The sequence below is a fragment of the Cyprinus carpio genome, chromosome B4 (genome assembly GCF_018340385.1).
Source record: "Cyprinus carpio isolate SPL01 chromosome B4, ASM1834038v1, whole genome shotgun sequence".
NCBI classification, from domain to species: Eukaryota; Metazoa; Chordata; class Actinopteri; order Cypriniformes; family Cyprinidae; genus Cyprinus; species Cyprinus carpio.
Window position 1 is genome coordinate 22,652,649 of NC_056600.1, and position 72,089 is coordinate 22,724,737.

Genomic DNA, 72,089 nt, shown 5'->3' on the forward strand with positions numbered 1-72,089 from the left:
GCATGGAGGCAATCAGCCTGTGGCACTGCTGATGTGTTATGGAGGCCCAGGATGCTTCGATAGCGGCCTTAAGCTCATCCAGAGTGTTGGGTCTTGCGTCTCTCAACTTTCTCTTCACAATATCCCACAGATTCTCTATGGGGGTTCAGGTCAGGAGAGTTGGCAGGCCAATTGAGCACAGTAATACCATGGTCAGTAATACCATTTACCAGTGGTTTTGGCACTGTGAGCAGGTGCCAGGTCGTGCTGAAAAACGAAATCTTCATCTCCATAAAGCTTTTCAGCAGATGGAAGCATGAAGTGCTCCAAAATCTCCTGATAGCTAGCTGCATTGACCCTGCCCTTGATAAAACACAGTGGACCAACACCAGCAGCTGACATGGCACCCCAGACCATCACTGACTGTGGGTACTTGACACTGGACTTCAGGCATTTTGGCATTTCCTTCTCCCCAGTCTTCCTCCAGACTCTGGCACCTTGATTTCCGAATGACATGCAAAATTTGCTTTCATCCGAAAAAAAAGTACTTTGGACCACTGAGCAACAGTCCAGTGCTGCTTCTCTGTAGCCCAGGTCAGGCGCTTCTGCCGCTGTTTCTGGTTCAAAAGCACACGCCTGTGCACGGTGGCTCTGGATGTTTCTACCCCAGACTCAGTCTACTGCTTCCGCAGGTCCCCCAAGGTCTGGAATCGGTCCTTCTCCACAATCTTCCTCAGGGTCCGGTCACCTCTTCTCGTTGTGCAGCATTTTTTGCCACACTTTTTCCTTCCCACAGACTTCCCACTGAGGTGCCTTGATACAGCACTCTGGGAACAGCCTATTCGTTCAGAAATTTCTTTCTGTGTCTTACCCTCTCGCTTGAGGGTGTCAGGTCGGCAGTCTTACCCATGATTGCGGTTTTGAGTAATGAACCAGGCTGGGAGTTTTTAAAAGCCTCAGGAATCTTTTGCAGGTGTTTAGAGTTAATTAGTTGATTCAGATGATTAGGTTAATAGCTCGTTTAGAGAACCTTTTCATGATATGCTAATTTTTTGAGATAGGAATTTTGGGTTTTCATGAGCTGTATGCCAAAATCATCAGTTTCAAAACAATTAAAGACCTGAAATATTTCAGTTGGTGTGCAATGAATCTAAAATATATGAAAGTTTAATTTTTATCATTACATTATGGAAAATAATGAACTTTTATCACAATATGCTAATTTTTTGAGAAGGACCTGTAGTTGTCATAGTGCTTGTTATGATGTTTTGTAACCAGGAGGCATTTCATTGTAGTTTATTATGCATTTAGTTGTTTGGTAAATGAGAAAACAGCAGTATGATTCAAAAAGAAAAAAGAAAAGAAACTCAATATTATTTAATTTAATTGAATACTTTAATTTTTTTTTTTTTTATTGTTTAAAAGTATTTTTGACATTTACAGACATTTCAGAGCTGTACTTAAATGTAATATCAACTTGGGCACATTAAAAGTATGGCTGCTGAGTGAACTAAATTTGTTTTTTGTTTTTGGCTACACTTTATTTTAAGGTGTACTTGTTACAGTGTAATTATACATTTAAGTACAGAGTAATATCAATAAACTACATGTACTTACTACATGGTTAGGTTTAGTATTATGGTTTGGTTTAGGGTTACTTGTATGTGATTTTCCATAATTAATTGCCATTATAATAGTAAGTACATGTAACGTGTAACAATTAAGCCATATCACACAAGAGCTTTTTCTTACACCTTTTTTTATATCTTACAATACATCTTAATCATTATTAGAGGGCAAGCACCAAAGGTGTGTACGTAAATATTGTAATCGTTAGTCATCTTCTTTTGAGTCTATGGCATTACCTGCACAGAAGATATGAAAAATGGCTAATTTAGCTTATAACTTCTCATTGGTTTGGACAAAAATTACAAGATTGAGTGCATCATACGAAGTCAAAATTTTCCATATCAGCTATTTTGTGCATCAGCCATTTTATATTTTGATGTAAAATGTTATATTTAACGAACACATCACATAGTTGTGAAACTCTGTATGTTCTAAAGGTGCTCAAAAAGTTTTGGGGCAGCGCCACCTTGTTGTAAAAAATTCTGATTTTAAAAAATGGCAATAGCTTTTGATCAGTTTTGCCTGTTGTCAAAAGACTTGATAGATCTCGATAGATTCCTTGGATCATGCCGAGAACATCGATACTAATTATGCTATAAACAGCAAAACTTCCGGCCTGCCATTTTGATTTTCTTTTCAAACTAAGATTGATTAACATCTTTGCATATTAAATAAGTTTTAATTGTGGAATTCTTCTGAAAACTTTTACTACATTTTTACTATTACAGCTGTCACGATCAACTAATGATTATAGCATTATATTTTGATCTAATCCCATTGCATAAAAAGTTGCAGTGCTGAACAATGCACTCTTTGCTCACTTTATGTATATAATATAACCACAATTTAAATAAATGATTTCCATGCTACTAACAAGAACAGTGTGTAGTTGACTGTTAGCTTTTTTTTTTAACATGGCTTTTCCAACCAGAATACAGAATGTTTTATAAAATTAATTGATGATGAATGATGATGTTCCTGCCAGCCACAATTAAGGTTCACACCAAGACTGATAACTATAAAATTAACTATATTGGAAACCACACCAACAGTTATGCTATTTATTATAAGCGTGTTTTTTCATTTGCCTCTTTAAATGCTTAAGATCTTAAAAGTTGGGTAAACTGAGATTGACTTTCAGTATTTTTAGCATTCCTCAACTGAAAAAAAAAAAAGTTTTAAAGCTTTTTTTTTTATTACCCCTAAATAAAAGATTCATAGAAGTCCAAATAACGAAAACTTAAAAGATACAAAAAGGTTATATAGACTTTGCACCAATGTATGCACAAGCTTCTGTTTACCAAATCTATTTGTGCCAATCATTGTTTAGATTAAAAGTTAAATGGGTACGTTTTGAATGAAACTGTCAGATCCTTATGGATTTGTTTTACAAAGCTTTTATATCCCTTTTGTATAAACGTTTTTGTAGCTTAGACTTTCAAAGTTGGTCAAGTCAAGGTTTCATTAAAACTATCTTCATTTGTGTTTCAAAGTTTAACTAAAGTCATATGGGTTTGGAATGACATGAGGGGCAAGAAATTATTTTCATTTTTGGATGAGTTAATTAAAAACGCTCCCTTTTTCCAGCTCATGAACAATAAAAACAGGCAATCAGAATTGGAATGATTATCACATTTTTATAGTTACAGTTATTATATTAATCGTCCTTGGTGGGAATGGCCCTTTACAGCAGAGAAAGTCTTTATGTATCTTCACATGCTCTGGCTCTGAGAGGTCACTGCTTCATGAGGACAAACACTAGCATTAATTCTCCTCTGGAGGTGCACAACTTTATTCAGGCTTCCAGAAAGGCACTAAAATCAAAATGAGGGAGGCTAGATGAGACTCATGAGCAAATACACACAGTGGTCCGAGAGGATACACAGAACATTCCAGATATAGAAACACAACAGCACACAGCTAGCTACAGCACTGAACATATCCATCTAAGAGAGGTTGAGATGCATTTATTTGAGTGTGATTCATCCTTCATTGTACAGATTCTTCAGAGAGAACACAACCTCCAGCTACAGTTCATGCTTTAGTGTCATCTTCTCCTTCTGTTCCAATAAATATAATGAGGTGTGGTGGTCCCTGGGAAGCCTCTCTGATAGGACTGGTAAACTCCATCGGGTTAAGACAACAGCATTCCCATGACAGTGATGGCTATGTTCACAGTTCGTCTTTGTAGTACCCCAGCTTGGCGTTGGACATCTCCTTCCGTAGCTGCATAACCTCCCAGAACATCTGCTCTGCTTGGTAAAACACAGCGCCATGATGTGTTAGAAGGGAACCTTTCATAAGAACAAACTTCTACATTTTTACATTTTCCACTGTTGCAAACAACCGTCACATTAACAAATCCTGTGTTTTATACACTGTTGAACAGTAATGTTTTAAAATATAAGTAGTTTGTTAATTTACTTTAAGGTGTATTTTTATCTTGGGAAACTTTTACTTTCACTACATTCCAAAGTATTATATTGTATTTTTTAAGTCAACTACATTACATAAAAACATATTGTTCTTCGTTATTTTTAACTGAAAAAAATAACACCCTCTTCCAGGGTGATAGCAAAGTCCGATTCATAACTGAGCCGATTCTTTTCAATGAACCTGTTGAATCAGTTCACAGATCGCAATGAATGATTCATTCGCTTTTTAGCAGAAGCAGAAAAAAAGAAGTATTTGAGTTTTCAATAACGCATTTATCGGTAAATACCTTACATAATGTCTCTGTTACGTATGTAACCCTCGTTCCCTGAAGGAGGGAATGGAGACGTCACGTCTGTGACCAACAAATTGGGATCTCGCTTTGAGAAACCAATCTACTTTGAGTGTAAACTAAACGAGCCAATGAACATTGGCATGCGATGATTGCATCCAGCTGCCGTTGATCACAGAGTGAGCATAAAAAGGCAGCCAGTGCAATGCATACCAGGTTTTCAAAAAAAATTTATTTTAAATTTCCTGACAATTTACTCAGCCCCATGTCATCCAAGATGTTTATGTATATCTTTCTTCAGTCGAAAAGAAATTAAGGTTTTTGATGAAAACATTACAGGATTTTTCTCCATATAGTGGACTTCAATGGACTCCAAACAGTTAAAGGTCAAAATTACAGTTACAGTGCAGCTTCAAATGGCTATAAACGATACCAGACGATGAGTAAGGGTCTTTAAAAAAAAAAAAATGTATGCGCTTTATAAACACTTTTCTCTCACTTCTGCCAACTGTCAAAACCGGAAGCCTTTCCGGCAGATGACGTAGCACGTATGGGTCGCGCAAGCACCTCTGGGAAATGTAGAAGAAAAGGAAACAACGTTTCCTTTAGCAAAGGAAAACCAGTCTCCTCTTGGCTTATATTGAAATCCTCCGACATTTTCCTTAATAATTCCTTGTTTTGTGCTTCTAATTTGTGAATGGCATTTTGTTTTGTTCTCTCTCTGCGCTCGTCACTAATCACGCAACGCCGACGTGCTACATCATCCACTGGAGTGGTTTCCGTTTTTGACAGTTGGCAGAAGTGAGAGAAAAGTGTTTATAAAGCATATACACTTTTTTTTTAAATGACCAATCGTTTTGCTAGATAAGACCCTTATTCATCGTCTGGTATGGTTTATACCCCTTTGAAGCTGCACTGAAACTGTAATTTTGACCTTCAACCATTTGGAGTCCATGACGTCTACTACATGCTGCAATGTTTTCATAAAAAACCTTAATTTCTTTTTGACTGAAGAAAGAAATACATAAACATCTTGGATGACTTGGGGGTGAGTAAATTATCAGAAAATTTTAATTTGAAAGTGAACTAATCCTTTAACACATATGGGATCCTCTACATATGGAACCCAGCCCTCTACCGGTTCTCAAGGATTCAGCGAGTGAGGGCCTGGCACCGGACATTCCACTGCGTCTGGCTGCCGAGGGAATGGAGGAGCTCGACAGGGTCTTCAGTACGGACTCTTTGGAGTAATTTTAGCAAGTCGATACTAAACTAGGGCCTCTCAGCACTTCTACCCGTTTGAGGTGAGAACATAGGAGGATACCGGCTCCACACGAAGGCTATAGAATCTAGCGAACGTCTTGGGGGTCGCCAGCCTGCAGCTCTACAAATATCTGTCAGCGAGGCACCACGAGCCAGCGCCCAGGAGAATGCAGCACTTCTAGTAGAGTGAACTTGCAACCTGAGCGGGCAGGGCACACCCTATGCCTGATAAGCCAGTGTGATGGCATCCACAATCCAGTGGGCCACCCTGTGCTTAGAGACGGCCTTCCCCTTCTGCCGGCCTCTGTAACAGACAAAGAGCTGGTCTGAGGTCCTAAAGCTTTGAGTCTGGTCTACGTAGCATCTCAAGTCTCGGATGGGACAAATCAAAGCTAGGGCTGGGTCTGCCTCCTCCAGAGGCAGCGCTTGCAGGCTCACCACCTGATCCCTGAAGGGAGTAGTGGGAACCCTTGGCACATTGCCGGGCCGGGGCCGTGGGGCCTCAGGATTACCTGGGAGTCAGCCGGTCCAAACTCTAGGCACAAATCGTTGACTGAAAATGCATGCAGGTCCCTTACCCTCTTGATGGAGTCCAGTGCAAGCAGGAGCAGAGCTTTCATTGATAGAAACTTCAGCTCAACTGACTGCAAAGGCTCAAATCGGTCCTGCTGTATTGTTTTGAGCACCAGATACAGGTCCCAAGAGGGTATGGAGGGGGGCCGGGGAGGATTTAAACTTCTCGCCCCTTAAGGAACCTGATGACCAGGTCATGCTTTTCTACAGACTTCCCCTCCACTGGGTCATGGTTAGCAGCAATCACAGTGACATAGACTTTAAGGGTGGAGGGAGACAGCGTTCGCTCCAACCCTTGCTGCAAAAACCCTGATTGAGCATCTCCGGGGTTCTTCTTGGCAGTGAAAGGTTTGGAGAGGCAAACAGGTTTACCTGAGCGGCTCTGAAACATCTCCAAATCAGCTGAGCCATCTGGGGATGGAGTCTCCATTCTCCTGGGAGCATAGCAATATGGTTGAGTAGAACGGGAATGTGAATGGCACAAAGTGACCTCAGAACCTTCCGACTCCTAAGAAGGAGGTGGCGGGTGAGTTGCGACATGCGATGGGAATGCAGACCACCTTGTCGATTCATGTACGCAATGGTGGCTGTATTGGACCAGCACGTGCTTGCCTCGTAAGCGCCCTTTCCAAGGTCTGACAACGGGGTGAAGGTTTGGCGCCTCCAGACTAAACCATAAAGCCAGTGCTGTCCTCCCCTTAAATGAATTCAAGCAGTTCAGCACCAACCACGCACGTTCCTCTGAGGCGTGCTGTCTGTTCGACCGAATCCAACTCCATACCGAGAAAAGAGATCCTCTGCATCGGGGAGAGTTTGTTCTCGGCTGCATCGCCGAAAAAGGCTGGTCTGGAACACAGTGACATTGAGGAATGAGGTCCCTCATGTCGGCCAGACACAGCCAGAGATGGTACTCCTGGACCAGTAGCGGTTCTGAGCTCTTACAGAACTTCTGGATCGTGACCAACCCTCGTGTAGGTCCTTCAGTGCCTTGGCCTGATGAACCTGCAGTAACGCCATAGTGTGCAAGGCGGAGGCCAATCGTTCAGTCTCAAGAGAAATTGGCTCTTTCAGGGAAATGCTCTTTTACGTGCTGAGACGCACTGGGGAAACGGCCGCTTGCAGAGTTGAGGTGTTTAGTTGTTGATGTGATGAGGGGAAATGTCGACTCGTGAACGACCACCACTGCAGCGCCGTTCACCAACACAAAAAGCTCCCTAGAGCGCACTGAACTCGTCGTCACGCATGAAGATATTGCCAGGTGCAGAACGATATAACCGCTCGGCTCCGAAGCAAAAAGCTGGCATGCGTTGCACCGGCTGCCTTTTTATGGTCACGCTGTGATCAGCGGCAGCTGGATGTGGTCATCGCATGCCAATGTCCATTGGCTTGTTTAGTTTACACTCGAAGTAGATTGGTCTTTTGAAGCGAGATCCCAATTCGTCGGTCACCGATGTGACGCTGTGATTGACTGACTGAAAGGGTACATATTCAGTTGAATACACAATGATTTCATGCTGTAACAACAAATTGCTTTCATAAGTGAAACTAAAACAAAGTTATATCAAGTTTTGAATGATGTGACTATATAAGAGATTAATTATTAGCTTACCATCTTGTTGTTTGACTAGTCCTTGGAGGATGTAACGAATGTAGGTGAAGAAGTTGCAGACAGACGTGATCTGATGTAGGTAGAGAAGAAAAGTGACATTTATACAGACCTCAATATACCACAAATGAGAATGATGATAATATTCAATGCATAAAAACCAAACACTAAAATGTTGATGGGGTGAAAAGACATATTTCAAAAATCTTTAAAAAAAAAGATAAAATTAAAGTTGCTGTATGTAGGATTGACACAGAGTGGTTGAACTAGGTATTGCAGTCCACATACAAAATATTGGAGAGGGTTTTTTCCCCCGGTCCCTCCTCATTAGACTTGACGCACACGCAGGTTGCCAGATTGACGCTCTGACCCCTTTCGTTTGCCAGCTTCTATGACTGAAATGAAATACACTGTGTTTTCCGCCAACTGGCAACCCGGGGTGCTGAAATGCAATTGGGTAAACTGGCAGAGGGCGGGTTTCACAAACCAAAACAGAGACAGACATTCTGGGCAGGAACGCACATTTTCAAAGGAGAATAACTGACTGTAGCATTGTTTTTCAGATAAACAAATATGTTTACTTAGCATGTTTCTTAAATATCAGCAAACAAATTATGGTATTTTTATGCTTTGGTAGAGTCAAAAACTTACATACAGCAATACGATTAAACCTTTATTATGATACAACAGGCTTTTTTAAAGATAGAATTACATATTGAATTATTTTGATACTGAGGTGAAATATCTTGAGATTTACTCTGACAGCACAAACATGATCACCACTGGAAGGATTTGATTAATAATGGTCAATTTAACTTTTAAATGTAGGTTTGGGAGGAGCAGTTAGGTGTTATTTGTTTTTATTTTATTTTTTGTTTTTTGGTTTTCTCTCTCAGTTACAAAGTAATGGACAGACACAGTAATGTAGATTTTGTAATATTGCAGATTTTGCTATCTATTTTTATGTTAAATGCACTCATTGGTTAAACTTCCAAAATGAAATTATTTTTCACAAATTTTCATTTATGAACCGCTTGTTAAATATAGGCTTGTGGTGAAGTTAAATAAATAAATAAATAAATTAGAAGATTAATTTCTCCAGAATGAAACATACCAGCTACTCCTATCTCTTTGAATGGGGAAACATCAAATTCTCTAAAACTGTTCACTTATGATTAAATTTCATATTTGAAATCACCAAAGAAATCTGACAAAAACTGTCATAAATGTGGTTACTTTTGCTCAAATAGGGTTATAAAAAGCTTATTTTCCAGGCTAGATCAGCCAGTGCGCATGTCTCAGAACGCTGACTGTTTCTACAGCAGCCGGGACATCTAACAGCAGCTGCAGTGACGCGCTGACTTTACTGATTAGCGATTGGCTCTTTCATTCAGAAGGCAGGGCTTCCTGCGATTGAGCGGCCATATTAAGCGTTGCATTTTTCTCCATTCAAAACAATATGAGTGACACGTCTTGGGTATTCTATAGTCTTTGACACACCTCCCTCACGTTCAGGCCCAAGTCACATTTATGGTCTCATTAAGCAGTTTTTTTTTTGCTGGTCTTAAAGGGGTCATATAATGCTGCTAAAAAGAACATTATTTTGTGTATTTGGTGTAATTAAATGTTTATGCGGTTTAAGGTAAAAAAAAAAAAAAAAAAAAAAAAATTAAAAAAAATATATATATACGTGGCCAAAAGTTTTGAGAATTACATAAATATTGGAAATTGGAAAAGTTGCTGCTTAAGTTTTTATAATAGCATATTATAAGGGATCGGAGTGCCACCAGTGCAGAGCTTGCTCAGGAATGGCAGCAGGCAGGTGTGAGCGCATCTGCACGCACAGTGAGGCGAAGACTTTTGGAAGATGGCCTGGTGTCAAGAAGCCACTTCTCTCCAAAAAAAAACATCAGGGACAGATTGATCTTCTGCAGAAAGTATAGTGAATGGACTGCTGAGGACTGGGGCAAAGTCATATTCTCCGATGAAGCCCCTTTCCGATTGTTTGGGGCATCTGGAAAAAGGCTTGTCCGGAGAAGAAAAGGTGAGCGCTACCATCAGTCCTGTGTCATGCCAACAGTAAAGCATCCTGACACCATTCATGTGTGGGGTTGCTTCTCATCCAAGGGAGTGGGCTCACTCACAATTCTGCCCAAAAACACCGCCATGAATAAAGAATGGTACCAAAACACCCTCCAACAGCAACTTCTTCCAACAACCCAACAACAGTTTGGTGAAGAACAATGCATTTTCCAGCACGATGGAGCACCGTGCCATAAGGCAAAAGTGATTACTAAGTGGCTCGGGGACCAGAATGTTGAAATTTTGGGTCCATGGCCTGGAAACTCCCCAGATCTTAATCCCATTGAGAACTTGTGGTCAATCCTCAAGAGGCGGGTGGACAAACAAAAAACCCACTAATTCTGACAAACTCCAAGAAGTTATTATGAAAGAATGGGTTGCTATCAGTCAGGATTTGGCCCAGAAGTTGATTGAGAGCATGCCCAGTCGAATTGCAGAGGTCCTGAAAAAGAAGGGCCAACACTGCAAATACTGACTCTTTGCATAAATGTCATGTAATTGTCGATAAAAGCCTTTGATACGTATGAAGTGCTTGTAATTATATTTCAGTACATCACAGAAACAACTGAAACAAAGATCTAAAAGCAGTTTAGCAGCAAACTTTTTGAAAACTAATATTTATGTAATTCTCAAAACTTTTGGCCACGACTGTACATTACTGTTTCTACTTTATGCCCCGCCTTCTGAAACCTGTCGATTTTCACAAGGCTCATCATTCTGAAAAGCGAGGTGTAAACAAAGTAGTTTAAACACAGCATACACAGTGATACACACAGCATCTATACGATATGGTGGCGGCGGCGGCAACAACAATACTACAACGAGAATAAAAAGTAACGTTACACCTTTCTTTGCATGAACATCTGTGCGGGGTTATGCAAATCTTTCCACATACTGACGTAGATATGTGGGGGCATGTTAGAACGAGCCGTTTCAGAGGGGCGTGGACGAGTTTTAATAAAGAATATCACTTTGGATTTGAGACTTTAGTCTTTGCAACTTCACAGATCTTCTTTATTCACCAAGAGCTTGTAACACTCCAAAGAGAAAGGAAAATTTTAAGGACTTCAGCCATTTATTATTTAATGAGTTTTTAATCTAGTCACCTTATCAAAGATACCAAATTTGCTGAAGTGAATCTAGATTAAATGTTACAGCAGATTTCCAGGTCCCTTCTTTGCAATTGCTCTTTTTATTCACTTGCTTGATTTGGTAGGATGGTCTGATGTTCGAAGCATCAGCACATTGCCAAATATTTTCTGATATTAATGGTAGGGTGGCCATATGCGCCGTTCTGGCCAGGATTTTAATATTGCCTAAAATATCCAGGTTTTGGCTGTTTGCACATTGCAGGTTGATCGTTGTGTGACATTCATGAGAGCTATAGAGAGCAGAGCAGATGGCTCCTTTTGGGACGTGTCCCGTATGGCGCATATGGCCACCATAATTAATGGTAAACTTTTAATATGTTCACTTTGATATTTAAAACATTAAATCTACAACCATTGAAACACGTAAATATGCTTTCTTTTGAATATGTAACACATCAAAATGAGAAACATATGAATATTTTCTGAAGACGATCTACCCAAACATCCATTTTTCACTAAACACCAAATGGATGGTTTTCAAATAATTTCAGAGGAGATGCTGTGAAATCTATAACAAGGAAATAATGCAATACTCACCCGATAACGGCAAAATGGAGATACATAATAATAGCTGCTGGAGTCGCCAAACTTGATTCTGTGCTTGCAGGTTTTGGTTTGACCACATAGGGCACATTTCCTGCACAGTGGGAAAGAGATTGAAAGCTTTTAGAAATATATTATACTACAAACCTGATGGACATCTGAGGAGCAATTTAGGACTGAGATATGAACTTCCTGAAACAGACACTAGGGAAATCAAGACAAGGATTGGGAGGCAGGGTGGCACGGGTCAGATCAGGGGGACTTAAGGGTCTGATCACGATTCACTTACACGAGAGTCTGTGCCATCCTGCTGCCAAAGGAAGCCCATCGGAACGAGAACAAAATCAACAAAAGGACACAAATACAGAAGGAAAGAATGACGAAAGAAAGTCATGCTGACAGGCTATTCAGTACATGTGATCCACACAACACTTTTAAGCACGATGAAATAAAAATCAACAGCAGCATTAGAGAAATAGAGATTCATGAAACTACTTTCTTCACAAATCATGGGCCTAGACACAGGCTTTGTGTCTAGTGACTGTAAATTCAGCCATACTCACTTGGGTCCTCCACACTCAACAGCAGATGCTTTGACCACCGGCAGAGGCTGGAATCCCACCGGCTCCACGCTCAGTGTGTTCTGTTCCACCGCCTCCAGGATTGCAGATCCGAGCTATGGATCACACAAACTATAATAAGCCATGCACAAAATACACATTTAAAGAAGTGTCCTAAACTGCCCTATTTTTCAAATAGCATTTGGAAGCCAGATTAAATTTACAGAGTCAGTTTGTTTGAATGAGTCATTTTAATGAACTGGTTTAATGATGAATTACTGCTTCATTTTAATCATTACCCACAAGTTAACCCCACCCAAAGGTTTTGATCAAAAGTCCAAAATAAACTCTTAATAAAAGTGTTCTGTTACATGTGTGTACAGTTTTTTTCATGCCAATTTCAATGTTTATAACTGAAATAAACATGCTTTTTGTACTATTTTTTCGTTCTATTCAACATATGGCACAGGCTTACCTGTTAAGTTTTTACAAAAGACTAATGTAAGACTTGATTTTGATATTTTGTTTTTTCTCATACTATAATTAAAAAAAATTAAAATAAATTGTGCTGTAAAATCTACACACATTCAAGACCATAAGCATAAAATTACTTTCAATAATAACCAAGCCCAAAATACACCAGGAGACTTGTTTTGAAATGTTTATGCTTTACAACTTCTAGCTGGTCATTCAAAAAGATGAGAGAGATAAAATATGCACTCTTATGATCATCTACAGCAATGTTATAATTCATTAACAGCAGATCATGAGCAATCGCTTGGCATAAATGCACGGTATTCACTGATAGCAAAATGCTCTTAAACAATGAGCCAGGACACCACAACAGTGGAGCTGGGGAAGGTGGAGAGTTTCAGAGAAACTCTGAAAGTGAATGCTAGCCAGCCATATAAATGCAAGGCATTAAGCTCATTGGCTACATATGCAGCATGAACTAATCAGCTTGTGCCAAGTCGTTTAACTCTCTGAATATCATTACATTAACAACCTGTCAGCCTGCGCCATCTATAGTTTCATGACTGAACTATATATTTATCAACTTTTCCAGTTACATGCAGTGTAGTGCACTACTTTTTTAATTAGGAAGCTTGACTTTGGCTAACTACTTCACATTATGAGAAGCGTGTAGCTTTATAACCTAGTTTCATACAGTTGACATTCATGTTTTTAGCAATTCATGAGTAGATTCAACCAGCAGAGAGCAGCTGGAGATCTCAGTTTTTAGTCCAGATTCTCAACGATTAGCTGAGCTGTCACACTCGTATCGTGCTCATTGGAGGTAATCATTTACAGAAACTAATGTCTATGAAATAAAGTAGAAGGAGGTGCTCCTAAGTTCTACCGAGGGATGACAACAGAAGCATACCTCACTCTTAGAAAACGTCAGACATGGGTAGATGTCTTCTCTGTAAATGCGCTCAAGGAAGGAGCAGCTTCTCTCCAGGGTCGGATCCTCTTTCCACACTTTGAACTCATTGAAGAGCAGTGAATCCACCTAACAAACAAACACATATTGTCAACAACCCACACATACTATTTAATATCCCCAATTATAACACACATGTTAAAGTCCACAATGCTGGATAAAAGGAAGTTTCATACAAGATCATAAACTGTGTGGCTTCAGTCACAGTTCACTTTCATTATATGGAAAACAATGCCCAGTATGTAATCCAGGGCTCTAGACTAACTTTTTGCACTGGTTGCACTGGTGCGCCTTATTTTTTTCTTAGGTTCACCAGCACAAAAGTTAGGTGCACGCAAATTTTCGACCGCATTGCATTTAACACCACAGTTTTACAAGGTCATTTTTTTTTTTTTTTTTTTTTTTTTTTTTTTAATCGCTGTCCATATAGACAATATTGACTTATAAATGATTAACTAACAATCTGGTCAACAAAGTTCTTTATTTGAAGCACAATTCTACAAGAAAGGTAACTTACTGAAAAAGTGTTGCTGCTTAAAGTGCTTCACTGAGCTGAAATTTAATCTTTAATTTGATTTTTGGCCTTGGCTAAACCAGCTGGCCACACTCTCTCTAGCATCAAAATCTTCAAGACTTGGCCCCTCTACACTGATTCTTATCAGATCTTCCACTGTGTCTGAATGAAGGGATGCTCTAGTGTCTGATCTGAACAGCTAAACAGTCCCTAAACAGCTTATACTACTGTCTCAGCTATTAAAATAGTTCTGTTTTGTATGTAATAGCAAAGTGATTATATTTCCTTTAGTTTTTTATTCAGTTAACCCTCTAAGCGCCAAAGTCGCAAAATTGCGACAAGACGTCATACTTAATAAAACAGACTGTAGTTCCTAATATGGTGTAATATCTCATTTGTATTCCCTACCACTAGATGGCAGACATGTAGTACTTCGATTCTAGACCAACATTACGTCAAGTTGCTATTCAAAATGTTCGAGGAAATAGCAGAGCAAGTGAGCTATCATGTCACTGATGCGGAAGTAGTTCAGTTCATAGCGTGTGAGTAAATTGAGAGATTTGTGAGAGAAAAATCACCAAATGGCTAATAAAAAGTTGTACCGTGAGGATGTGTTGCAAATGTTATTCGCCAATTCTGACTCTGAAGGGGAATATTTGAACGTGCAAGGCGAGAGTGTTCATAAAGCACAAACAAATGATAATTTCGATCCTTTGCCCAACAGGGATAGGGGTGGCAGGGGTGAACATGGTTGAAGTGTCCATAGGAGAGCTGTTGCTGATCGCGCATGCTCTAAGGGGCCGCCGGCAGACAGTACAGGTGCAGTCAGTGTGGAGTAGGTGCGCTCTGTGCTGTGCCATGCAATGAGAGGTACCGTACTCTGAAGAACTATAAACTGTGTCACCTAGATACCTTATTGGGCAGATAGCTGGTCAACTGATCAAAAAATAGGCACATGCATGTTACTATGGCACAGTAATATAGTAATAATTAACTTCTTTTTCCTGATTTCCAGGTTTTTTTTTTCCTGATCATTTGGAATGAGAATAAAAAGACAAAAAACAAACTAACAAAAAAAAAAAAATCTTGCAAATAAGTTCAAACATCCATTCGATATCTGTTATTTCCTGAATATTACTGATGAACTGATCAAAAAGTAGGCTACTGTTCACATGCGTTTTACTATATAGTGTAGTAATATAGTAATAATTTAGTACTTTCTCCTGTTTTATGGTTGGCTTCCTCTTTTCTGATCATTTGGAATGAGGATAAAAAGACAAAAAAAAAAGACAAAAAAACATGCAAATAAGTTCAAACATCAATTCAGTATCTACTATTTCCTGAATATTATGAAATTTGAGATGGCCGCCCTCGATGACGTCATAATATGCAAATTAGATGCAGGTATAGCAGGTCATGCTATATAGAAAATCTGCTTGATTGTTTATATCATAGCAAAATGTGCCTATATTATCACTCATCTGTTTATGTAAAGGTAGATTTCAGGGCTCCAGACTCATTCTTCCCACTGGTCGCTCTTTTGTGACTAACTTTCTCATTTTGTAGTATTTTCATTTGATTTTGTTCCAATTTGTTTTTTTTTTGTGTGTAATTTTATCAGATTTTAGGTTCTAATCACTGACATGACATGACGTCACACTGCATAAGAATCAAAACGGCAGGCTTGATTAGACTGACTTGGTTTAAAGGGGATTAAAAAATGAGGAGTGGGTGGATGATTTGTATCATTGTACAGTGGTTGTGTTCACGCACTGGCAACACATATTTATGTCGAAACACCATGAAAAAGTGGATTTTGCATAATAGGTGCCCTTTAAGTGCTCCATGGTGCAAACACTTCTCAAAAAGCCTAGTCTTTTTTGACTTTTTATTTTAAAATATTTATTATCTAAAATTCTGGAGAAGGCTGTCTATTTTAATCAGATTTCAGACCTGTCCACCTCAAAATATCTAATGACCTTTTGCTCTTTGACAATTTAGGGAACTGTGTAGTTCTCCGTTATCTTACCAGGATTTGACACTGTAGATTATGGAATTCTTTTAGAGTATTTAATCATTAGGCAGGGATTTGAGGCAATGACCTTATACTGTTTTCTTCCTATTTAAAGGACAGAAGTTTTTCTGTAGAGCTTTGAAATGACTCATCTACGTCTTCTGCTCATAGAGTGTTTGTGGGGTGCTTCAAGGCTCCATTCTAGGTCCCATCTTGTTTTTCCTATAAATGTTACCACTAGGTACTATTTGTCAAAAACACAATGTCACTTATCATTGTTATGATGACGACACACAGTTTTATTTTCCTTTGAAGGTCAAAGATAGTTTTGCATTAACCTCCTTGCTGTATTATCAGAGTGAGATCAATACATACAGTAAACAGCTGTAAAATTTAATGATGCTAAAGTGAAAGTAGTTGTGTTTAGTTCTATCAGTTCAACCAAAAATATAACTATAAGCCCTTATTTCTAAATTACATAAATCAAGCAAGAAATCTTGGTCTGATCTTTGATTCAGAAACATTTTATAAGCAACTGAACTGACTAAAAGCTGTATTTTTTTTTTTCTTTAAAAACTATGGGCAAATGCAAAAATTAAAATATCTGTGTCTTTTAATGATATTAACATATACAAGCTTTCACATCAAATATGGTAAACAGAAGTGCAATCTGCAGATGCAACTTTTCATATCAGAAACTGTCCTTCATAAGTCTTTTTAAAGTGCTCCATTATGGATTTTTGAAAATGACCTTACATGCAATGTGTAATACAGCTCTAAGTGAATGAAAACATCCTGCAAAGTTTTAAGTCTAAAAGTGCACTGTGTATAAAGTTATAAGTGACGTCAATCTGAAACATTAGCATATTTATGCCTGCCCAATCGTTGTGTGCGCAGACCCGGGAATTGTTGATCTTCTCCTTCCTAAAAAAGTGTGGGATTTTTGTGTGGAGGAGACTGTGTTCTGTGCACAAATCTCAACTCATTTTCTACCCCAACTTCAAAATCATCCGAAATCGCTGCAGAAGCACCGACAAGAAGTGACAAAGTGAACGTGCAAGAATGGTCAAACACTCTTTAAAAAAAATAAAATCAATTTTAAACAACGATGTAGGACGATTTTCAAGTTCAAGTATGTATGCGCATTGCAGAGCTAGACAAGACTAGTTAAAAGTGTATAATTTTTTATTTATTATTTAAGAAAATTACCAATCGTTTCGTTATATAAGTTGCGACTGATAAATTCTTTGCGACTGAAGAAAGGGAGACATGAACATCTTTGGATGACATGGGGGTGAGTAAATTATCAGGATATTTTTATTCTGAAAGTGGAGTAATTCTTTTAATAACTGTTGCCGTCATGTACTCTGAAGCCTACTGTAGCATGAAAAATACGTATTTAAGTTGTGTGTATTGTGTTCGCTCCATGCAGCTTGTAGGTGTCTGTCTAACAGCAATATCTGTTCACTGGCAATTGTCTAGAAATGTATGGATGAATAGTGAATGTTTGTCGTTGTTATTACTTGTAGTTCTGATAAAGAATAGAGCAATATGTTAGTGTTCAAACTGCAGTGCTTTATCAATATGTTTCTGCATTGGGCTAACACATATAACATGGCTGTATGGGTGTTAACCACCAAGCTGTTCTGTTATTGACCTGCGCTGCACGCAGTAGACCAATCATGACAGACTGGGTCATCAGACCAATCAACGCAGTTTAGCGTCATGCAGAGGAGGAGTTTGTTAAAATTAATCGTTAAGCGAATCGTTTGGGAGTCATTGAGCAAAAAAGGAAAAAATAAATGCATATTTTAAGACAATGAAAGTGTTTTTGACCTTGCATGCATGTCAACCTGTTGTTGGGGACTCCCAAAACCAAAATATGAACCTTTGATTACTCATAATAGCGGCACTTTAAATCACATATGAGAACCCATCTACTTGCACTTGCTTTTGAAAGTTCTTTGGTTTTTTTTTTATGTTTTATTCTTTGTTTTATTATTTTGCTGATATACTGTTATTATAATAATATATAGGGACTTTAAAATGTAGATGTTACTTGTTTTATAACTGTTGCTCATATGTTGTAACAATTTATAGTACTTTGGTCACTTTTGGTTTTTAAATGTGCTGTTTGGACAATATATTCAGTTCTGTGTGTAGTCAAAAAGAGCACTGGATAAGTGCTAGGGAGATTCAGCTACATATAAACTCTTTAGATAAAATAAATTTGCTTGTGATTAATAAGACATCAATGGCTGACATGGAACAAACCCAGGGATATATGGGAAATTTCTGTAGGTGTGGGAGTGATGCTACACAAACAGACGTTCACCACTAGATACAAACCTCTTTACACTCACGTACAATGGGCTGCGTCACTGCAACCTCCTGCTGACTGCCCAACATGGCACTGCTTGTGCTCTTATTTCGAGCGTGGCCTTTCTTAAAAGGGGCTTTGGGTCCGGGAGGCATTTCTTTACAGGGGGAAGTGGGAGAGGTTGACAGGACCAGAGTCTTCAATGCAGCCACTTCGGCCTGAAGAACATCAATCTGAATCCAAAAGGAAAGACTGGTGAGATTTCAGGGGTTTAAAATGAGGTATTTACTAAAGATAACATTCAAAAAATATTTAAAAACCCTGAAAAATTTATAACAATATTAGAGGCTATTCACATAGAATAGTTTTCTGCATAAAAAATCTGAGACGCAAAATGATGGAGAAAAGATATGTGTAAATATTTTTTTTTTTTTTAGTTTGGCAAATATTGAAAGTTCATTTTAAACCCTGTACAAAGAGTCTCATTGTGCAGGTTTCACACATGGTTCATCCAGTCATATTTATAATATTGTTTGAATGAATAAAACTTAATCATGAACAATTTCAGACCATTTTGCAAACCCATTTCTAAGGTTGTGATTTTAAACAGCTGATAGAAAAAAACTCAAGACTTAATCACTGAAATATTATAAGAAAAAAAATAGTTTTCAGATCAGTTTACAGTAATCTACATTGACATAAAAGGATTTATGAGTAATATTTTACTGGAGCACAGCTGTATTTTACTGGCGCAGTAAAAGAGTCTATCGACGCCCCTGAATAAAGCACAAATTGGGTTAAGACATGTTTTTTGGGTGTTAAATAATTGCAAATACCAGTAAATACTACTGCAAACCTTAGTAAAGAATTTTACATGAATCATTTAAATCCTCCCATATATTCACAGTCTGAAAGGGAAGCTCCTACAAACGCATATGCAATTAGGCCAGACCTAAAAATAACTGTCCACACCTTTTCATCTCTAATTTTTTTTTACTGTGTGTCTTTAGTAAATCCTGACATTAGTTTTTTTTTTCTTTAATGTCAAAAGAGGGTTTGTTCTAGCGCAATCTGTTGGTAAATCTGGCCTATAAGATATTATAAATAAATAACCACAGTTTAAGTTCAATCTTTTGTCTTGGTGACACTGATAGCCATTAATGGTTTGGTTAATTAGCTTTTTCTTCTAGCTGAACTGCAATGTATTCGCTCGTTTAGCTAGTTTATTTGTAAAAATGTAGAAAGTGCTGTCTCATGTTAGCATAACTCACCTTTCCTAGTGCCTCCTTCAGTTGTTTTTCAGCTGTGGCTTGCTTCAGGTTTGCTTCATGCACCATCTTATGAGCCTCCTGTTGACAACATCACAGATCAGATCCACATTAAACACAGACTCGTCTGAGAATAACCCACACCAAGACACACCTGTACCACTAGACCAGACCAGACTAGAGGCACCTGGCAGAGCAGCGCTATGGTAGGATGAGGACACTCAAGGACTTAAAATAAACAGAAAAGATGAGGGAAACCAGAAAGTAAGAAATGAAAAAAAAAAAATAATAATAAATCAGGATAGTATGAAATGCATAACAGAGAAGGGGAAGTGAAACTTCAGAGCAGGTTACCTTAACACTCAGCACATCTGGATTCATATTATGTGAAGATCAAAATAATGTACATCATACGTTGACCCTGTCCACATGATTTGAGAAGCTTCAGTTGAAGTATTTGGAAATGGACACTTGTTTAATTCAGAAAGATTCTTTAGAAATATAACTTTAGACATAAGATTATTTAGAAATATAACTTTAGAAATAAGCCTGGGTATTGACACAGTTTTCACAATTGAATTTGATTCTGATTCACAAGTTCTCAGACTTGATTGTGATCGCAATTCATTGTAAATATTCCAGGTATGCCTACATGTCAGTTTTGTTAAGCAAATCAATCAAAATAAACATAAAACCTTATTTCCAAAAACGATGTGTAAAATGCAATAGAAATCTGTGAAGAATCTGTGAATTGTCTGGGACTCTTTAAACTTTATTTAGCTTTATTTGACCATCTTTACTGTTTTCTGTAAATATAAACACATTGTGATTTTGATGGATGCAACACATTCAAAAAAGTTGGGACAGAGGCAAAATAAAAAGTGAAAAGTTGGTAATAGTTGTTGGTGTCGTTATTGGGTAAAACTACCAATGTCAGTCTTTGCAAGCAAAGATGGGTCGTGGATTACCACTTTGTACCAAACCTAATGAGATAATTGTGAATCTGTTCAAAAATTTAATTTCTCAATGCAAGATTGCAAATAATTTAGCCACCCATCGTTTCTATGCAGAGATGCTATCAGGTTCTCTGAAAAGCAAACAACATTGTTTGTCGCGGACAACTAAGTGATGTATATGCTATGTTGTATAATGAATAAGAAGACACTTGTTCTTTGCTTTGTTTTATTTTAAATAAGAAGGTGTAACATTTAAATGTATTTAAAATGGGGAAAAAACACAAAACTCAAATACATATGGAGGGAGGGGTTCTAGCAGACCAATCACAGTGCTTGTGGTCTGTGTAGAATTGATGCAACATTTTTGGAGAGGTGCACATCAGGCTACGGAGTAGCTTCGACGCAGAAGTATAAATCAGTCTTGTATCAAGCTAGAAAATTCCACTTGCAAAACTGGAGCAATTAGTAACTATTCTCAATTAATAACTAATAACATTCCTCTTTCCCAACTTTTTTTTTTTGAGTTTGTTGCAGCCATTAAAAATCAACATTTGTTGATATTTACAAAATACAATTAAGATGGTGAGTGAAAACATTGGAGTTCTTTTATTTCTTTGAAGCAGATTGTAGATTTTATTGCATTTAATAACATGTTCCAACTTTTCTGGAAAAGGGATTGTATAATAGAGTTCTGCAGTGATGACATATTTTTGTAGGTGAAAAGTCCTGAAACATTTTAGCACTTCCAGTTCCATTGTTCTGAAGTCAATGTGTTTTTTGTTTTTTTTTGTGGTTGTTGTTTTTTTTTTTTTTTGGTCATATGCCTGAAATAAGGTCAATGGTTAACACAAACCCAATCTATTTTCACATTTGTGACCCTGGACCACAAAACCAGTCATAAGTAGAACGGGTTTATTTGTAGCAATAGCCCACAATACATTGTATGGATCAAAATGATCACATTTTCTTTAATACCAAAAATCATTAGGATATTAAGTAAAGCTCATGTGCCATTAAGATATTTTGTAAATTTCCTACTGTAAATATATCAAAACTTAATTTTTGATTAGTAATATGCATTGCTAAGAACTTCATTTGAACAACTTTAAAGTGCGATTTTCTCAATATTTCGATTTCTTTGCACTCTCAGATTGCAGATTTTCAAATAGTTGTATCTCGGCGAAATATAGTCCTGTCCTAACAAACCATACATCAATGGAAAGCTTATTTATTCAGCTTTCAGATGATGTACATTTTCAAAACATTGACCCGACCCTTATAATTGGTTTTGTGGTCCAGGTTCACATTTTATTCTACAACATAAAATACTTTAAGAATAGCCTGTGTGTTTATTTATTTATGTATCTGTTTTGAAGAAGGCAGAACATGTGCTATATGCTAACACATGGCTAAATGGGGCTACGGAGTTTGTCAACAGTTTGTTCAGTTGAACTTCAGTTTTATTTTCAAAACAGCTTAAGCAATGTGAAGTGGACTAAACATCTGCTGTACTCTAATTTTCATGGCACCCTAGAACCAAATTATGCAGTAAATGATTGCAAACTAGTTTCAACGTTCTGACTATAAATTTCTGGGATTGTTACAAAAGTTTGATAAACAGTCAGAACAAATGGGAGGTTTTTATGTGAACTGATTTACAACCCTGATAGCACACGCACGTCATTGAGGCATATTCAATGGGTGTGATTTTATGGACTATAATTTATGGGGCACTTGCTATACTATATATAGTAGATGATGTTTATGAATGTGCCTTTGTCTATTTGCTCTTTTTATACAACAAATTTGATATGTTCAATTCTTTGTGAATTTCAGTTTGTTTTTCAAAAATAAATAAACAAATACACCGAGTTTTAATAAATATACACTACCAATCAAAATTTGTGGCAAGTTTGAAAGAAATATATAACTTTATAAAAGTATATACTATAAAAGATTTCCATTTCAAATAAATACTGTTTTTAATACAACTGTTTTCAATATTGATAATATTATGAAATATCTTCTTGAGCAGAAAATTAGCACATTAGGGGCCAGTTTTACTAACAGCTTGTGCCAGCGCAAACCGTCTTTTGGCATTAAAATAGTACTTTCAGTACAAATCAGTGACAAATCAGTGCTGAAAAGGCTTGGAGACAGTTATTTTTGCGCCTGACCTTATTGAATATGCGTTTTTAGGAGTTTCCCTTTCAGACACAAAAGTTATGGGAGGAGAGTAATCGAATGAATCACGCAACGCATTTTACTAACGTTTGCGCTCGTCAAATTACTAGTATTTTCGCCATTATTTAACACCCAAAAAAAGCATGTCTTTAACTACTTTGTGCTTGAAATGGCTGTAATTATTGTTGCTAGGAGGAGGTTCTTTTCAACGTACTGTGGCTTCTGTATTTCTTTATACTTTATTTGGGACTATGCAAATTAATGCTGCACTTGGTATATTGCGTTGGTCGATATGTAAATGAGATGTTGCGTCTGTGTTTGCGCATTGTTAGTAAATCACCCAGAGAAATTTCTACACCCATCTGCACTGTTTTGGAATTGCGCTCTCGCACTAATTTGCCCTGTTTAGTAAAACTGGCCCTAGAATTATTTCTAAAGGTTCATGTGACACTGAAGACTGGAGTAATGACTGCTGAAAATTCAGCTTTGCCATCACATAAATAAATTCCATTCTATAATATATTATAATATTTTATTTTAAATTGCAATAGTATTTCACAATATTACCATTCTACTGTAATCTTGATCAAATAAATGCAGCCCTGATAATAAGAGACTTTCAAAAATCTCAAACTTTTAAATGGTAGTACTGTATATATTGAGGTTAAAAAACCTTTTTATTACTATGTATTGTTAACATGGTGCTTGTAAATCAAAAAAAATTTTAGTTTTACTTATCGCATATATAAAATATACCCACCATACAAATAATATAATTTCTCTATTCACACTGTTACACTTTTAAGTTAAGAGTTGAAGTGTGGAGAGAGTGCCATCAAAAACCATTTTAGTTCTGTATTCTGTATTTATCTATTTGTGTTGACCCATCACAGTGCTGAGTGTTCAGAATAACTCCAGATGATCAAGTGCTTCCAGACACACACAGATCTGCTCTGTCATTTGGCAGAAAAAAACAAACAAACCTCAAAAAGGCTAGCAGTGAGTTCCTCCAGCTCCTGCCCCAGCTGGTCTCTCACTTTAGAAAGCCTCTCACACTCCTCGTCTTTTAACTTAAGCTCCCAGACACATGCAATGACATGAACAGAATACAAAAATGAAAAACAGAACAGAAAAACAGGGAATGTATGGCTCATTCTCTCATTAAGCCATGACTTAAAAGGGTGGATGATACAACACACACTCCAGTATTGTTTTACAAAAAAAAAAAAAAAAAAAACCCCGAAAAAGTACTATTGGAAAAAACAATAAATGTACGGTTTCTTTTTGGGCAGCATTTTAATGACAACAGCAGATGCAGGCTGGATTCGAACCTGTGGTTATTGTCTTATTAGTGTTAGCTAAAACTGTTTTTGTTAATTGAAAAAGTTAAAAGTTTAAAAAGTTGTTTTTGTTAATTGAAATAAAGCTGAAATAAAAATAAAAAAAATAAGAAAAATAAAAAAGTAAACTTTTTTTTTTCAGTTAGCTTCCAAGGCAACATTTCTAATTTTCAAGTGAAAGTACTGAAATTAATGTGAAATACAAATATAAAAAGAATAATATATATTCAAAATATAACAGAATAGAATAGAAATAATTCTAAAACAACACTATTGCTAGGTCATGTCTCACATTAATATATGCTTGGGTTTAAAGTATGGTTCGGGTCAGTATGTATCTTTGTTTATCTATCGACCTAGGGGTGCATGATAAATATGGACCGATAATTAATGCGCATCTCGTCAGTAAAGCCGGTTCTCTAATCATCGGTAAATTCCATCAAGTGCGTGATTTCACATACTACACAGAGCCATGGTTAACTGACAAGCTGCGCAAATCCACGCTGATAATGAACTGGATTTGTTTTTTTAATTTGATGTACATCGCATCATGAAAGAAAAGATCTGTTGCTATCTCTGTTATGTTGCAACTTTAAAATGTCATGGAAACAATTAATCTGACAGAAATCTTTCCAGTTCAGTTTTACGAACTCAAACTAATAAACTTTGCCCATTGCGCTAATAAACTTTATCCACTGGACAATGCACACACTTTTAAAAAGACAGAGGTGACGTATGACATGTATTTGATCTTTGATTATGCAAAACCTGCTGAAGCATGCTTATAACTGTGCAAGTGAAAAAAAAAAAACCATAACAGACTCACGTGTTACAAACTTAACATTGTTTGTGCCCACAATAAATCAGAATGTCCACCCCTAGTAGAAAATCTAGAGCTGTGACTGAGTCAAACAGAAAAACTAAATAACAATCCTTTTCCAAATGCACCAATTCACCATTTTTGGTTGAAAACTATATGAGTGTTTATATTTAGCAAATAGTTCTTGTCAGGCATTTGTTGAACACATTTCTCTCTTCGCAAAACGACTCTTTTGTGGCTGTGCTGAGCTGCTATATTCAGATCATGTCACAATATTTCATAAATACTGTTAATGACATGGTTTTTCCATAAAGGAAAAGGACAGATGTCAAACTGGATTAATAGAATATTAAACATCACTGGCGGTTCCTCACTTCATGTCGTGTCCACTTTTGACTATCAGCATGAAACCTGGTCTACTCTGCAGCTTATTTTGGCCCAGAAACATTCACTTGGATAAGAAAATAATGACATAACCAGACAAACCTTCGTTTGACAAGCTATTTAGAGGCAGGACTGTCTTATTGAAGATACCACAATATTAAATTGATATGGGGGAAAAAAAAAACTTTGTTATTATGTTGTTTACATTCAGCATGCACGCGCTTTCGCTGAACGTAATCAGTGTTGTTTTGCATTCAGTAGACAACACGCACATGCTGAACATAAACAATGCTCATTACATTGATAACCTTCTGGGGTACTCTCCAAAATGGCGGAAGACGGTAACTCAGAGAGAAGAATTGCTGAATAAATTAAGTTATTATTGTTTTCTTTGCGCACAAAAAGTATTCGAGTAGCTTCGTAAAATTGCGGTTGAACCCCTGATGTCACATGGACTGTTTTACCGATGTCTTTGCTACGTTTCTGGACATTGATTGTGGTAGTACCCTTGCTGTCTATGGAGGGTCAGAGAGCTCTCAGATTTCATCAAAAATATCTTAATTTGTGTTCCGAAGATGAACAAAGGTGTTATGGGTTTGGCATGAGGGTGAGTAATTAATGACAGAATTTTCATTTTTTGGGTTAACTAACCCTTTAATATGCAATACATGCTGCTGCATTAAAGAGTGCCAAAACAATATTTATTATGACAGAATTTGTAAGTTGAGACTTTGTTTCATATCTCAAATAGCAGAGCAAAAAGCTTATTGTGATTTACTGGATAACAGGCGCACTACAAATAATATTTAGTGAAGTTTGTTCATCAGCTGAAAACAGCATAGACTAAATGATCGATTGATTAATCAAAATGAGAATTATTTAAAAAAACGAGAAGTCACCAGTTTTAACCCAGCACTAGATATCTGTTGTGAATTACATTGTGTCCTAACCAGAGGCATGTGATAAAAGGTATATTTTCAGAGTCTGGAAATTTGTTTGTGATGTGCGTAATTTCTCATTCGTTTTGGTCAAATGCACCTGCTTAATTAATAAATGTTAAGTTTAGAAGTGTGATCGTCATTGGTTTAGTGTCTCACCCGTTGTGCTTTGGCGAGCTCCTCCTTTAGCTTCTCATTGCCTTTCTCTCGGACCTCCATAACTGATGGACTTCTGAGACGGGACAGACTGTCTGCGCTCAGGCCCAGAACATCCTCTCCATCAGCTGACGGGACGTTGCCATCCACTGCATCCACTGCAGTATCATTTCCACTGTGGAGACAAACATCAATTTGATTTAGAAACTTTTTCTTCAGTCTAAAAAGAGCTTTTATTGAAACTAAGGTGAGGGATATTTTATGGATAACTTTCCATAAAAGTAAAAATTGTCCATTTTGATTTCATGATGACTTAAACTCCATCAGACCGTCAAGAATAAAACATCCAGGCACATAGAGTACTTTTAAAAAGTTTGGAAGCATTATGATTTAAGTGTTTTTAATGAAGTCTCTAATGCTCACCAAGGCTGCATTATTTGACCAAAAAAAAAAATATTTGAATATATTTAAAAATGTCATTTATTTTTGTGACTCAAAGCTGAATTTTCAGCATTACTCCAATCTTTAGTGTCACATAATCCTTTAGAAGTCATACTGATAAATACTGATTTGCTGCTCACTTATATTGGTGCTCAGTTATTAATTATATATATATATATATATATATATATATATATATATATATATATATATATATATATATATATATATATATATAATTATTATTTTTTTAATAAAATACTGTTTCACAGTATTAGTGGTTTACTATATTTTGAGCACATAACTCCAGCCTTGGTGAGTAGAAGAGACTTAATTAAAAACATTTAAAAATTGTAATGTTTTCCAGCTATTGACAAGTACTGTAGATTATATCCAAACACATCTGCTATTGCTCATAAGCTTCTGATGGCATTTCCTCAAAATAATACAAAATACTTCCTTTTTGATACTATTTTTGGCTTTTGCCAAATACAGTGGGACAGGAAACAGAAATGGGACTGGGACACAGTGTTGTCTCGATCGTTTCTCATGTCGTTCCACCCCTGTACGACATAACTTTCTACTCTGCAGCATAAAAGCAGATATTTTGAACAATACTGGTGACCAAACAGTTTTTGTGACCAATGACTTGGCATTTAATGGAAAAAGAAAAAAGAAAAAACATTTCTCAAAATATCTTCTTTTATGTTCCATAGAAGAAAGAAAGTCAAAGAGCTTTGGAGCGACATGAGGTGTATTATACACAGACACACACACACACACACACACACACACACACACACACATATATATATATATATATATATAGTTGGTTACTAAAATTAACTGACTGGAGTAGCTTGTCAAATACATCCAGTATAGACAGTGTTGCCAAGTCCATAGTTTTCCTGTAGAATTGGGCTACATTTACACTGTTGCTACAGGTTGTTTTTTAGTCCACAGGTTAAAGCAATCTCCCCAGAACACAATTTTCTGACAAGGAGACCCCTGACTGAGTGGAAAACCATGGAATAAAAATGTGTTTGGGCTTGTTTTTAATATTGATTGAGCTGGTTTTGTTTCTCAGACCTGGCAACCCTGAGTGTAGACACTGTTTTTGGTTTACCTGCTGTTTCTGGAGTCTCACCTGCCATTGAGGGTGTCCTCTGTGCCCAGTTGACGGGGGGTCGAGTACACGGGCTGGGTGGGCAGCTGGTCGGCTCTGAGAGCATTGGGTGCATTCTGGCTAGAAGTCAAAGAGTGTGTGCGGAACAGTGTGCTGGGGGGAGCGTTGTGCTTTGGTGGGGTCGGGTCTATAACGCCATGACGATCTGGGGTGGTGGGTGACGCCAGGTTCACCTCATGGAACCCTTCGAGTGGTTCACTGGCCATAGCCGCAAATATCTTCATACAGTAATCTGTGCAAACATCAGGAGGATAGGTAGTTAAATTACGAGAGCAAATAAGAGCAAAATCCAATGACAACGACCAAAACCATCTCATTAGGATGTGCACAATTACATATTTTTAAAAAAGACTCGTCAGTGCTAATAGCTAACTTGCGCTGAATGATTATGTCTGTTTAATATAATGGTAACACTTTACAATAAGACTAAGGTTTCATCTAAACAGCGACCAAGATCTTTTTTAGTTTATTTCACAGTAACGATATATATCACAATATAGTTATTTTTTCTTTAGATAAAGTCCTTATGATATCAGATAGTGTCAAGATCACAAAAAAACTGATAAATAATAATAAAATCTCAAGATCGCTGAAAACAAGTAATCAGGCAGCAATTAAATAAGAATAAGAAACTAATTACAAGCAATAGGATAAAAAAACTACAGTAGAACAAATTAATAAGAAATTATACATACACTGTATAAAGCAAATGTAAAAAAAAAAAAAAAAAAAACCTGCATATTCTTCACTGTGCAAATTAGATATATATTTCTTTTTATTACAGTTACAAAAGAGATTTTCTCGCTTCTGTTGTTTGATTAACAGACAGCAGGAATATTAGACTGCTGTCACTTTAAGAGCTGCCTGGATTCAATATATTGTTACATGTTTTCTTTCACTTAAGACCTAAATTACTGTGTTTACGAGGATACTTGCAAAGACAGGCATTGTGTATTTAACCCTTCAAGGCCTATAAAATGGCAAAAATAACACCATTCAGCACTGCCACGCTCTCCATGTGCGAGCGCCTCTTTGACAGTGCTCAGAAACAGTCTCCCAGACATCGCACGCATATAGTGAAATTAGTTCTCTTTCGCTGCTGATTGCATTTCAGCAGCTTAAAATCACTTTTTTTTAAACCGCAATGATTAAAAACATATGCAAACAATAACTTTTTGTGACCATGCAGCACAACAATGTCACATGAGTGTGTAACTACGATAGAAACAATAGTCTCGCAAGCAATCCTGATGCTGTGTTTGGATGTAAGACTGAGCATAAGAGTCTTCATTTTCTCCCAACATCTGAGCTGCTGAGGAAACTGTGGATTACTTTAATTTTTCAAGGTAATGCGCCTCAAAATCTACCTAAATACGTGCATCACTCCAGACTCCTTTGTGAATGTCATGGTGTTATAGTTCTTAGCATTTTAACCATATTTGTGTGCGTACATTAAGTATTTTTTTAACTGATCAGTGGCACGCTTGTGAGATTAGTTTGTGCCATCTTAGCTCAGGAGTCGTTCGGTTGCATGGTCGCGCAGCGCGGTCCATTGATTCACACTGATGACACGTCTGCGTGGCACAAGCTCTGCAACATCATGCTGTCTCGTTCCACTTTCAGTGCATTTGGCTTCCCATTTAAAGCCATACACTCCAAAACAGCTCTTTTTAGACACACCCAAACAATAAAATTTTCCAGCTGTTATAATAAATGATCAGTTGGGTATTTTGGGCTAAAACTTCACAAACACATTCTGGGGACACCCAAGAGCAATATTACATCTTGTAAAAAGGGGCATAATAGATGCCTTTAACTAATATTTACAAAGGTTTAAAATGCTGTAAAATATATGGCTGTAAAATATATTATATAGATAATATATTAACTAATGTTTAACAAATGTGACCTTACAGTAAAGTGTTACCAATATAATAATTGTGTTTAATATCTGCTGGACAAAGCACTGCACAGAATGACACCAGCATAATATCATATATTAAGAGATAACAACCTGAAGAAACATTATTATTATAACAGCAGAGGAATGTGAACATACCATTGTGATGAAGTGATGTGTAAAGCTTTAGAACACAAGTCAGCAGGAAGAGCAGAACAAAATTTCTCCTCATAAACCACGTCTGGTTCCTGATTTGTCTTCACCTACAGACACACAAAACAAGAATAAAAACCACATTTGAATAAAAAGTGAGTAAAGCCCAGAAATAATGGCAGAATTATGAGCAAAATTAAAGAAATCTGAGGGTAAATTCAAATGGATGGTTCACCCAAAAATGAATTATTATTATTCAAAATGAAAATGTTTATATTTATAATGAATTTATATTCCTGTCCCTATACTGAAAGTCCATTTCACCAAAATTTCATAAAGTTTGTGAAAGGGCCATTTAACGTGGGTCGGAAGAAATTTTCACACTAATTTGGAAGCAGAGATTCTGTTTACCACATTTAATGAGCTCCACATATGTGTGGTAATAAATGTTTACAAAATATGTGAGTAACTAAATTAATTCTATTCATCATACAAAGTGATTATGTCTCAGAAGACTTGGATTAAACGGCTCAATTCATATGGATTACTTTTACAATGCCTTTTTGAAGTGTCAAAGTTTTGGAGGAATGGACTTTCAAGAGAGGGACAGAAATTTCATGTCATGTTCCATTTAAAAAAACCTTTATTTGTGTTTCAAATATGTGTGAAAGTCTTTCTGGTTTGGAATGACATGAGGGTGAGTAAATGATTATAGCAATTACACAACCATGACACAAAAGGAAGTATGGGAATGTAGTGACACCAATGAAATGACACCAAAATTATGTGACACCAATGAAAACACTCTTATATTTGAGTTTCTTCTATGTCTAGAGTCCAGCTCTGCTCATTCTGGACATTCATCAGTCATCTTCATCCGATGATGCATTTAAATACTAGTTGAGTAACGTGGGGATAGATATTTCTTTATGCTTCTCCATGTAAGGTCAGTAAAGTTATAAAGGTGTAAGTTTTAAGAAACATCAAAGCGTTCACTAATCATGTATGCCATGAATGAATAAACTTAGTATTTAGAGAACATTATGTGCATAAGCATATATCAAGGCATTAGCATTTAAACTCTGGGAGTGTGTTGTACTCGTGAACACTAATAAACCGAAAAGGATATCTGATAGGCTGGATCTGTTCACTCATCAAATATTGAGTCCTGCTGCTGCTGGAAGCAGTCCAGCGTATCTACACAAGCTCTTACTTTCACCAGTGGAAAATCACTAGTTATCTATAACACAAGTGTTTATGATCTCTCAAATGGATCATGCGTTGCTCCACGGACAATGACAGCCTTCATCACAGGTTTTTGTAAGACACAGAGGTGGACATGTGTACCTTTGATCATTAATCACATTCACTGAATCATTATGTGATTCTTTTTACAAATTTAAAACACTTCACACCGATCAAAAATGCAAAAGTGCCAAAATAAAAAGTCCTCAGTTTAAACATTGCAATTGGTTACAGAGGAGATTTTTGGTGGTAACCTATATTTTGATTGGTTAAAAGGGGATGGTTAAAGTCCTTGAAATTAAACAGCCTCAGATGCTCTACATAAACACAGGAAGCACTCTTTAGTAATGCACTAATCAGTCCAATCAGAATTCAGCATGGTTTTGATTTTCCAGAATATTTTTCTGATTTTGCAGACCAAATGGTTTAGTTTGCTGTGTATTTTCTCATATATTTGTACACTTGCATTAGACTTCTGCATTGTCCGTCATTTTTGGGAGTTGTAAAATTTCCATCAGTCTATTATTAATTATCATTTTAATTTCCATATGTTAATGATAATTAGGGGTCAACCGATTATCGGCACCGATATTAAGCATTTTTATCATTATTGGTATCGGTCATTTTCAAAACTGATTTAACAATAAAATAACTTAATTTTGAAATGCAGTATTTGGCTCTTATGCAACCTGTCAAAACTCACAACTCTGTGGCCTAAAGCAATCTCCGCCCACCGCCCATCTGATTTGTTGGGAGCCAAGAGTCTGGCCAATCAATGTGGAATTCACTCTCACATTTAGAAAGCCCTTGCGAACTGAAGCTGCAAAGTTTTGGGATGAAAGTTTTCCATCGCTACGTCAATTGGAAAAAATAAGAAAAAAAAAAAAACATAGTGCATTATTGTTGCTCTGTTGTTTTGGCACACCAAAAATCATCCCCGCCAGTGCTGGAGCTTCTCACTGACAACATAATGCAGCTCACATTATTCACAGTCAGGTAATTAGCAGAAAACACAAAGCATGACTTGTATTTCGGCACGGGACTGCGGCTATTAATAATAATTCTACTCATTCCCGCAGGTTCCACCCTTCTAACGCAATGACAGATGACGGAACGTATAATTTGCATGTGCTTTTGAGTCTTGAGAACTCACTGTGGCGCTCTCATTTTCTGTGCGCCCAAAGATCGCGATAAGTAGAGTGACAGATTTTAATAATTATTAAAAGGAGTTTGCAAATGTGATATTGATTTAATACAACAATTCAGTAAACAAGTACTGCCTGATTTTGCTATTTCATCAACGAAAATAGTTCCAAATAGAGCAACAGCTCAGCTGCTGCACATCTCTAAAAGCAAACACAGCAGTGTTTCATTCATGAATGAAAGTGCATTTTTAAATGAATCAGTAATTCATGTAGTAGTGTGTCAGTAATTCATGATTACCCATTCATAAAGACAGTCACTTGCTTCATTCCTGAATGAATCAGCTGTTCAAACGAATCAATTGAATGAATGATTCAGTGATAAAAATCAGTGACTTGCCGCCACCTCCTGGCGGTTCAGTTTAATTTTTAGGTATAATTTCAGTTATTTAAATCATTTAATATTTATGCATTTAAACATTTCAAACATTAATTTCCACATGAATTTAATTGCACTCATGCCACCTCTGAGCATCATTAAACATCTAAAAATGTACCTAAAAGCCACTTTTGTGTTCTTCTGTGCACCCTCTGTAGTACAAATTATTTTTTTATTAATACTAATTTCATATGATTAACATTTTAAAAAGCTTATAAACATACATTTTTGAATTTGACAGATGAAAATGATGCCATTGCAAAGGTAAAAAGAAAATGCCCTTGTAAATCACTTCACCTCATATTAGGAAGGCTAATGTTTGATCGGAATTTTTAATTATTGATCAGAAGGTGCTCCTTAATTTTTTTAATTAGGAGGACAAGTGCTCCTGATAACAAGAAGAAAAACACTGCTCTTACTGTGTGTTCACACCGCCAGCGTCGAGAGCGTCAAAGTGGCCGGAAGTCATTCATTTTCAATGTGAGTCGGCGTCGAGCTGTGGCGAGGAGCGGCGCAGCGCAACTTGGCCGTTGAGAGCGTCGAAGAGAGTTGAAATCAGGGCAACTTTATGGTAATGAGCTATGACGCGGTTGGGCAGCAACCAATCAGAACGTAGAAGTCCACCGCTTGAGAGGATTCCAGAGAACGCAGCTCCGACCACATTAGTTCTCAAAACAAAAGGTTGATTATTGTTGTGGCGGGTTTGCAGTAATCTATGATGTGTCCCTGGTTGCGTACAGGGACATAAAAAAAATTAATTAAAAATGATACGTGGACCAAGGTGTCTGAGATTGTTCATGTTCCTGGTGAGTTGCTGATGTGCAGTAACGATATAAGAATAATAATCTAATGATATCATAAATAATAGCACAGTGGTCCCAGTTTACTTTTAAACAAATTTCCTTGATTATACTTACATTAAGTAATGATTATACTTGATTATATTTACTTAAATAACATTTTCAATGCAGGGCTTTTACTTGCATCAGAGTATTTTTAGAGTGCTTTATACATTATTAGGTAAAGGATCTTAATACTTCGTCCACAACAATATTTAATGAGGTTAGCTTATAACGTTACCCTTATTGTGGTTAGTCTGCATAAGATCAACAAGTTTGTTTGCTTTGCGGCCGCTTTAAATACAAGATAAGCATTCGATCTACGTCAGAGCGTTCACAAATCTTTCTGCAGCATTGGGAGCAGAGTGGCCAGAGCGATTTTTGACACTCTCGACGCCGGTGGTGTGAACGCACAGTTAAACTGGGTGTGTGACAGGTATGGTTTTTGGAATGGGGTTTGGCTGAGGAAAAAAAATGAAAAAAAAATCAAAAGATTTTCTTTCTTTCTTTTTTTTTTTTTGCTTTAACCCCGACTACTACAACAATTATTACAACTTTTTTTAAAAAGAATAATTACACAATGTGTTATTTCTTTCATGTTTTAATTCTAAAACTTTGTTTGCCAAAAAATAAAGAGTTTACTGTGGGAGTACTACACTCAACCAACACCAGGGAAGGCAGTTTTTGTCAGGGCCCTTGTTATTCTTAATTTTGACATTAATTTAAATTTTTACACCAGACATGTATTTTGGTTCAAAATATTGGTTATCGTCTATTTGATCTGTAATAATCGGTATTGGCATCAGCCTTGAAAAACACATTTCGGTCAACCCCTAATGATAATAAGACTAGTTTTTATTTTTTCACCTTGTCATTTTTTATCATGAACTTACAGGAGGAGTATATAGGCTAAATTATGCATGTATTCATCAAGAGTACAGATAAACAGACTCTGCGCATCACTTTTTAGTTAATGAATGAACAGAACATTGTAGCATGCATCCCATCCAATAAATCGCAATAAGCAAAATAAGCCACAATACTACTAGTTACACTGCACCAAATACACTGAACAAAATTATAAATGCAACATTTTTGTTTATGCCGCCATTTTTCACGAGCTGAACTCAAAGATCTAAGACTTTTTCTATGTACACAAAAGGCCTGTTTCTCTCAAATATTGTTCAGAAATCTGTCTAAATCTGAGTTAATGAGCACTTCTCCTTTGCCTAGATAATCCATCCACCTCACAGGTGTGGCATATCAAGATGCTGATTAGACAGCATGATTATTGCACAGGTGTGCCTTAGGCTGGCCACAATAAAAGGCCAATTTAAAATGTGCAGTTTTATCACACAGGTCAATGCCACAGATGTCGCAAGTTTTGAGGGAGCGTGCAATTGGCATCCTGACTGCAGGAATGTCCACTAGAGCTGTTGCCTGTGAATTGAATGTTCATTTCTCTACCATAAGCCGTCTCCAAAGGCGTTTCAGAGAATTTGGCAGTACATCCAACCGGCCTCACAACCGCAGACCATGTGTAACCACACCAGCCCAGGACCTCTACATCCAGCATCTTCACCTCCAAGATTGTCTGAGACCAGCCACCCGGACAGTTGCTGCAACAATCAGTTTGCATAAGCAAAGAATTTCTGCACAAACTGTCAGAAACCGTCTCAGGGAAGCTCATCTGCATGCTCGTCGTCCTCATCAGGGTCTCGACCTGACTGCAGTTCGTCGTCGTAACCGACTTGAGTGGGCAAATGCTCACATTCAATGGTGTCTGCCACTTTGGAGAGGTGCTCTCTTCATGAATGAATCCCGGTTTTCACTGTACAGGGCACATGGCAGACAGCATGTATGGCATTGTGTGGGTGAGCGGTTTGCTGATGTCAACGTTGTGGATCGAGTGACCCATGGTGGTGGTGGGGTTATGGTATGGGCAGGCGTATGTTATGGACAACGAACACGGGCATTTTATTGATGGCATTTTGAATGCACAGAGATACTGTGACGAGATCCTGAGGCCCATTGTTGTGCCATTCATCCACGACCATCACCTCATGTTGCAGCATGATAATGTACGGTCCCATGTTGCAAGGATCTGTAAACAATTCTTGGAAGCTGAAAACATCCCAGTTCTTGCATGGCCAGCATACTCACCGGATATGTCACCCATTGAGCATGTTTGGGATGCTCTGGATCGACGTATACGACAGCGTGTTCCAATTCCTGCCAATATCCAGCAACTTTGCACAGCCATTGAAGAGGAGTGGACCAACATTCCACAGGCAATCAACAACCTGATTAACTCTATGCGAAGGAGATGTGTTGCACTGCGTGTGGCAAATGGTGGTCACACCAGATACTGACCGGTTTTCGGACCCCCCACCCAATTTTGTTCAGTGTATATGAATGAACATCAGAAGGTACGTTGAAAGATACAGTCCAACTTCCATAACAAAATCCGTATCATGTTTCAATCGCTCAATCAGTCTTTCAATCTCTAAAAGACATTAATAAAACAGCTTGTAAACAATGTCACATAATGCTGTGTTTAGATCAAACAGGGACCCTTTTTTAATTTTATATCTGCAACATTACTGTGGGTAGCATTAGCACATATGAGAGCTTCCATACACAGAACGTGTTTTGCACACACACTGATACAGGAGGACATACTCACTCTAGAAAGAGTGTAAAAAGAAAGACAGCTAATGTATCCAAAAGTCTGCTCCATCTTAAGACAGGCTCTTTAAAAGCAGGCTAAGTTTTTAAAACTACAGCGTCATTAAAAAACACGATGAGTCAACTCCGGTCAAGTCAGTAGTAAAGCAATGAAAATAGTTTATGTGCTTATTACTATTATTATTATTATTACTACGGTAATCTGTAGGCAGCCCAAAAATATTAATTTTTCATTGATCAGCATGTTTTAGGCAAGACCGCCATGGAATCAGATAACGCCAAAGCCTCAGGGTTCTTACACGTGCATTTTCAAGCTTTTCCAACACTTTAAACTGTGGTTTTTCACATTAAATCAGATGTTATTGTGCTATTAAAAACAACCAGTCTGGATAGCATTTAGTATTGATAATATAAATACCCAACATACAGTATATAAGTTATAAAATAAAACATTTTCAATAAGCCTGTCTGTTGTTTTTGTCCAGAACAAAAAGCTAATGTGCCTTCAAATTAAAAAAAAAAAAAAAAAAAAAAGACAGTAAGATGTTTTTAAAGATGTGTTTAAATTAAAATAATTCTTTACACTCATACCCTTTTTTTTCTTAGAAATTGTTTAAAGGCTAAAACATGAGGTTCTGTCTGCCACTGGGTGACGCTTTTGGAACTGCATGAATACAGTGGTTTCCCCGGTAACGGCTGTACACAAAGCAGCACTGGCTCCAGTGATGACAACAATTTAGCAATTTTGTTGCTAAATTTACCAACTTTTTACACTACCCTAGCAACTTTTTTTATTTGCCAACTTTTAGCAACTTTTGATAACTGCTCATTCATGATACACCCTGTTAGTACTTGCGATTGTTTATCAGTTAGTACACTGTAAGAAAAATATCTAGAAACATGGAAAAGGTACTAATGATTTTCCAAGACATTATCCATCATCTGTTATCCTTTATCCGTTGTAACCCTGTAACCCGAAAACACAAAATACAATGCATAATTAAAAATGTAGGGGAAAAAAAACTGAAAAATCAACACAGAAAATTATCATAGTAGATTGTGGCCTATTTTTACAGACTTTTCTTAGAGTGTAGCATAACCCTGCTTAAAACTATAATTGTTCAGAATGTGTAGTTTTCCTTGTTTACTAGTTATTTATATTTTAATGTTATATTATGTATTTACACCATTTCACTAACAAATCTAAATGAACATATATCAAATATATATATATTTTTTGCTGAGATTTGATATAGTTACAATTTTGCATCATAATTACGTAATGACGTCATCGCGCAATGACATTACAACTTTTAGCAACAAATCGACCTTCCTTTAGCAACTTCCCCTGAAAATTTGTTGGCGACACTAGCTGGCTCACAAACGCTACTTTATCAGACATTATATGTTGGCGCTGCGTTTAGACTTTGAAATTTTTATTTCACTTTAATCGCGACATACTCTTAACATAGTTTAAGTGAGCATGGGCATTTTTTGCTTACCTTTTACACGGCTTGAAAGCACACTCTCCCATAAAAAAGCAGACTTTACAGGAGACTTTACATTATTTTAACCATAATTTGTGTTTCTCGTTTTCAAGCCAACGCTGACTGAAGCAACAACCTCCCGATATGTTTTTATCTCCCACTCGCGTCAATACAAACAGGCAGATCAAATTATAGCCAAGGCATTTTGTCTAGAAAGTGAACTAACGTTATTCAGTAATAAAGCAAATTATTATAAAACCAATGGAATTGCAATTCCATTGAATCTAAAATTCAAACACTTTTCAAACCTTGAAAACACTACGCTAAAATTCAAGCATTATCAAGGATTTCAAGCATCCGTACGAACCCTAAAGCCTGTAAATTTCTTCTTGAGAAAAAAATAAGATGTTCTTAAGAAAATATTCAATTGAACCTAGGAACTTCTTACAAACTTTGCATAGTTTTTTGAATTTAGCATAAGAAATATCTTAACTTCTTTCTTAAGGTTATCATGAATCTGGCCCCTGATGAACTAACAGTCAAAGTTATCAGATAAATGTTGGTTTTAGTAGCCTCCATCCTTTGATTTTCCTTATATCTTCTGGTGCTGTCACATGTAGCAACCGTGAAGCATACAAATCACATTGTGTCTGTTTATGTATTGTCACAGGCTGGCATTAGATCATCTTCTTGAGTAACCAAAGTCGGATGAACACATTCACCTACGTCTGACTGCACAGTATGAGTTTATCCCTCCAGAAGATGGACACAGACTGTATTTGTAATATTGAGACTAAATTAAGGCTGTAGTCTGTTGACATTTCTGTGTGTCTGAGTGTATGCAGCTCAACACATGTTGTGGAGCTTAATGTTGGTTACTGTGTTAATGTGGCTTGTGTGTCTGTTGAAGAAAATATCACAGATCACAGAGACTTGAGGGTGCAGGATTCTTTTCAAAGCAGACAAGAAAAATACATAGAAACTGCACATACCCACATTATTTGCATGTACATTAACCTTAATTGCCCTAGCAAACACACAGGAATATGCTGGCAACCACCATCAACACCCTAACAACCTCATGGTAACACGCAGCAATGTCCCCTCAACCAGGGACGTGCCAGTATATTAAAAACAGACTAGTCAGTGGCTTCATGAGAGCACTGTATAATTAGGCTTGATCCTGGATCTGACTCATTGTTTAGGAGGTGTTTAATAGTGATGCACTAAAGTATAACTCTTTGGGCTAAACCAAAACCCCTGGAACATCTGTGTCAAAGCCAAAAAAAGAGAAAAATTGTATACATGTTAACATAAAAAATGCAATAGTTTTCTTCAAATAATGTGACTTCTCAATAAATTAAACTAGGGATGCACGATATTAAAGCCGATAATGGCTTTAAATGTAAATATCGGCATCAGCCTGATATGAAAAATTGTGCCGATATGTCTTGCCGATAAGAGGAATATATTAACTCACATGTGCACATTCGCTCAGACACAGTTTTGTGTCAGTCTGACCTGAAGGCATTCGACCCCCAAATGCTGTTTACTACATAGGGCACTGACAGGAGGCAGTGAGAGGCTGGACAAATTCCCTCAGCAGTCCCTCATAGCTGATACTGCTAGTACACTATAGTATAGTACAAGTATGCTGCATACATACTATCATAAGGTTATATTAAGCTCTCAGAGCAAGGTGGACCAGAAGCGCTGGATGCAGAATAAACACAATATTGTTATAAAAATGCACCTGCTATCTTTCCATTGTGTGTGTTTGCTTGTAGAGGTGGATAAAGGCCTGAAAACAAACTGTCATGTTATTATATTTATGCTTTCAACAACCCTGAGGGGTAAGACATTGTAATTAGAGCACTGCAAGTGTGAACCACACCATGTCAAAGATATAAACTCCTTATGAATAATGCATCAAAGCCTCATTAACATAATGACATAATACGTTTGATTTGGGTTTGATGCAGTAAATAAAAGCAACAATCGTTGTTAAAAGCGCAAGATGGCTGTCAAATGTAGGTACACTCACATGTCCTGAAGGGATTGTGTGTCTGTCATGTATCCCGGTCCTCCTTCAAGAAAATACGCGAATATTAATACATTAACGCTTGCACGATTACACAGCTCGCGCTTCTCCTCTCACAACGCATGTTTTTCTCGTAATAAATTAGTCTTCGGTTAATGACAGTAACCAGGGCCAAACAAAGACACAACAGAGCCACCGGCTGCCACCATCCCGCTTCATGATTGTGCTGTTGAAAATATGATTCCTACTATTGCGACGGTTTCGCTTATGAATATTAATTAGATCGCGCTGACGTTTCTCGGGTACGTTCATTTGGGGGCAGGCACGTAACCTAATTAATATTTATAAGATAGTACTTACCTTCGTTTATTCGTCAGCTGTACTGGGCCCGCCTACCAACGCCTGCCTTTCAGCCAATCAGAAAGGCGTAATGATCGACCACGACATTACCTAATTAATATTTCAGGAGCCAGTTGTTTCAAGCGTTCACCGTAGTACGGCTGGTCCTGTCAGACGAGGCGGAGGCTCAGACCGGCTCACGCAAGCGCTGTTAAATGGCTTCTGTGACAAAACATGAAGACTCTAAGGTGCTAATAAACATAAAACTATAAAACAAAAGTTACTTATTAAACTAAAATAAGAATAAAAATAATCATTTCGACGCTGTGGCTGTTTGTTTGGGATTATCATTTGAACAGCAGCGCCGCGTTTAGGTCCATTGCTACATTTCAGGTTTGTGATTGGTCAGAATATCTATATCGCTCATTGGCAGGTGACGTCACACTCGTGGAACACGAAATGCATTATGGGTATAGCCGCCATTTGTAAGGTATCAATGCTAGTGTGTTCAATTGGGAGGATTGTGTTGGTCTTAAATGTGGTAAAATTGTACGTTCTTGTTGTGTGATAGGCTGCAATAGTAAGTCTCATGACAGAACGGGTCACAAACTAAACAGCGGGGTAAGGTTTTTTAGTTTTCCCTGTTTGAAGAAAGGACATGGACAGCTTGTCGACGTAACAAAGAGGCATCGGATGGCCTGAGTTGGAACAATGTTTCTGTTTTATTGTGTTAGGTATTGGTTTGTGTCATTTATACAATAAAGAAAAAAATTCATGAAAGAGAGTATAGTATAACAATTTATTTGTAACAATTTATTTGACACGTTCAAACTAAAACTAAACAAACCATCCTTAATCAGTCATAAACAGTTAACATGAAATTATCATCATCATCATCATCATCATTACAGCCAAACATACCTTTGCTGTTACTACTGTGTTGTCGCAGTCCTTCGGTCGGAATGTAAATAAATCCTGTACCCAGCCATTGGTGAAATGTCCGTGGATTTCCAGAGATTTATAGTTTTTAAATTGTTCATTGGTATATGCGCTTTTACCATAAACAAGATAATTTACAATGTCTAAGTATTAGAATGAAGGTAGCAATGCGGGGTCAGCACTCCAACTTAATGCAGTCAGCTCATGTGGATCTATGTTATGAATGGATGACAAATTTCTCCAAATAACGGTCCCTGGCATCTTTATTGAGTTTATCTCGGTACGGCCTTTTCTCAATCTTCTTTTGCTTCTCCAGGTTTGCCAGTTATATTTACTTATATTTACTTATTATCTAGATAGTTATCTTAGTAGTTATATTAGTTATTTATTCTATTATTTACTTCTATTCTTGTAATCGTGGTTGTTTCAGTCAATAGCGATACCTCAAAAATGGCGCCGCGGTGACGTCACACACAACAAAACCACGTGTCTGACAAAGAGCGATTGCTTATTTTTGGGTTTGTTGTTTTTATTGTTTTCTATTTATTTCATATTCATGTTCTTGTCTAACTACAAAAATAAAAAATAAAAAAAAATCTAGATAATAGGGAAATATTAAATGGCATGTTATCCCTCAAGTCGTTTTAAAACCCTGTCAAGAGGCCTGCAGAGAATCTCTTGTACAGACACAGGTTTGGTAACTACACACCACAGATAGTGTTTGGATATCACATGGTCCTCAAAACAAATTTCCACTCCATCGCTGACAATTAAATTGCCACAGTCAACAATTAACTAAATGTAGTTTTTACACACTGAATCCCTTATGTAATAAATGTTAATAAATGACTCGACGTCACGCCTTGTGGGCATTTATTGTGTAACTTAACAGGAGATTTAGACAAATTTATCCAGTATTTACACCAACAATGAAAAAGGAATTCCAAATTATTTCCTGGTAAGTGAGCAAGAAGTTTTTACAGGTAGTAAAAGTGTGTGGGTTATTCTTGGTCACATTTATAATTTATGAAAAACTATTGTTTTGATCTGTAGGATAATCTTTTTTTTTTTTTTTTTTTTTTTTAGTGAAGCCAGTGTGTGATAATTTCAACTGAAATCTTTTTTTTAATAATATTAATAATGAAAAAGATTTGTGATACAATAAAACAATGAAAAAAGAATGTGATTTCCGTCAACAAACAGGGAACTCGCGAAAAGCACAGACACAAACACAACATGACTCACACTCACACACTGATTGTCTGCATGAGAATTTATTACACACATTTATGCTATTTTGAAATGTAATTTTAGTGACAAAAACTCGGCTGTAGTATTAATATAATGAGGAGAAAAATAGTGACTCTATAATCTCACTGTTACTGTTTTATCAGGCAGCTTATAATATTATGGGCACAGTCCCTATAGAATCTATTCTGCTATATCACACAGTTTCACTGATGATCCATAATAAACCCAAAATCCCGGATAGAGCGGCTGAGTGAATGTGGTCTGGACTGAGTGTATGAGGCTCATTGTGTCAGAAACGCTGTAGAAGGTCAGAGTTCCTGCATTGTGATCCACATACACCCCTATTCTACGGCTGGACACTACAGGGAGAACAGTCCTTGAGTTATTGTGCATGAACGAGCATCTGGAGGGAGAGCAGAACAAACTCCAAGACTGATCATTACCTCCAAACACACACTCATTACCCTCTCCCTTCCTGCTGATGCTCTTATATGAGACTGATAGACACACACACATCCCACTCCACTCAGTCTCCCAGTAACTGCGTCCACACACACTCGCTCTACACAACACCTGACACACATCAAATCTGTCTGGATGATCAGGATACGGCTGCTCTGTGTCAGTAACTGTGATCACTCTATTATTCTCAGACAGACAGAAGAATTGATTTACTGTGTTTGTATCCAGAGTGAGCTGATGGGAATCTAATGGAGAGAAAACACATAAGAATCAGCATTTATGAATCTGTTTTTTTTTCTTCTCTTTTCATGTATTTGAACTATTAATGGCCTTTGTTTAATATTTCACCATATCATCTTTTAAATTATCAGCTGAACTCTTCTATCATGTTTTCATTCACATTCTAAAGGAAGTACATGAATATACTCATACACTGCATGTTTTCTTAGTGACTTACACTGAAGGAAGTCATTCCTGGTCCAGGGAATCATGTTGGTGGAAGTGACTATGGAAATCAACAGACATGAACAGTTTCACTGTCGTGTCAAGAGAAATCTATTAAAGAGTTAGTTCACCCCAAAATGAAAATTCTGTCATTAATTACTAAGACCTTTGTTCATCTTCAGAACACAAATTAAGATATTTTTGATGGAATCTGAGAGCTCTCTGATGCTCCTATAGACAGCAATGCAACTGTGATGTTCCCAGACCCAGAATGGTAGCAAGGACATCGGTAAAAAGGTAATGTGACATCAGTGGCTCATCAAAAATAACATTTATTTAACAATTCTTTCCCCTGACTTGTTTGGAATTACATAATTTTCTTTTTGGGGTGAATAACCCTATTCTTAAGACATTTCTAATATACAGTATGTTCAGATGAATCTCCATATCTTTACCTCTTTCAGAGATATTTTTTATTTCCTCCTTGAAGACATCCTCCAGTTTGTCCCTCAGATGACAGATGGATTTTCTCACACCATCAAAGGAAAAGAGAGAACTGAAGGGAATTATGGGTACATCTGTAGATTCAAGAGGTGCTGAGAGAGACCGGAAACTCTAGTAAACAGATATCACAGTCCATCAGCTCCATACTTTACCCAATAACCTGCATTACTATCAGATTTGTGTGACTCCTGTTGACTTGGCTTATCTTTAGTAATTTACCTCAGCCCAGCACTCATTTTCTTCTAATCTTCACTATGTGACATTAGAGGGACAAATTTTAGCAAATTTTGCTTGGAACATAAACGTCCATGTAACAGGCCAAGCACATCACTGGTGTGCACATTGCATAAGTAGATTTGCAATTGAAAAGCAGTTTAAAATCTACAAGTATAGTGATCATTATTTATAACTTTTCATTGGTTAGTGGCACCATTTAACCCGATCTCATGAAAGTGTGTATAAATAGTACGCCAAATAAAAATGAAAACTTGTGGTATTGAAATGGCAAAATATGATATGCTATGCGATATGCACGCGAAAGTCCATTTTTGCGTATCAATACCCAAATTTTTCGTTTTTATTTGGCGTACTATTTATACGCGTTTTAATGAGACTGGGCTCCACTGTCCTGAAACCCTACAAGAACCTTTAGAACTTTAGAATTTTCAATGTCAGGTTTTGTCTGGTTTTACAACCTCACTTCCTGCCAGGGCTAAAATTTATTAGCGAGTTACAGACAAACAGTTTTATTCCAGTCAGCTGCTCATTTTGCTCTCGTGAAATGTTTCTGTTTGGGTCTTCTGTCATAGCAGGAAGTTCTTCTAGATTTTGGTTACCTGCAGGAAATGAATGTGATTCTGTGTCTGTGAAAGCTGTTCCAGATCAGAGTCTCTCCTCTTAAGATCAGCAATCTCCTGCTCCAGTTGCTCCAATCGTCCTTCAGCTCGACTCACTGCAGCCATTTCCTGATCTCTGATCTGCTGTGTGACCTCAGAGCGGATTTTCTCAATAGAGCGTATGAGCTGAGTAAAGATCCTCTCACTGTCCTCCACTGCTGTCTTTGCAGAGCGCTGTTAGTAAACACATCATAATAACATAGTGGGCTTCAGTGGAACTAAAAGAGCTCCACCACTGGATGAGTGTCCAAATTGAAACCTCTTAAATGTCTTTTTTTCTCTGCACTCACCTTATGAGACTCTACATCCTCTCTCAGCTGCTTAAGATCTTTCTTTCTCTGCTGGATTCTCCGATGGAAGGTTCTCTGCATCTCCTTTAACTGTTTCTGGAGGACAATTAAATGACAGTAAACGTTAAAACTACTATAATGGAAACAACTGATATTATACCAGTATTAATGGTAAGCCAAAATAATTTATTTTTCTGTAATCAGATTATGAATTAACATAAAATGTGTCAGTATTATTTTATCATCTAGATATAAAGGGATAGTTCACCCCAAAATTACTCACTCTCAAATCACACACAAGTCAACATGAATTGCTCTTTTGCAGCTTATGATATAGCTCTCTCAGCATCAACCATGTCCTGTATTGTACTGCCATACAAAACTGCAGGATGTTGAGTCTCCACGAGCAAAGTTGTACACCCCTACAGTATTTTATTTAGACTCTGGACTTATATGTCCTTTTTTGAGCTTGAAAAGACTTTCAAACTAGATATAAAAAAACAGATGTGACGTTTAAAAAAAAAAAAGTAAAAAATCATGAGATTGGAACAACATTAGGGTGAGTCAATGCATTGAATGTGAGTCAAATATTTTTTTTTTTAGGTGAAATATCCCTTTAAGTTCATACCTGTTTCTCTGTCCTCTGTGCTGCAGCTGATGCAATGTTGTGGTTTTTATGCTCATATTTTGTACACAGTACACAAATGCATTGTTGGTCAGTAATACAGTACATGTCCAGCTGTTTATCATGTTCACAGCAGATCATCTCCTGCAGTCGTCCAGTGGCATCAGTCAAATTGTGTTTCTTTTCTTTAAAGAAACTCTCATGTTGTTCAAGATGAGTTTGACAATAAGAGTTTAGACACACCAGACAGGACTTTATGGCTTTGTATTTTCTTCCAGTACAGACATCACACTGCACATCTTCAGCTCCAGCGTAACAGTCAGCAGGAAGTTTAGTTGTCTTTAGTTTCTCCACCACTTCAGCTAGGATGGTGTTTTTACCTAAAGAAGGTCTTGGACTGAAGGTCTGTCTGCACTGAGGACAGCTGTAGACTCTCATCTGATCCTCCTGATCCCAGCAGCCTTCAATACAGCTTTTACAATAACTGTGTCCACAGGGAATGGCAACTGGATCTTTCAGGAGTTCCAAACACACTGGACAGATAAACTCATTTTGATCCACTGAAATTCTGGCTTCTGCCATGTTACTGAATATATACAGTGAAACAGACGAACATACAGCAGCTCAAATACACTTAAGATTCCTTCCTTAAACAAATTTCCTGTTTCCTGGTGCTGTGTTTCAATGACGTGTAAAACTGGTTTGCCTGCAAGTCTGTAATGTCGCATAACAAAAAATCCACTAGATGTCAGTCTCAGACAGACCCTTATAGAATAAGAGTTACACAGAAGCAAGACATACTTGAAAACTGCAGTAATACTTCATACTAATTAATACTTATACTGCGGGGCAGAAAGCCAAATTGTGTCCAGATTTACAGTTCTTTCATTACATGAATGTTTTCCCTTTGTCTAACATGAATGTGTTTCAGACAGGTGTTTCTGTACACCTCATCAGAGGTTGAAGTGGAAACAAAGGAGGGGGCGCTGATCAAAAGTTAACTTCAGGTTAAGTGAATTGAAAATGTAAATGTTCTCAATGTGAATTTATTAGCTATGTTTAAATTGAATGGCTTGTTGAGAGTTGATACTTTTCAGTTATCAGACCAACAGTTTTCCCCTGGTGGATGATAAAATCCAATAAACGCATGATATTAAAGAAGGCGCCTAAACCACAGAGAAATCAGAATATCAGTTTCACTCTGTTGTTTCTATTTTTGTAAGAATTTCTTCTACTTTGCCCCACACTCTTTTTGTATTCTGCTTCATTGTTTCTGTGTTCACGTTTCATGTTAATTAATTGTCATATGTTTATACCAGTTTCCTTGATTACTGATTATGCTTACCTGTTTCTAGTTTAGTTCCTCAATTTTTTAAGGGTTCAAATAGTTATCCCTGGGTTATTCTAAACCCTGTGTAAACAGAATTCTCGGTTATCTTGCTTCACGTTTCACACTGCTCATAATTTACCCAGGGTTAACAATTAGTCTTGAGCATTCATATGTTGACATTTTGCAGGGTACCCTGTGTTAACATTCTTATTGGCATATTTGCTGTGTCAGTTTAATTGACTTGACCATTTTCAGTGGCTAAGAATTTTCTGAGCTTTCTTAAGACAGCGGGAACTAAGTATATCTTCCAAAGAGGGAAGGGGACAACAGAAAACCTTCTGGGCAGTAGTGATGACCTTATGGAGTTATTTTCTTTACGCAGCTGGAAAACCAAACACAGATGGAGTATGTCAAAATGCTCTCTAGAACCATGGTAAAAAGACACCAAATTTTTTTGTGTGAGATGGTAATTCCTGAGTATTTTCAGAAAGTGCTATCTCTGCTGTGTCTTCTTGATGGTAGTAGTGGTGTTGACCATCCAGGTCAGATTGTCCTTTATGTTGATGCCCAATAACTGGAATAGTCCAATACTTATCTCCCCACTGATAAACAGAAGCCCTGTCCCAAATGGGACACTTCTTGTGCACTTGCGGTCTTACAGACTTTCAATGGCCGCCGTGTGCGTGTCTGTTGATTCTGCAAGGATGTCCTTTTGTCATTTTAGCATTCAGAAGGGTGCTCCCTTTGCGGCCACTATGCGCCCTTGGTCTGCACTTCTGCCGAGCCTGCACAGGGATGAGCTCCGCAGCAGACTTCTACCCGGCAGTCAAAGCGGCATTATGTCACGAAAGTGTGAACTCAAGAGGAAGACCACGAGGGTTTAAGGTGCCATTTGAGACAGGCCTGGAGTCTGAATGTCTGTTTTGTTCCTTTGAAAGTTTATAATCAGCTCCTTTGCCTTGGTGATGTTCAGGATCAGGTTTTGTTCTGATCCACAGAAACAGATTTCTGCTCCACCTTAAGTGGTAAGTGGACTCGTACCCCCCAGAGATGAGCCCCACCACAGTGGTGTCATCAGCAAGTTAATTATGCTTTTGCTGGTGTGGACAGCGGTGAAGTCATGTGTATAGAGGGTATAGAGTAGGGGGCTCAGCACACAGCCCTGAGGCAAATGGCATCCTCTCTGGCATTACTATGGTGTCCTCTGTGGACCTATTGGCTCTATAAGCAAACTGGTATGGATCAAATCTGGGTGAGATTTGAAATGAGCCAAAACCATGATCTTGAAGCACTTCATAATGACAGGTGTCAGTGTTACTGGACAGTAATCATTAAGGCTACTGATGATGGTCTTCTTCAGAAGTGGGGCTACTATAGAAGACTTCAGGCAGGGTGGTACGATGGCCTGGGACAGGGACTGGTTAAAGATCTGTGCATTTTTTTCAGTATCCTTCCAGGGATGCTATCGGGTCCTGCAGCTTTCCTGGGGTTCACTGCCCTCAGTGTGCACCTCACCTCACGCTCCTCCACTGTCAGGATGTGGCTGCTGTGGGCTAGTGAATGTAGTGTGGCTTCCTCCAGTGACAACATCTCGAAGCAGGCAAAGGCATGGTTCAGCTCCTCTTCCAGTTATGGGTCACCATCCTCAGTCAAGTGGTTGCTGGGTTTGTAGTTGTTGATGTGCTGGATCCCCTGCCACACCTGCCAATAGTTGCTGTACTAAAAGCAATCCTCAATCTTCCTCCTATATGCAGTCTTAGCTACTCTAATTCCTCTCTTCAGGTTGCCTCTGGCAGCACAGTACAACAGCCCATCACCAGCCCTAAATGTAGCATTCCTCTCCCTGAGCAGGCACTGCACTTATATGGTCATCCAAGGCTTTTTGTTGGGATAGACCTGGATGCATTTGTCCACCATAACAAAGTCCATGCAGTATTTAATACAACCCAGGAGAGCTGTTGTATACTGTTCCAAGTCACCTTTATTTATATAGCACTTTATACAATACTGATTGTGTCAAAACAGCTTCAAAGTGTCAAACGTTAGCTCTCTTCCATTAGTGTCTGTGCAATCAATCAAGCGTCCCCAACTAAGCCAGCCAAAGGTGACAAGCTTCATCAGTGAAAGAAAATGGAGTAAAAACCTTGGGAGAGATCAGGCTCAGTTAGGGGGCCAGTTCTCCTCTGGCCAGAAAAAAACAGCATGGTGTGGTTCCTGATCCTGATGATCTATAACATCCCAGTTTGTTGACTCAAAATAGTTCTGCTGCTGATGAGAGGCACCTTCAGGCCATATTTTAACAGTTATATAACAATGAGTGGGCTATATGCTGGGATTAAGCGCAGGGACAAGTGGTCTGACTGGCACAAGTGTGATAGTGGCTTAGCCTTATAGATCTACTTGATGTTAGAGTAGGCCTTGTCCGATGTATTTGCCCTTTTAGTAGCACACTTAAGGCTTTCACACCACATAGTTCTAAGAACTGAGTTCTGGGAACTAGCGAGCAGGGTGTTTCCTAGAGAACCAGTTTCCCCCTTTGGGCGTTTTCTTGGTTGCATTGCAATATCATTCTGGCTGTTTTCTTGGTAGCATTGCAATATCATTCCGGCTGTAGATGCATTGGGAACTCTGAAGCGGCCAACAGTGACGTCTTTATTTGCAGCATTTACAAACATTAACAACTGGTAAATGGAGAATGCTGTGATCAGAGCTGTTTTTGTTATGTGTCGTGGCTTTCATGATAATGGAGATGGAATGTAAGCTGTTTTTAAATCTGCATGATTAAATTCCCCTACAACAATATGAACAGCCTCAGGATACATGCTCTGCTGACTGCTAATGATGTTGTTTAAGTGTCTAAGAGCTGAGCTAACATTAGAATCAGGTAATATATACATAGCAGTTATTAAGACAATGGTGAACCGAGGAAGATGTATGGGCCTGCATTTAACAGTCATATACTCCAGGTCAAGGTATATAGTATAGTAACATGCATAAGCCAAAATGCATAAACTCACTAGCACATCGGCTCTGCAGGCTCGCTTTTGCCTCCTCTCCCTGCTCCAACTTCGTTGGTATGGTAATCTACAGAGAGCCCTGGCACCTGGCGATGTCCCCAGGATATCATGGGAGTGGAGAAACTCGATTGTAACAGCCTGGTTTCTGTATAATCCTATTTCCAGAATATCATTCCGGCTATAGATGTTATTCGCTTAGCAGGATATCGTCAGAACAAGTAACACACACACAAACAACAACAACAGAAAAAGGGAGAGCACTGAACTGCTGCATCTACAGTATGTGCACCGTCATAACTCCAAATCCAGATATCAAAACTGAAATCATGAAAATTGATTTAACATAAAACTATGATTTAAAAAAGTACAGTCTTGTGATCTTTCTACAGATATTTCTTACACAGTGATTCATGTGAACAAGCATTCTTCATTTTGCACACTTTTGTATATGACCAGGGTATCCAAAACCTGTTCCTGGAGGGCCACTATCCTAGGCTGCATCTGAAATCCTGAAATCTGAACTGCCTTATCAGGTAATGACTTTGCAGGCAGCATTTGTGCATGAAAGCAGCTCAAGAAACTGATGTTTGACATGCTTCTGAGGCAGCTTAATGGTTTTTCTTTGAATTACTGGTGATGGATTTGTTTATTTTCTAAGCTAATGTACTGATTTCTAATTTCTTTGCTAACATCAAATGTGCAAAAAGTTGGTCAGAAACCTACATTTACACTCAAACTTCCACCAAACACAACTTTCAGATGCCATATTATTAGGGTGGCCACATGTGCCATTTTTCCAGAATTTCAATATTGTCTTAAATATACTGGTTTTGGCTTTGTTTTCCTGTTTTCGTACTTGCTGAAGGTAATGATCGAAAAAGTAGGGATCTAAAGAGAACGGTCAAAGCGATGCAAATATGCGTACATATTAGGTGTGTTTGACTTGAAGCAGTTCTGCACAGACCAATCATTATATGACATCAAAGTATGTGGCAGCGAAGGATACATCTATGCTGCTTCAAAAATCGACCAGATGAAGGTATGTCGGGGGCAGGAAGTGAAGCTAATTTTGGATTCAACTGTGCCTTGATGCCTTCCTACCATGAAATGTGTCCTCCAAAAGCAGCGTTTTCCAGTTTTCGGGTGTGGCCATAAGCTGGGCATACACTGTGCGATTTTCGTCAGTTTTTTTGAGTCGGGACAAATTTCAGCTTTGTCGTGCGTCGTAAGCTAATAAATGTCTTATTTTGATGACTGATTATTAAAGTGTTTCGTCATACGCTACTTTAGAAGGAATTTTAATTATATACCTATTCATTGTGTAATATATCTAAATTTTTTTAAATCATTTTCAATGAGGAGTGAACTAATTTAATAATTTATTATCCACGCGTCAGTTATGCAGTAATGAGCTATGAAATTATGCAATGGTAATAATTTAATACATTAATTGGAAATGACAAATCCTCTCGATATCACCTGATGCTTTTTTTAGATATCTCTGGCTATCATCCATATACACGGTTTCATCGTCTGCGGATTCGAGTATTTCACATGTATAGTGTGAGCACATAAATCATACTCGACAATCGGACCGTACAGTGTGAGCACGTAAATCGTGAGCTTTGACTTTACATTGCACGCGCTCTTACAATGAGAGTTGGTTCCTTGAAATCGCACAGTGTATGCCCGGCCTTACAGTTTAGCTCCAGCCCTAATTAAACACACCTGAACCGGCTAATAGGTCTTCAGGCTCACTAGAAACCTCCAGGCAAATGTGTTGGAGCTGGTTTTTTAGCAGGATTGGACACCCCTGGTAGACGACATATTAACTTAGGCCATGTCCACACGTACATGGGTAATTTTTCCATCTTCCGTTTTTTTTTTTTAAACATCTCTGTCCACATGAAAATGCAAAAAGCATGCTATGAAGCACTGTCAAGAGCATACCAAGCCAACGGGTGGCAATATAATCTCAACCGTAAAGCCATGTTGGCCAATCAGAAGCCTGAAAATGTAGGCGGAGATAACAGCGCATGCTCTGACGTCACAAGCCAAAATCTACATGATAACACTGCAACCAGAGTTTTTGAATATCTTCACCCTGGCAGGAGTTTTCCAAAATGTTCAGTTTCAGTGAACTGGTACTGCGTTTGCATGTGGACGAATGACCAAACCGCATAGAAAAAGCTGCTGTTTTGAAAATACCCACATTATTGTGGATAGGGCCTTACTCCTTACAGAATACACTTAATAAAGTCTAAATAATACAATGTGATTTTATGTGTCCGTTTTCCAGCAATTCCACTCTGTCAGAGCTGCTCTGGGCTGGATATTTGCTCTCAGTTCAGTGGATTTTTCTTGAAAATAATTTTGAAAAAGATTCTCTGAAGTCCATATTGAGGCCAATATGATAAACCATCAAATTCAAATAACTTTTTTCAGTACTTTATTAAGCCAAATAATCATTAAAGGACTAAATTCAAATAAATATAAAACAATTACATTCATTTGATATTGTTTTGTCTTGAATTTATTGCTTTATTCTGAAGTTTTCCATTCTTTATTTATTTTTATTTATTTATTTTTACTGTGTTTAGTTCCTGTTTTCTTGGTTTTCTAGGTTTTGTTCACCTGTGTCTCATTTGGTTCTCTTTTAGTTTGTGTAATTATAGCCCTCTATTTCAGTGGTTAGTTGTGGTTTGTAATACTCCTACAACTTTTCCTATGTCTCCCAATGCCAGTGACTAATGTTTAAATAAATTTTTACCACTTGCGAATAGATCCTCTTCTTGTTGTCCGAACCAGCCATGATGAATATCTTTTGTAGCCTACTATAGATTGACACACAAACTGTTACAGACAACTGATAATAATATTACTGTGTAAAATGGGTTATCAGTAAAAACTTCAGAGGAAGTAACAAAATATTTCCTTTTTTACATTTGGATAAAGGATCGAATCATTACAGAATGTTACGCAAACACATCCATCCATCACTATGGGTTTGTATCTGTTGATTCTGCTGACATGTCTGTAGTGCCTGTTTATTCGCCATCAGCAGATCCAGGGAAGGTCAGATTGACATCTTAAACCTGTAAGTAAAACACAGTGTATGTGGATATGTATGTGGCATTACTACTTAAGTGATGTCACAAAATTAATTAATAGAATTCTAAATTAACATAATCAAATTGTGAAGGCTGTGAATTAATTGGACTGTCTGTGCAGTGGGTTTCATAATGAAGCACATAACTTTGTTCATCTACATGTGAGCAGCTCAAGACACTGTGTTTGAGCATCTCATTTGTAAAGTTCCCCATATTAATCAACTATTAAAAAAAAAAAAACTTTAATTCAAAATTACTTACAGAAGTCTTCAGTTTGCATTGTGGATCATCCTTCAGATCAGAGAGACGCTTCACATCTGAGTCTCTTAGTTCATTTCCAGATAGATCAAGATGTCTCAAGTGTGAGGGGTTTGATGTCAGACCTGAGGCCAGAGCAACACAACCTTCCTCTGTCAAACCACAACTGTACAACCTGTAAAGAATTAGAGGGTGTTCATTTTGATATTAATAAATGTCAGAATCTATTTTTATGTGACTCCCCGAAAATCTTAACACATTTATGAAAACATAATTTAAAAAGCTCCAGTAATAAAGTAAAATAAGTGAGAAATAATTGACCACTGAATTATTAAAAATAATAATAATGCACAACTAGGCTATACTGTAACTGCTCCACATCTTCTGTGTATTCTTCTTCAGTAATTCAGTGAATCATGGTCAGTTACTCCATGCTTATGCCTACTGTACATATGATCTCAGACTGTGATATAAGTTGGATACCAACTATACATTTTCCTACTAATTACACAGCTTCTTTCTAAATATAATTACAATTGGGCATGAAACATTGATTCAAATGTAAATTATTACTTACTTTAACATTTAAATTTAGTCATTTAGCAGATACTTTTATCCAGAGTGACAAATGAGAACAAAAGAAGCAATCAAACCAACAAAAGAGCAATAATGTGTAACAAGTCCCGGGTAGTCTAATGCAGTACACATAGTTTCATTATTATTATCATTATTATCATTATTAAAAAAGTAGAATAGAAAAGAATAAATAATGCTAGTGTTAGATGGTATAATTTTGTATATAATAAAAATAAAAGTAGGTAGAATAGAAATGGGGACGTTTTGTAAAAATGCAATAAAATCAAGAATCTGTGGTTTGTTCATTCTCTTTAACTTTTATTTAATTGACAAAAGTATAAAGAAAACTCAGTCTTTGCAAGCAAAGCTGGTTCATGGCTCATCGGTTTGTGCCAACTTTCAAGAGAGAAGTGTCAAACAAATCAAAAATCACATTTAACCAAAGATTTTCACCAACTACCACATGTAATATCGCGAAAAGTTTCAGGTAATTTAGAGAAATCACAGTACATGTTGGAAAAGGCAGGAAACCTCAGTTGAATGTGCTTGACCTTTGAGCACTTGGATTGCATAAGAAATCGTCATGCTGCTGTGTCAAATATAGCCACATGGGCTCAGGAGTACTTCAGAAAACTGCTGTCACTTAACACAGTCTGCTGCTGCATCAAATAATAAAAAAATGCAACTTGAAAATCTGTTACTCTATGAGAAAGCTATACATCAATTCTATGCAATGATGCTGCCGGGTTCTCTGGGCCAGAGCTCATCTCAGATAATCAAAAAGACAGTGGAAAGGTGTGCTGTACTCAGATGAGTCCACATTTCAATTGTTTCTGGGGAAAATGGATTTCGAGTTCTCAGTCCCAAAGACCAAAGGGACCATCCAGACTTTCATCAGTCACAGGTACAAAAGCAAACATCTGTCATGGTATATGAGTGCATCAGTGCAAACGGCATGGGTGACTTGCCTATGTGTGAAGGTACCATTGACATGGAGGCCTTTATTGGAGTTGTACAGAGAAATATACTGCCGTCAAGATTATGTCTTTCATGGGAAGTCCATGGTTATTAGATCAAGACAATACCAGCTCTCATTCTGCATGTGCTACAACAGCGTGGTTTGAATGTGCTAGACTGGCCTGCCTGGAGTCCAGATCTGACTCCTATTAAAAATGTATGACCAGGAGAATCAGACAACGACAATCACAGACTGCTGAGCATCTGAAGCCTTGTTTCAAGAGAGACTGGACAAAAATTTAGCTTGCAGAATTTTAACAATTAGTGTCCTTAATTCCCAAACAATGAAATATTGTAATTAAAAGAAAAGTGGATGTGACACAGTGTTAAATGTGCATCTGTCCCAACTTTTTTGAAGTATGTTTGAGCCATCAAAATTTGTGCATATTTACAAAATACATTTACGTTGGTCAGTGAAAACTTTGGAAGTGTTTTCTTTGTACTTTTATCAATTAAATTAAAGTTAAAGAGAATGAACAAATCACAGATTCTTGATTTTATTGCATTTTTACAAAAGTCCCAACTTCTCTGGAATTGGGATTGTAGAACAGAGAGTGCTAGTGTTAGAGGGTCAAGTGTATATGGAAGAGATATGTCTTTAGCTGTTTCTTGAAGATAGCTAAGGACTCACAGCTGCTCTGATCACACTGGGCAGGCCATTCCACCAGAGCGGAACACTTGAGGCTGTGAAAGTGTTTTTGTTCCTCTTTGGGATGGGTATGTTAATCTGAAGTTGTGAATTTAGATATGGGGTGCAGAGCCAGTGGTAGTTTTGTAGGCAAACATCAATGGAGCCAGTGGTGGTTTTGTAGGCAAACATCAATACCTAGGATTTTATGCAAGGGGCTCTTGGTAGCAAGTGCAAATTGATGAATAGAGGTGTGACATGCTCTTTTTGGTTTGCTAATGACTTATATTGCAGCCACATTCTGTATTAGTTGCAGGGGTTTAATAGAACTGGTTGGAAGACCTGCCAAGAGAGCACTGCAATAGTCCAGCCTGAACAGAACAAGAGCTTAAACAAGGAGTTGTGTGGCATGTTTCGATATAAAGGGCCTGATTTTCCTTATGTTATATAAGGCAAATCTGAAGGACCTGGCAGTTCTAACAGTTTGGTCTTTGAAATTTAGCTCATCATAAATCGCAACTCCAATGTTCCTGGCTGTCCTGAAAGGTGTTATGGTTGATGTGCCTAGCTGGATGGAGAAATTGTGATGAAGTGATGGGCTAGCTGAAACCACAAGCAGTTCTTTCTTGGCAAGGTTGAGTTTAATGTGATGGTCATCCAGCAAGAAAGCTGAGATGCGAGCAGCTATTGTTGGATCATCAGGATGGAATAAGAGGTAGAGCTGAGTTTCATCAGCATAGCAGTGATATGACAAGCCATGTTTCTGAATGACTGAACCTAGTGATGCAATGTACTGTAGATAGAAAAGAGAAGTGGTCCAAGAACTGAGCCCTGAGACACCCAGGTAGCTAGATGTTGCGACTTGGAAACCTCACCCCTCCAAGAAACCTTGAAAGACCTATCTGAGAGGTAAGATTCACACTGGAGTGTGGTTCCTGAGATGCCTTTTGCCAAGAGGGTTGACAGGAGGGTTTGGTGGTTAACAATATCAAAGGCAGCAGATAGATCTAGCAAGATAAGTATTGAAGATTTGGAAGCTGCTCTTGCCAGTCTTCAACAACTGAGAGCAGGGCAGTCTCGGTTGAATGTCCACTTCTGAAGCTAGACTGGTTGCTGTCCAGGAGGTTGTTTGTGAGAAAGGCAGAGATTTGGTTGAACACAACTTGTTGAAGTGTTTTTGCAATGAATGGAAGAAGGGATACCCGTCTATAGTTTTCTAAAAGTGCTGGGTTAAGAGAGCGTTTCTTAAGTCAGGGGTTTTCAAACTTTTTGGAGCCAGGGACCCCTTATGGGGGAGAGGATTTTCCAAGGACCCCCTCATAATTATAACAGTGTTTAAGGCATGTGGGTAGGAGGAATGAACATAATATAAATGTTTTATTGGTGCAAATGGTCCCCATTGTATATGTACTTTTAAATACATCAGCATAATATAATTAAATTTTCCATATTTTCTGGAAAGTTGCACCAGGTCAGGGGGGGAAAAACAAAACAAAGCATAAGTTGCATCGGCATGTAAGTTGCATTTTACTATTACTTTCAGAAAGAATTTAAATACTGAATAGGTCTAAATAAAATGAATGTTGGGGGGGGGGGGGGCATTATAAACTAACATGAATTGTACTTCCTCTCACTCCAAATCATTTAAATTTTGTGGCATTCATAACAGAACAAAAACAAATGAATATATATGTATATAAAAAAATTAATTATAGTGATGATCGTTACAAACAACATTCATTTTAAATGCCATAGGAGCCGATACCGTGGGTGCTTGTGAAAAAAACAAGATAGTTTTCATTAATTTTAACCAATAAGAAATGGATTGCAGCTTTTACAACTTTATTCTTGTATTTATAGTTCATTTGAGACAGTTTTTGGCATTATTTTAATGCCAAATGTCGAGAGTTTATTACTGTAATACGAGAGGGTGCCAGCACGAATCTCTCGGCTTACAGCGGGCTTGCTCTCCATTATATATATATGTGTGTATATGTATGTATATATATGTTTATATAGGTATATATATATATAGTGATCATAGCTCTGCACTCCCTCAGATATTATGTGTAACTCAAACTTTGTCCTGTGTACGTGCGAGTAAGCAAATAATACAATTATGATCTTTAAGCAAATATTTCTTTGTGAGTACCATTGTGTGTGAATCTAAGAGAGATTATTTACCAAAGTTTCTCCAGTTTACACTGAGGATCCTCCAGTCCAGCAGAGAGCACCTTCACATCTGAGTATCTTAGTTTTTTTTCCAAACAGGCAAAGTTCTCTTAGGTTTGATCTTAGAGCTGAAGCCAGAGCAGCGTAACCTTCACTTCTGCCACCACAATCAGTCAATCTGTATAGAACAATGACACTCTTCATTCTGTCAGTGACTTAAGAGAAAGATTTTTTTTCATTACTTACCATAAATGGAGAAGTATGTTGAAGTTTAAACAATCTTACAATTTACAGTCAGGATCCTTCAGTCCAGCAAAGAGCAGATTTAGTCCTGTGTTTCCTATTTCATTCTGAATCAGATCCAGATTTTTCAGGCGTGATCTCAGAGCTGAAGCCAGAGGAGCACAACCTTCACCTGTGACACCACACCTCCATAAATGATAGAGAACAATGGCAGACTTCAGTCTTTAAAGAGGATACACAGCTTAGATAATCAGAAAGAGACACTTAATTCACAACACATTAAGGCTATGACTACATTAAGACCAGCTCTATATAGATGTCTCAGGGTTAATTTCAATTGATTTAAATGGATAAATAATGCAGGATTTTTTTTTTTTTTTTTATGTGAGTACACCAAAATCCACTCAACACATCTTTATGATATTTATGTACTGAAAAATATGTTGATTATTACTTGCATCCTACTTTCTTTTTATTGATTGATTAGTTGAAAGAAAGATTACAATTATTAAGAATATATTCAATAAATTGATCAAAATGTTTCTATTTCATATGAATGCTTTTCCTCTGAACTTTCTACACATCAAAGAATCCTGAAAAAATGCATAATGGTTTACACCAATATATTCAGCAGCACAAATGTTGATTACATTTGGGCATAATAATGATAATAATGAGGAATGTTTCTTGAGCAACAAATCAGCATATCAGAATGATTTCTGAAGGATCATGTGACACTGAACACTGGAATAATGATGCTGAAGATTTTCCAGGTTTTCCATCACGGGAATAAACTAGGAATATTAAAACAGAAAACATTTATTTTAAATTGTAAATATATTTCACAGTATTACCGTTTTTACTTTATTTTTGATCAAATAAATGCAGCATTGGTGAACATAAGCGACTTCTTTCAAAAGCACTTTGAACAAAAATGTAGCTTAGTTAGAGACCAAGATGGCGGCGCGTCCACACGCAGCGGCTTCTCTCTGTCCCGACAGAACGGTGTTTTCGTGTTTTTTGTCTTGTGAGTCACAGTGTTTTTGTGCGTCGTCATCGCGTCTATCTGTCTTTAAGCGCGCATACAGTCGTGAGTTTCTGCTGGATGTCGGCAGAGCCACATTTTTAGAGTTAAACTCGGCGCACGCGGAACAGCTGCGGGCCCTCGGTCTGCTCTGGGGGCCTACATCATCACCGACCCCCACTACTGCATCTCGCCCACAGCGGAGTCGCCACAAGCGGTGTGAGAGGAAGCAGAAGAGGGGTAAGCGCGGAGGTATCTGGGCTAGGCTAACGGCTAACCCAGACAAGCCATCTATCCCCACCATCGTACTGGCTAACGTATGCTCTTTGGACAATAAACTGGACTACATCCGATTACTACGTTCAACTCAAAGGACTGTAAGAGACTGTTGTGTGTTTGTATTCATGGAAACATGGCTCAGCGACAGCGACCAGCTGACGTGCTATCGAGCAGACAGAGCTGGGCGGCGGGCTTTGTGTTTACATCAATGACGCATGGTGCCGCGATGCTGTTGTGATCTGCAAACACTGCTCACCCCTGGTGGAGTTTATGATTATTAAGTGCCGGCCGTTCTATCTGCCGAGGGAATATACTGCCATACTGCTCGTTTCGGTTTACATTCCCCCGAACAACAGCAACAGGAACGATGCACTAAATGAACTGTACCAGCACATCAGTGAGCAGCAGACAGCACACCCCGATGCTTTTCTCATCATAGCTGGGGATTTCAACCATGCTGACTTAAAGAGTGAAAATACACCAACACATTAACTTTCCAACACGAGGTAATAACATTTTAGACTTTGTTTACACCACACAGAGAGGAGCTTACAAAGCCCTCCCCCACCTCGGTGCCTCTGACCACATCACTGTCATGCTAATGCCTGCATACAGACCGCTCGTTAAAGTCGCCAAACCAGTTCAGAAACAGATTCAAGTGTGGCCAGAAGGGTCGTCTGACGCTCTTCAAGACTGCTTTGATACAACTGACTGGAATATGTTTAAGCAGGCTGCCACTTACAATAACTCCACTGACCTCCAGGAGTACTCGGAGACTGTCACTGCCTACATCAACAAGTGTATTGAGGATGTAACAGTCACAAAACCATCTCTGTCCTTCATTACGCTTCAAAGCTACCACCACGCCCCAGTCCCGGCGAAGCCATCTCCATCCTACTTCAAATGACTACCGGGTCCTGTTGCACTTACTCCCATCCTCATGAAGTGCTCTGAATCCAAGTAAGTCATGCACACATCAAGGTCTGCCCCTCCCCCTCCCCTGGACCCATTCCAGTTTGCATATCGGGTCTCAACCCGGTCAATCGATGATGCCATCTCAACTGCCACTCCCTCCACTCAGCACCTACACATCTAGAGAAAAAAGACTCATACGCCAGAATGCTGTTCATAGACTTCAGTTCAGCATTCAACACAATCATCCTCCACAGCTCATCTCACAATACCATCGAAAGCTGGGGCTCAACATTTCCTGCTGTGCAACTGGCTGTTGGACTTTCTGACTGGAAGACCAGGCAGTACGGTCGGCAGCAACATGCATCCAGCACCATCACACTGAACACTGGGGCCCCCCAAGGATGCGTGCTGAGCCCCCCTCCTCCGCAGCACTGGCCAAGAAATCACAGCAGCAGCGTCTCTCTACTTGTTCCTCCGCAAACTGAGGAGAGCCAGAGCCCCACCCCCCATCATGTACCCCTTCTACAGAGGCACCATCGAGAGCATTCTGACTAGCTGCATCACTGTGTGGTATGGCGCCTGCAATGCGTCCTGCCGGAAGACTCTGCAATGCATAGTGAGAGCAGCTGAGAAGATCATTGGTGTCTCTCTCCCCTCCAGGACATTTATGGAACCCGTCTCACTCGCAAAGCCCTCTGCATTGCAGGTGATCCCACTCACCCATCACACAGCTTCTTCAGTCTGCTGCCATTAGGTAGGAGACTGCGGAGTCTCCAGGCCAGGACCAGCAGACTGAAGGACAGCTTCATCCATCAGGCTGTCAGGAAGCTGAACTCGCTCCCGAACTTTCCCCCCCGTCCCTCTTCTGCCCCAGGCACCACTGAACTATGAACCCCCCCCCAGGTCCCACATCCCCAGGTCCTTCCAGTAACATACGATGTCATGCACCAGTCACTTTGTGCAGCATTGGTCTGCTCACTACCTCATTCACCATGGAACTGACGTCATTCTACCTCCTCATCAATCAGTTTAAATAAAATAACTGCTCTTGAGCCCTTTGTCACTTTAATCAGTCTGAATAAGCTATTTTTTTATGCACTAAAAATCTTTTTATCTGCACTGTTTGTTCACTGGTTTGCACTCTATCTGCCATGTGCCTTGCACTGCTTTTATTTAACCATATTTTTATTTTATTTTTTTTCTATGTCTTTTTTTTACATTCCCTTATTGTATAGTTTTATCTTATATTTTATATTTGATCTAGATTTTAGGCTCTACTGTTCATGTTATCTGTATGCACCGGGGGTCTGAGAGTAACGCAATTTCGATTCTCTGTATGTATGTACTGTACATGTGGAAGAATTGACAATAAAGCAGACTTGACTTGACTTGACTTCATCTCATTTTAGATTTCAAATCGTTAGAATCAATGTTTCATATCCATTTTTTATTTTTATTTAATTAATAAGCAGTTGTCTTATTCCTTGTTAGAGCTTCAACTATAAGTTTTTGTGAATATTTGTTTGTGATTTCCTGCATGTGTGTGATTCTCAGAGAGAGCTTACATAAGTTTCTTCAGTTTACAGTGAGGACCCTTCAGTCCCGCAGAGAGCAGCTTTAGTCCTGTGTGTTGTAGTTTATTTGACGACAGATACAGTTCTCTCACTTGTGAGGAATTTGATCTCAAAGCTGAAGCTAGAGCAGCACAGCCTTCATCTGTGACACCACATTCGATCATCCTGTAGAAAACAATGGCACTCTTCACTCTGACGGTCAAAAAGAGACGTAAGACCTGTTCATACCAAGACGAATATTTGGTATGAAAATTTGTTGGGCTAAACATTTTACTTTTACATGCACAAAGATTTGCATGCCGTCTATACATCTTCATTTTTTTATGGAGATGTGTTCTGTTCTGTTTTCCATTGTACTATGAGAAAACCGGTGAACCAGTAAAGTTTTGGTCTCATTTTGCTAACTGACAGTAAACAGCAGAGAGGAAAAACTGGGAACCAAACCTCTTATTTGAGTACTCCTGTATTTGGTGTTGTTTTGAAAATCATCACAGTGATTAAAAAAACAAATGGAACTGAAAACATGTAAATACGGTTTGACTACTTTTGTTGTAATTAATTGATATACAGAGCATTCAGAAAGTATTCAGACTTTCTTAATAAAGAAAAAAAATAATTTACACAACTGTAGTATCAGGTTGCAACATAAAAAAGTGAAGGGGGTCTGAATACTTTCTGAATGCACTGTAACTCTCTATATATCAGATAATACAGAAATCTTTTTTTCAGATAAGATACTTTTTTTTTTTTCAGTGTAGTGATTCTTACCAGTGTCACTTAACAAACGTGTCTGGATTCTTTGACTACAGGCAGCAATTTCTGCAGGACTTCATCTGCTGTATGTTTTGCTCCACTAAACCTTTTTACATCAAACACATCCATGTTAGGTTTGGTCAGCAGCACATAAAGTAAAGTTCAAGTATATTTTTAAGTATACTTTATGTAGCAAGTATACAAATATCAGTGTTCTAGTAGTATACTATATAAAAGTATACTTTTAAGTATACTTTAAGTATAACAGTAGCAAACTTTGAGTACACAACTAGTTTACCTCTATGTTTGTAGTTTGTACTGCAATTATACTAAAAGTGAACTTATAGATATACTGACATTTACTAATTAAATACTTTGTACACTTTGAAGTATAGTCTCAGTAAACTACTAGTTTAGTAGTTTTATACTGCAAGTATACTCAAACGTTTTCTTTAACTGAACTTTACATCATACTTTAAGTATACTACTATGTCCCTATTTAGGTTTTAATTTGTATATATTTTGTTATATGAATATCTGAACATACAAAACATCCAAAGAAAGGACATGGTATCTGCTTGTAAACAAAAACATTTTATTCTAGCTTCATACATTCTTTTTTTAAACACTTTAATGTGGGTAAGTTTCATAAAAAAAAAAAAAAAAACATTTTGAACAAAAAGCTGAAAAAGAGACTAGGAATTAGATTCAGAATGATAATCAAAACGTAGATGGAGTCAACACCCCAAAGCTTGACTGTAATTATTACCTCTTCATCGGTCGACATTTTATTCCATAACGTTACAGTTTTCATGCTGTTTCTTCTTCAAAAAATGTTAAATCTCTGGCAGCAAAGTTTCCAGACAGATTCCGTCAAATTACAGTAAAAAACTTTTTCTCAATTACATGCAAAAACTGTAAAAATACAGAGAATATTTTAAAGTCATAATTCATTAAATTACAGTATATAACTGTTAATAATTGTTATTAAACTGTAGAAAAACAGATAAATTATGTGAAAATGCATTAAAAAAACAACTACCTTTCAGGTTAATCTCTGTAAATATATGGCTTTTATTAGTTACTTTATTAAGTTGCTCTGTCTTTATACAGTTATATTCTTTTAAAATACAGTTTATCTTTGTAAAATTACTAAGAAAAAATGTATAAAAATGTAATAAGTATGTGAAAATACATTAAAAATAACTACCTTTCAGGTTAATCTCTGTAAATGTATGGCTTTTATTAGTTACTTTATAAAGTTGCTCAAAAGTAGCTACATACATAATCTGCCATGTCTACCAACAATAATTTTGTGTTAAAATATAGCCATTTTCATGTAAAGTAACTAAGAAATTTTGTTTCTCCCAGTAAAATAAAAACAAACTATAAAAATGTAATGGGTACCTCCAATAAAACAGAAGTAATTTTAGTTAATTGCAAACAAATGTTTAATGTTAATTGGACAGTAGAAATACAAGCAGAGCATGGAAAAATAGCTACATTAAAAGGCAATATAATAATTATCGATACATTTGTCAAAAAAAGTGTTGAACTGGCAAAATAAAAAAAGGACATTTAAAGGAATTAAAATATACAATATTTTAAACTCTGCATGGGTCTAAATAACGTGTTTTCATTACCGGTATTACAAACCCGATTCCAAAAAAGTTGGGACACTGTACAAATTGTGAGTTAAAAAGGAATGGAATAATTTACAAATCTCATAAACTTATATTTTATTCACAATAGAATATAGATAACATATCAAACGTTGAAAGTGAGACATTTTGAAATGTCATGCCAAATATTGGTTTATTTTGGATTTCATTAGAGCTACACATTCCAAAAAAGTTGGGACAGGTAGGAATAAGAGGCTGGAAAAATTTACATATAAGGAACAGCTGGAGGACCAATTTGCAACTTAATAGGTCAATTGGCAACATGATTGGGTATAAAAAGAGCCTCTCAGAGTGGCAGTGTCTGCTCTTGTTCAAGATGGACAGAGGATCACCAATTCCCCCAATGCTGCGGCGAAAAATAGTGGAGCAATATCAGAAAGGAGTTTCTCAGAGAAAAATCGCAAAGAGTTTTAAGTTATCATCATCTACAGTGCATAATATCATCCAAAGATTCAGAGAATCTGGAACAATCTCTGTGCGTAAGGGTCAAGGCCGGAAAACCATACTGGATGCCTGTGATCTTCGGGCCCTTAGAAGGCACTGCATCACATACAGGAATGCTACTGTAATGGAAATCACAACATGGGCTCAGGAATACTTCCAGAAAACATTGTCGTTGAACACAATCCACCGTGCCATTCACCGTTGCCGGCTAAAACTCTATAGGTCAAAAAAGAAGCCATATCTAAACAAGATCCAGAAGCGCAGGTGTTTTCTCTGGGCCAAGGCTCATTTAAAATGGACTGTGGCAAAGTGGAAAAATGTTATGTGGTCAGGCGAATCAAAATTTGAAGTTCTTTTTGGAAAACTGGGATGCCATGTCATCCGGACTAAAGAGGACAAGGACAACCCAAGTTGTTATCAGCGCTCAGTTCAGAAGCCTGCATCTCTGATGGTATGACATCATGTTGTCTGAGTCTGTTGGATATAGATCTTGAATTTTCTCCAATCCATTTAAAGCCCATTGCTTAAACACTGCATCAGCTCTCCCCGGGGAGAAGTTCTGATTTCCCCAAATTGGGGTTAGCCATGATAAAATTACTGGTTCTTTAATATATCTTTTAACATTATACCACACCTTAACCATGTTTTTAACTATTGGATTTTTAGCTTTCTTCATCAAATTAGCTTCTGTATCAGAAAAAGGGTACAAAGGAAACGACTGGCTCAAAATGTTACTTTCCATTTCTGTCCATTGGGGGGCGTCATTTTTTGCTAAAATAGTACCATATAAATCTAAGCTGAGCTGCCCAGTAGTACCATACTAAGTTTGGGCACATCAAGCCTCCTTCATGGTAGGGCAAATGGAGTCACGACAGTCTTATTCTAGCACGTTTGTTTGCCCATATAAAATCAAGAAGCAGTTTCTTAAATGTTTTAAACCAGTAAGCAGTGGGTGGCAAGGGAATATTCTGAAAAACATACAACAGTTTTGGAAGTATATTCATTTTGTAAATATTAATTCGACCAATAAGAGGCATGAGAAGAAAAATCCATCTGTTAACACTATCTCTAATTTCGTTAGTTATCAATTCATAATTATGCTGAACAATTAAATCTAAATTTGGAGGGATATGTATTCCTAAGTAAGTAAATTTAGAAACTAATTTAAATTGTGAAACAACTATAGGTGGATTTTCTCTCTCCTTTATTTAGCAACAAGATTTTAATCTGTTAATTACATATCCTGAAATATGACCAAACTCCTCAATTAGTTTTAACAAAGCAGGAATAGATGAATTTAGTTGTGAAAGGAATACAATTATATCATCTGCCTATAACGACAGTCCGTGTTCTACTTGACCAATTGTGATTCCGATTATGTGTAAGTGTGACCGTACTGCTATAGCCAAGGGCTCCATTGCTAAAGTGAAGAGCAACGGAGATAACGGACACCCCTGCCGACATCCCCGTTTAACTAAAATTGGTTTAGACACATTTTTATTTGTTAAAATCTCTGGAGTTGGATGTAAATATAATAACTATCCATTTTCGAATTTTTGGTCCAAATCCAAAGCATCTTAACACAAATCCAAAGTGTCAAAAAGATAGGCCCATTCTACTAGGGGTGTAACGATTCATCGATATGGATCGATACATCGATATGATGTCTGACGATACGATGCATCGATGCCACAAGTAAAATATCGATATCTTTAGTATAAATAGGCACCTTATTTGGCACTGTCCACATTTTCACATAATGTCCGTCTATGCATTACCATCAAGGCATGCATTCTTGCTCAAACTCGCGTCTCAGGACCCGATATAAGGACTGCCCTTGCCCGAAGGCACAAGGTGAAGCATAAAAGACGCTCGGGATTGTTGGCGGAACAGTCGCTGTGTGAGAAGTTTTCACCGCACACATCTGAAGCGCGTGCACGCACACAGACAGCCGTATCTAGACCGTGTGAATACTAAATCGAGCTCTCTTCCGCTTTTTTGTGCATGGATGAATAAATACAGACAAAATTAAATCAAAATGTGCATTTTGACGAATATCCTAGTAAACACAGTCGTTAGGCATATGTCTTAACGTAAACAGTTCAGAAAGAAAAGGGGTGTGTATCTGTATATTAAATCCGTGCTTGGTTCTTAAAGTGAAAGCAAACTAATGATAAATCTAATGCTGTCAAAGAAAAATACAAGTGCTCACTGCTCCTGACTAAAAAAACGTTATAACATCAGAAATGATTCATCTATATTTAATTTATAGAGTGAAGACTGTGCGGTTATTTTACATTTGATTAGCCTATTACATTTCTGTAGCGCACCTGGATATTTATTTTTGACTGAGCTGAAAAACCTGAAAAGCACTATTTATTGAACTTGTGTCTTTGTTGTATTGTAGTTATTTTCTGCTATTGCTTGTAATTTGGTTACCTGTAGAAAAGATTTTTAGCACTGAGCCCATAGTAGCATCCAGAATTGTTTTTCCGATTGTTTATTTTCTTTATTATTTAAAAAAGTGTGTAGGCCTATTTTTTTGTTGTGGTGTCCCAACTGAGGTACAGAACGTAAAATTTTCAGATAAATGTTCTTGTTATATATTTTGGTTGCATTTGTGAGTTAATAAAAATGTAGATGGTTGTTTAAAATAGATATAAAATATCAAAATATCGATCGATACACTCCTGTATCGAATCGAATCGTAATCATATCGTAGAATTTTTTGAGGTATTGGAAAATATCGTATCGCTGGGTATGAGAATCGATATCATATCTATCATGACGAACCATCCGATTTACACCCCTACATTCTACCCTGTCAAATGCTTTTTCGGCATCCAGGGAGAGGAGGGCCGTATCCCTATTGTCGTCTAATGCTTGAATGACATTGAGAACCCTCCTAACATTGTGCAGACCTTGCCGACCCAAAACAAAGCCATTTTGATCCCTGTGGATGATCAATGGAAGGGTTTCCTGTTAACGAGTTGCTAGTAATTTACTGATTATCTTAAGATCTGAGTTAAGCAGGCTTATTGGCCTCATATTCTCACATTTATCCCTAGATTTCCCCGGCTTAGGTAATAAGATAATTAATGCACTGACCATTGAGTTAGGGAGGTCCCCATCTATAAAAGCTTCCTGTAACATTTCCAATATTGGCTTTACCAACTTTCCCTTAATATTTTTTATAAAAGTCGATTGGAAACCCATCAGGGCCAGCTTTTTTTACCTGTGCTCATGTTATCAATTACTTTGACTATTTCATCTTCACAAATGTAACAGTCTAATTGTTGGCCAAGGTCTTCTGCAATAGTTGGTATGTTTAACTTGTCTAAGAATATTTTTGGTGTGTTTAGATCTGTATGGCCCTGAGAATCAGTTTTTCATAATAATTTCTAAATTCTTTATTTATCTCTATTGGGTCCACAATTGTCTCTCCTTTTGTATTTATTATTGTAGTTATATTTTTTGTGCATCCAATTGTTTAATTTGCCATGCTAAAATCTTACCAGGCTTCTCCCCCTGTTCATAAAAAGACTGATTTAACCTTAGTATCTTGGAGGCTGCCCTGTCCGCTGTAGCTTTATTATACTGTGCTTTTAACAGCAACAGCTCTTTTTCTGCATGTGAATTCTTATCTCTAAACAACTGCTTCTCCAAATTCTTTATTTTTTCTTCTAATTGTTGTCTTTTCTTGCGTAATTCTTTAGATTTTGAAGAAGTGTAAGAAATGATATAACCCCTTAAACAGGCCTTAAAGGCATCCCATTTGACACGTGCAGTGGTTTGTGTTGTGTTTATACTAAAATATTCATCAATTTTAGTCAACATATCTTACAAAAGATTCATCCTTGAGCCATTTTTGATGTAAGCACCATCTAGGAGGGTCTATCAATAAATCTTTATGAGTATATTTTATGTTACATGAAGCATGGTCTGATATTGTAACACTATCATAGGAACATTCTCCCATATTAGGCAACAAGTCTGCCGAAATCAGAAAGTAGTCTAAGCGAGAATATGTATTAAATGTTTTAGAGTGACAAGAGAATGTAATTGTCATGGTCTTGTCATGATCCTGTCTCTATCTCTCTCTTTTTCTCTCTCTGTCTCCCCCTGCTGGTTTCTCCTCTCCTGTCTCCCCCGCTCTTCGCTTCTTTGTCACAGCTGACTTCACTTCTCATTAAGATAATTTCCCCTCCACCTGCTTCTCATATTGCCTTGTTATCTGGGCTACTTCTACCCTCTCGTTCTCGTGTCTCTTTGTCAGATTGTTATCTCCTAATGAAGCTGTTGCCGTCTGCACAAGAGATTAGTCTTGTCCTGTCCTGTCCGGTCTAGTTGGGGTTAGGTTAGTCTTCTGCTATCCCTGCCCGTTCGTCTCTGTGCTCACCCCTTTGCACCCCACAGAACCTTACCTGCTGTCCAACGCCGCGGCCTCCCCGCTCTGCGAGCTCCGTTCCCCGGATCTCCCCTGAGCCCGGTCAAGCCTCCGCCTCGCCAGCCTGCTGGTTGTTCCAGCCACAGAGGTCTCCTGTGTTACTTATACCCAGCCTGCGGGTCTGCCTTGGTTTTCACCTTTTGTACTCCTTATTTGGATTTTCCTGTGGCTTTCCTTTGTTTGATTAAAGACTGTCATTTTGCCCTCGCATTTGAGTCCTCTCCCTTCAATACCCATCACAGTAATATCGATTGGATTATAATGTCGCCAAATATCTACCATCTGCAACTCCTTCATAAAGTTCTGGATGATTTCTCTGCTTTTATGATGAGTCCGGTCAATTCAAGTGGATCGGACTAGAATTGGATTTAAAACACAGTTCCAGTCTCCACCAATAATATTTTTTCCTGAGAGAGAAGAAATGGTTAGAAATTTTTTTATAAAGAATCGATCATCATCTGTATTAGGTCCATATACATTCAGTAAGTTGAAATTTTCATGTAAAATAGGTCCTTGAATAATCAAGTATCTTCCAAATTTATCTTTTATAACATTTGTGAAGTGCAATGGTACCGATTTATGAATTATTTTATGAAATATTTTCCTCCTCAAGAGTGTGGGTCTCCTGCAGGAAAACTATTTTAGAGCCTAGATCTTTTATTTTATTCATAACCTGCTTGATCTTTTTAGGTTTACTTAAGCCCCTGCAATTCCAGGAAGTATATTTAATTTCTAATTTTTGTGTCATCTAAGCAAAACATACAATAGCCTTATTTTTACACAATATAAATGTGTCTGAGAGTTAACACACAATAGAACACTGGAACATGAACTAAAAGCTGCGAACAGTGCGAACATCACAAAGACACAAACCGCCCTTCCCAGCTAACTGGGTAAACCCCTGAAATAATACTACAAAGATCTTGGCCTCCGCTGGGGAAGTGAACTTGTGGACTTTCTCCTTGTATGTCAGCACCAACGTGGATGGGGAAGGAATGCCATGCCGTACCCTTAGTTTACGCAGCTGGTCGTGAACAACATCGAACTGCTTCCACTGCCTGTGCACCTCCGTAGCGACATCAGCAAACAGCTTCACACGTTGGTTCTTGTAGAAGATCTCCTTCTTTGTTTTAGCAGCTCTTAGTACGGTTTCTTTCTGCTTGTAGTTAAGAAATCTCATGATTACCATTCTCGGCGAGGCATCTGTGTCTCTCTTTGGCCCGACACGGTGAGCCTTTTCCAGGACTAAAGGGTGACGCATTGGGTTTAACTCCAGTGCATCTGGCAACCAGCTCTCCAAAAACCTGCACATGTCGGAGCCCTCACAATTTTCAGGGAGACCCATCAGCCTAAGATTGTTCAAATGCAATCTTGTTTCCATATCGACCACTTTGTCCTCAAGATGTTTATTTCTTTTCTGTAAACTCTAGACCACCGCTTTCAAGTCGACCTGCTCGTCTTCCACATTAGACAGACGCACCTCAGCCTCGGCCATCCGCTCTGTACATTTAGACGTATCCTTTCTTGTTTCTTCTATAGCTTTCAGTACGCCATCAAATCTTCCCGCGAACTCTGTTTTCAAATTGTGTATCTCTCCCAATATCTCATCTTTAGCCATATTTAGCAGCTGTTGGTCATTGCCGGGTGGAATCATCGCGTTATTGTTCACATCACCTTCGTTAGTTTCTTTGCTAGCAGCGTTAGCATCATTTATAACGTTAGCTTCCTTGCTAGCTGGCTGCTCTATGCCATGCGATCCAAAGCCTGTTAATTTGGAGGAATTTTGAATTGTCAGGATTGTTGTAGAGAGCAGGCTCGAATGTGACCTTCTAGCTTGCGGCCATACCAGGAAGTCACAAAGCTACTTTTATCATGGTTCTCAAAAATGTGCATACCCATACAGTTGGAAAGGGCTTCCTGCATTACCAGACAGATGGAGCAAGGAGTAATGAACTTCCGTTTTTTAACCCTCTGGGGCCAGCTAACGCAAATATGCATTTTGAGGCATTTTCTCCTCATAACACCAAAAAGAACTTAAATTACATTTTCAGTTTTGATCGTACAGATAAGAGCAATACATCAATCGAATCTGTAAAGGTTCTAGTTTTATTTGTATCCACACATAATAACAACAAAACTTTGTGCATTTATAAAATAAAGAAAAAACAAACGGAGCGCTGTCTGCAGCCTCGGTCTGCAGTGATCTTCGTTTAAAAACGCGTCATTAAAATGAACTGTAACTCAGTGAATACTCAACAATGAGACATGAGCAGTGTTGAGTACTCGAGACTCTGTCTCGGTCTTGTACTCGGTCTCGAGACCATATTTTAATTGTCTTGGTCTTGTCATGGACTTTTGAATTTTGAATTTTGACTCGGTATTGACTCGGACTCGAACATATTAGGAATCTGACTTATTCCCGAGTCCACTCGAGTCCCAATCAAAATATTTCATGATTATTACTGTATGTTAATATTTCTTTAAATTGATGTATGATTGACACATCCAATGATTGGTGATTTTCTTGTGACGTGAGATGTTAGCGTAATGTTAGTGCAGATGCAGCAGGTTTTTTTTAAATGTCTGTTACATCAAGTATTATTCAGTTTGCATATAAGAGCCACAAAGAGTTTGTATGCAGTAAGACTCTAAAAAAGAAACATTCTGCGATATGTAAATTCTGTGGTACATCAATTACCGAAGCAAAGGGAACAACTTCCCATTTTCATCGACATGTGGAGCAAAAGCACAAAGAAAGGTAAGATTAAGAACTCATAATTTCTTGTATATGCATAAATTTTAAGCATCAGCTAATGCTTAGTTTGGCCACGCCGTAGAAGTCTACTTTTTAGTCCAGCTC

General features: G+C 37.8%; 2 protein-coding genes across 10 annotated transcripts; both read right to left on the reverse strand.

Annotated features, from left to right (window-relative positions):
* Positions 1 to 3,225: 3,225 nt before the first annotated feature.
* On the reverse strand, positions 3,226 to 40,567 carry LOC109052007 (rab-3A-interacting protein-like). 8 transcript variants are annotated; one of them, XM_042722408.1, is made up of 13 exons: positions 40,371 to 40,567; positions 30,136 to 30,239; positions 28,038 to 28,308; positions 26,453 to 26,624; positions 23,795 to 23,890; positions 19,675 to 19,752; positions 18,433 to 18,636; positions 13,496 to 13,624; positions 12,115 to 12,227; positions 11,841 to 11,861; positions 11,546 to 11,645; positions 7,779 to 7,848; positions 3,226 to 3,863 (listed from the first exon to the last, which is right to left on the reverse strand). In XM_042722408.1, exons 2-13 carry the CDS (start codon positions 30,206 to 30,208, stop codon positions 3,781 to 3,783), a joined length of 1,410 nt encoding a protein of 469 aa, XP_042578342.1. In that variant the 5' UTR covers positions 30,209 to 30,239; positions 40,371 to 40,567; the 3' UTR covers positions 3,226 to 3,780. The 8 variants fall into 8 exon arrangements, with proteins under 8 accessions (XP_042578342.1, XP_042578345.1, XP_042578344.1 ...); XM_042722411.1 differs by lacking the exon at positions 40,371 to 40,567 and adding an exon at positions 40,014 to 40,263 and having other exon boundaries at positions 18,451 to 18,636; XM_042722410.1 differs by lacking the exon at positions 40,371 to 40,567 and adding an exon at positions 40,014 to 40,262 and having other exon boundaries at positions 11,841 to 11,858.
* A 1,981-nt stretch (positions 40,568 to 42,548) lies between these two features.
* On the reverse strand, positions 42,549 to 50,237 carry LOC109107884 (tripartite motif-containing protein 16-like). Of its 2 annotated transcripts, none has more exons than XM_042722402.1 (6): positions 50,108 to 50,237; positions 45,136 to 45,231; positions 44,786 to 45,019; positions 43,901 to 44,060; positions 43,459 to 43,506; positions 42,549 to 43,246 (listed from the first exon to the last, which is right to left on the reverse strand). In XM_042722402.1, the coding sequence occupies exons 2-6, from the start codon at positions 45,214 to 45,216 to the stop codon at positions 42,720 to 42,722; spliced, it is 1,050 nt and encodes a 349-aa protein (XP_042578336.1). In that variant the 5' UTR covers positions 45,217 to 45,231; positions 50,108 to 50,237; the 3' UTR covers positions 42,549 to 42,719. The 2 variants fall into 2 exon arrangements, with proteins under 2 accessions (XP_042578336.1, XP_042578335.1); XM_042722401.1 differs by lacking the exon at positions 50,108 to 50,237 and adding an exon at positions 45,764 to 47,310.
* Positions 50,238 to 72,089: the final 21,852 nt, after the last annotated feature.

What these genes read in the sequence shown, in the direction of transcription:
- LOC109052007 (XM_042722408.1), bottom strand. Translation starts at nt 30,208, where the DNA reads ATGAGGAGAAATTTTGTTCTGCTCTTCCTGCTGACTTGTGTTCTAAAG. An exon ending in CACATCACTTCATCACAATG is followed by an intron (nt 28,309 to 30,135) that starts GTATGTTCACAT and finishes ATGTTTGCACAG; the next exon opens with ATTACTGTATGAAGATATTT. An exon ending in TCACTGCTAGCCTTTTTGAG is followed by an intron (nt 19,753 to 23,794) that starts GTTTGTTTGTTT and finishes TGTTGTCAACAG; the next exon opens with GAGGCTCATAAGATGGTGCA.
- LOC109107884 (XM_042722401.1), bottom strand. Translation starts at nt 46,342, where the DNA reads ATGGCAGAAGCCAGAATTTCAGTGGATCAAAATGAGTTTATCTGTCCA. An exon ending in AAAAAATATCTCTGAAAGAG is followed by an intron (nt 43,507 to 43,900) that starts GTAAAGATATGG and finishes TGATTTCCATAG; the next exon opens with TCACTTCCACCAACATGATT. An exon ending in CAGGAATGACTTCCTTCAGT is followed by an intron (nt 43,247 to 43,458) that starts GTAAGTCACTAA and finishes TCTCTCCATTAG; the next exon opens with ATTCCCATCAGCTCACTCTG.